Source organism: Engystomops pustulosus, chromosome 4, assembly GCF_040894005.1.
Source record: "Engystomops pustulosus chromosome 4, aEngPut4.maternal, whole genome shotgun sequence".
In the NCBI taxonomy this organism is placed as follows: Eukaryota; Metazoa; Chordata; class Amphibia; order Anura; family Leptodactylidae; genus Engystomops; species Engystomops pustulosus.
Genome location: NC_092414.1, coordinates 240,109 through 311,698, shown reverse-complemented (window position 1 = coordinate 311,698; position 71,590 = coordinate 240,109). Strand labels below are relative to the sequence as shown.

Below are 71,590 nucleotides of genomic sequence, written 5' to 3'. Positions count from 1 at the left end.
CATTACCTGTAGTAATGGCTCCTGTGTCCTCCTCTCATTACCTGTAGTAATGGCTCCTGTGTCCTCCTCTCATTACCTGTAGTAATGGCTCCTGTGTCCTCTCATTACCTGTAGTAATGGCTCCTGTGTCCTCCCCTCATTACCTGTAGTAATGGCTCCTGTGTCCTCCTCTCATTACCTGTAGTAATGACTCATGTGTCCTCCCCTCATTACCTGTAGTAATGGCTCCTGTGTCCTCCTCTCATTACCTGTAGTAATGACTCCTGTGTCCTCCCCTCATTACCTGTAGTAATAGCTCCTGTGTCCTCCTCTCATTACCTGTAGTAATAACTCCTGTGTCCTCCTCTCATTACCTGTAGTAATGGCTCCTGTGTCCTCCTCTCATTACCTGTAGTAATGGCTCCTGTGTCCTCCCCTCATTACCTGTAGTAATGGCTCCTGTGTCCTCCTCTCATTACCTGTAGTAATGGCTCCTGTGTCCTCCTCTCATTACCTGTAGTAATGGCTCCTGTGTCCTCCTCTCATTACCTGTAGTAATGGCTCCTCTGTCCTCCTCTCATTACCTGTAGTAATGGCTCCTCTGTCCTCCTCTCATTACCTGTAGTAATGGCTCCTCTGTCCTCCTCTCGTTACCTGTAGTAATGGCTCCTGTGTCCTCCCCTCATTACCTGTAGTAATGGCTCCTGTGTCCTCCCCTCATTACCTGTAGTAATGGCTCCTCTGTCCTCCTCTCGTTACCTGTAGTAATGGCTCCTGTGTCCTCCCCTCATTACCTGTAGTAATGGCTCCTGTGTCCTCCTCTCATTACCTGTAGTAATGGCTCCTGTGTCCTCCCCTCATTTACCTGTAGTAATGGCTCCTGTGTCCTCCCCTCATTACCTGTAGTAATGGCTCCTGTGTCCTCCCCTCATTACCTGTAGTAATGGCTCCTGTGTACTCCCCTCATTACCTGTAGTAATGGCTCCTCTGTCCTCCTCTCATTACCTGTAGTAATGGCTCCTGTGTCCTCCTCTCATTACCTGTAGTAATGGCTCCTGTGTCCTCCTCTCATTACCTGTAGTAATGGCTCCTGTGTCCTCCTCTCATTACCTGTAGTAATGGCTCCTCTGTCCTCCTCTCATTACCTGTAGTAATGGCTCCTGTGTCCTCCTCTCATTACCTGTAGTAATGGCTCCTGTGTCCTCCCCTCATTACCTGTAGTAATGGCTCCTGTGTCCTCCCCTCATTACCTGTAGTAATGGCTCCTGTGTCCTCCTCTCATTACCTGTTGTAATGGCTCCTGTGTCCTCCCCTCATTACCTGTAGTAATGGCTCCTGTGTCCTCCCCTCATTACCTGTAGTAATTGCTCCTGTGTCCTCCTCTCATTACCTGTAGTAATGGCTCCTCTGTCCTCCCCTCATTACCTGTAGTAATGGCTCCTGTGTCCTCTCCTCATTACCTGTAGTAATGGCTCCTGTGTCCTCCCCTCATTACCTGTAGTAATGGCTCCTGTGTCCTCCCCTCATTACCTGTAGTAATGGCTCCTCTGTCCTCCACTCACTACCTGTAGTAAGGGCTCCTCTGTCCTCCTCTCATCACCTGTAGTAATGGCTCCTCTGTCCTCCTCTCACTATCTGTAGTAATGGCGCCTCTGTCCTCCCCTCATTACCAGTAGTAATGGCTCCTGTGTCCTCCCCTCATTACCTGTAGTAATGGCTCCTGTGTCCTCTTCTCATTACCTGTAGTAATGGCTCCTGTGTCCTCCTCTCATTACCTGTAGTAATGGCTCCTGTGTCCTCCCCTCATTACCTGTAGTAATGGCTCCTGTGTCCTCCCCTCATTACCTGTAGTAATGGCTCCTCTGTCCTCCTCTCATTACCTGTAGTAATGACTCCTGTGTCCTCCTCTCATTACCTGTAGTAATGGCTCCTGTGTCCTCCCCTCATTACCTGTAGTAATGGCTCCTCTGTCCTCCCCTCATTACCTGTAGTAATGGCTCCTGTGTCCCCTCATTACCTGTAGTAATGGCTCCTGTGTCCTCCCCTCATTACCTGTAGTAATGGCTCCTGTGTCCTCCCCTCATTACCTGTAGTAATGGCTCCTGTGTCCTCCCCTCATTACCTGTAGTAATGGCTCCTGTGTCCTCCTCTCATTACCTGTAGTAATAACTCCTGTGTCCTCCCCTCATCACCTGTAGTAATGGCTCCTGTGTCCTCTCATTACCTGTAGTAATGGCTCCTGTGTCCTCCCCTCATTACCTGTAGTAATGGCTCCTCTGTCCTCCTCTCATTACCTGTAGTAATGGCTCCTGTGTCCTCCCCTCATTACCTGTAGTAATGGCTCCTGTGTCCTCCTCTCATTACCTGTAATAATGGCTCCTGTGTCCTCCTATTATTACCTGTAGTAATGGCTCCTGTGTCCTCCCCTCATTACCTGTAGTAATGGCTCCTGTGTACTCCCCTCATTACCTGCAGTGATGGCTCCTCTGTCCTCCCCTCATTACCTGTAGTAATGGCTCCTGTGTCCTCCTCTCATTACCTGTAGTAATGGCTCCTGTGTCCTCCTCTCATTACCTGTAGTAATGGCTCCTGTGTCCTCCTCTCATTACCTGTAGTAATGGCTCCTGTGTCCTCCCCTCATTACCTGTAGTAATGGCTCCTGTGTCCTCCCCTCATTACCTGTAGTAATGGCTCCTGTGTCCTCCTCTCATTACCTGTAGTAATGGCTCCTGTGTACTCCCCTCATTACCTGTAGTAATGGCTCCTGTGTCCTCCCCTCATTACCTGTAGTAATGGCTCCTGTGTCCTCCTCTCATTACCTGTAGTAATGGCTCCTCTGTCCTCCCCTCATTACCTGTAGTAATGGCTCCTGTGTCCTCCTCTCATTACCTGTAGTAATGGCTCCTGTGTCCTCCCCTCATTACCTGTAGTAATGGCTCCTGTGCCCTCCCCTCATTACCTGTAGTAATGGCTCCTGTGTCCTCCTCTCATTACCTGTAGTAATGGCTCCTGTGTCCTCCTCTCATTACCTGTAGTAATAACTCCTGTGTCCTCCTCTCATTACCTGTAGTAATGGCTCCTGTGTCCTCCTCTCATTACCTGTAGTAATGGCTCCTGTGTCCTCCCCTCATTACCTGTAGTAATGGCTCCTGTGTCCTCCTCTCATTACCTGTAGTAATGGCTCCTGTGTCCTCCTCTCATTACCTGTAGTAATGGCTCCTGTGTCCTCCTCTCATTACCTGTAGTAATGGCTCCTCTGTCCTCCTCTCATTACCTGTAGTAATGGCTCCTCTGTCCTCCTCTCATTACCTGTAGTAATGGCTCCTCTGTCCTCCTCTCGTTACCTGTAGTAATGGCTCCTGTGTCCTCCCCTCATTACCTGTAGTAATGGCTCCTGTGTCCTCCCCTCATTACCTGTAGTAATGGCTCCTCTGTCCTCCTCTCGTTACCTGTAGTAATGGCTCCTGTGTCCTCCCCTCATTACCTGTAGTAATGGCTCCTGTGTCCTCCTCTCATTACCTGTAGTAATGGCTCCTGTGTCCTCCCCTCATTTACCTGTAGTAATGGCTCCTGTGTCCTCCCCTCATTACCTGTAGTAATGGCTCCTGTGTCCTCCCCTCATTACCTGTAGTAATGGCTCCTGTGTACTCCCCTCATTACCTGTAGTAATGGCTCCTCTGTCCTCCTCTCATTACCTGTAGTAATGGCTCCTGTGTCCTCCTCTCATTACCTGTAGTAATGGCTCCTGTGTCCTCCTCTCATTACCTGTAGTAATGGCTCCTGTGTCCTCCTCTCATTACCTGTAGTAATGGCTCCTCTGTCCTCCTCTCATTACCTGTAGTAATGGCTCCTGTGTCCTCCTCTCATTACCTGTAGTAATGGCTCCTGTGTCCTCCCCTCATTACCTGTAGTAATGGCTCCTGTGTCCTCCCCTCATTACCTGTAGTAATGGCTCCTGTGTCCTCCTCTCATTACCTGTTGTAATGGCTCCTGTGTCCTCCCCTCATTACCTGTAGTAATGGCTCCTGTGTCCTCCCCTCATTACCTGTAGTAATTGCTCCTGTGTCCTCCTCTCATTACCTGTAGTAATGGCTCCTCTGTCCTCCCCTCATTACCTGTAGTAATGGCTCCTGTGTCCTCTCCTCATTACCTGTAGTAATGGCTCCTGTGTCCTCCCCTCATTACCTGTAGTAATGGCTCCTGTGTCCTCCCCTCATTACCTGTAGTAATGGCTCCTCTGTCCTCCACTCATTACCTGTAGTAATGGCTCCTGTGTCCTCCCCTCATTACCTGTAGTAATGGCTCCTGTGTCCTCCCCTCATTACCTGTAGTAATGGCTCCTCTGTCCTCCCCTCATTACCTGTAGTAATGGCTCCTGTGTCCTCCCCTCATTACCTGTAGTAATGGCTCCTGTGTCCTCCCCTCACTACCTGTAGTAATGGCTCCTGTGTCCTCCTCTCATTACCTGTAGTAATGGCTCCTGTGTCCTCCTCTCATTACCTGTAATAATGGCTCCTGTGTCCTCCTATTATTACCTGTAGTAATGGCTCCTCTGTCCTCCTCTCATTACCTGTAGTAATGACTCCTGTGTCCTCCTCTCATTACCTGTAGTAATGGCTCCTGTGTCCTCCCCTCATTACCTGTAGTAATGGCTCCTCTGTCCTCCCCTCATTACCTGTAGTAATGGCTCCTGTGTCCCCTCATTACCTGTAGTAATGGCTCCTGTGTCCTCCCCTCATTACCTGTAGTAATGGCTCCTGTGTCCTCCCCTCATTACCTGTAGTAATGGCTCCTGTGTCCTCTTCTCATTACCTGTAGTAATGGCTCCTGTGTCCTCCTCTCATTACCTGTAGTAATGGCTCCTGTGTCCTCCCCTCATTACCTGTAGTAATAGCTCCTGTGTCCTCCCCTCATTACCTGTAGTAATGGCTCCTCTGTCCTCCTCTCATTACCTGTAGTAATGACTCCTGTGTCCTCCTCTCATTACCTGTAGTAATGGCTCCTGTGTCCTCCCCTCATTACCTGTAGTAATGGCTCCTCTGTCCTCCCCTCATTACCTGTAGTAATGGCTCCTGTGTCCCCTCATTACCTGTAGTAATGGCTCCTGTGTCCTCCCCTCATTACCTGTAGTAATGGCTCCTGTGTCCTCCCCTCATTACCTGTAGTAATGGCTCCTGTGTCCTCCCCTCATTACCTGTAGTAATGGCTCCTGTGTCCTCCTCTCATTACCTGTAGTAATAACTCCTGTGTCCTCCCCTCATCACCTGTAGTAATGGCTCCTGTGTCCTCTCATTACCTGTAGTAATGGCTCCTGTGTCCTCCCCTCATTACCTGTAGTAATGGCTCCTCTGTCCTCCTCTCATTACCTGTAGTAATGGCTCCTGTGTCCTCCCCTCATTACCTGTAGTAATGGCTCCTGTGTCCTCCTCTCATTACCTGTAATAATGGCTCCTGTGTCCTCCTATTATTACCTGTAGTAATGGCTCCTGTGTCCTCCCCTCATTACCTGTAGTAATGGCTCCTGTGTACTCCCCTCATTACCTGCAGTGATGGCTCCTCTGTCCTCCCCTCATTACCTGTAGTAATGGCTCCTGTGTCCTCCTCTCATTACCTGTAGTAATGGCTCCTGTGTCCTCCTCTCATTACCTGTAGTAATGGCTCCTGTGTCCTCATCTCATTACCTGTAGTAATAACTCCTGTGTCCTCCTCTCATTACCTGTAGTAATGGCTCCTGTGTCCTCCCCTCATTACCTGTAGTAATGGCTCCTGTGTCCTCCCCTCACTACCTGTAGTAATGGCTCCTGTGTCCTCCCCTCATTACCTGTAGTAATGGCTCCTGTGTCCTCCCCTCATTACCTGTAGTAATGGCTCCTGTGTCCTCCTCTCATTACCTGTAGTAATGGCTCCTGTGTACTCCCCTCATTACCTGTAGTAATGGCTCCTGTGTCCTCCCCTCATTACCTGTAGTAATGGCTCCTGTGTCCTCCTCTCATTACCTGTAGTAATGGCTCCTCTGTCCTCCCCTCATTACCTGTAGTAATGGCTCCTGTGTCCTCCTCTCATTACCTGTAGTAATGGCTCCTGTGTCCTCCCCTCATTACCTGTAGTAATGGCTCCTGTGCCCTCCCCTCATTACCTGTAGTAATGGCTCCTGTGTCCTCCTCTCATTACCTGTAGTAATGGCTCCTGTGTCCTCCTCTCATTACCTGTAGTAATAACTCCTGTGTCCTCCTCTCATTACCTGTAGTAATGGCTCCTGTGTCCTCCTCTCATTACCTGTAGTAATGGCTCCTGTGTCCTCCCCTCATTACCTGTAGTAATGGCTCCTGTGTCCTCCTCTCATTACCTGTAGTAATGGCTCCTGTGTCCTCCTCTCATTACCTGTAGTAATGGCTCCTGTGTCCTCCTCTCATTACCTGTAGTAATGGCTCCTCTGTCCTCCTCTCATTACCTGTAGTAATGGCTCCTCTGTCCTCCTCTCATTACCTGTAGTAATGGCTCCTCTGTCCTCCTCTCGTTACCTGTAGTAATGGCTCCTGTGTCCTCCCCTCATTACCTGTAGTAATGGCTCCTGTGTCCTCCCCTCATTACCTGTAGTAATGGCTCCTCTGTCCTCCTCTCGTTACCTGTAGTAATGGCTCCTGTGTCCTCCCCTCATTACCTGTAGTAATGGCTCCTGTGTCCTCCTCTCATTACCTGTAGTAATGGCTCCTGTGTCCTCCCCTCATTTACCTGTAGTAATGGCTCCTGTGTCCTCCCCTCATTACCTGTAGTAATGGCTCCTGTGTCCTCCCCTCATTACCTGTAGTAATGGCTCCTGTGTACTCCCCTCATTACCTGTAGTAATGGCTCCTCTGTCCTCCTCTCATTACCTGTAGTAATGGCTCCTGTGTCCTCCTCTCATTACCTGTAGTAATGGCTCCTGTGTCCTCCTCTCATTACCTGTAGTAATGGCTCCTGTGTCCTCCTCTCATTACCTGTAGTAATGGCTCCTCTGTCCTCCTCTCATTACCTGTAGTAATGGCTCCTGTGTCCTCCTCTCATTACCTGTAGTAATGGCTCCTGTGTCCTCCCCTCATTACCTGTAGTAATGGCTCCTGTGTCCTCCCCTCATTACCTGTAGTAATGGCTCCTGTGTCCTCCTCTCATTACCTGTTGTAATGGCTCCTGTGTCCTCCCCTCATTACCTGTAGTAATGGCTCCTGTGTCCTCCCCTCATTACCTGTAGTAATTGCTCCTGTGTCCTCCTCTCATTACCTGTAGTAATGGCTCCTCTGTCCTCCCCTCATTACCTGTAGTAATGGCTCCTGTGTCCTCTCCTCATTACCTGTAGTAATGGCTCCTGTGTCCTCCCCTCATTACCTGTAGTAATGGCTCCTGTGTCCTCCCCTCATTACCTGTAGTAATGGCTCCTCTGTCCTCCACTCATTACCTGTAGTAATGGCTCCTGTGTCCTCCCCTCATTACCTGTAGTAATGGCTCCTGTGTCCTCCCCTCATTACCTGTAGTAATGGCTCCTGTGTCCTCCTCTCATTACCTGTAGTAATGGCTCCTGTGTCCTCCTCTCATTACCTGTAGTAATGGCTCCTCTGTCCTCCCCTCATTACCTGTAGTAATGGCTCCTGTGTCCTCCCCTCATTACCTGTAGTAATGGCTCCTCTGTCCTCCCCTCATTACCTGTAGTAATGGCTCCTGTGTCCTCCCCTCATTACCTGTAGTAATGGCTCCTGTGTCCTCCCCTCACTACCTGTAGTAATGGCTCCTGTGTCCTCCTCTCATTACCTGTAGTAATGGCTCCTGTGTCCTCCTCTCATTACCTGTAGTAATGGCTCCTGTGTCCTCCCCTCATTACCTGTAGTAATGGCTCCTGTGTCCTCCCCTCATTACCTGTAGTAATGGCTCCTGTGTCCTCCCCTCATTACCTGTAGTAATGGCTCCTGTGTCCTCCTCTCATTACCTGTAGTAATGGCTCCTCTGTCCTCCACTCACTACCTGTAGTAAGGGCTCCTCTGTCCTCCTCTCATCACCTGTAGTAATGGCTCCTCTGTCCTCCTCTCACTATCTGTAGTAATGGCGCCTCTGTCCTCCCCTCATTACCAGTAGTAATGGCTCCTGTGTCCTCCCCTCATTACCTGTAGTAATGGCTCCTGTGTCCTCTTCTCATTACCTGTAGTAATGGCTCCTGTGTCCTCCTCTCATTACCTGTAGTAATGGCTCCTGTGTCCTCCCCTCATTACCTGTAGTAATGGCTCCTGTGTCCTCCCCTCATTACCTGTAGTAATGGCTCCTCTGTCCTCCTCTCATTACCTGTAGTAATGACTCCTGTGTCCTCCTCTCATTACCTGTAGTAATGGCTCCTGTGTCCTCCCCTCATTACCTGTAGTAATGGCTCCTCTGTCCTCCCCTCATTACCTGTAGTAATGGCTCCTGTGTCCCCTCATTACCTGTAGTAATGGCTCCTGTGTCCTCCCCTCATTACCTGTAGTAATGGCTCCTGTGTCCTCCCCTCATTACCTGTAGTAATGGCTCCTGTGTCCTCCCCTCATTACCTGTAGTAATGGCTCCTGTGTCCTCCTCTCATTACCTGTAGTAATAACTCCTGTGTCCTCCCCTCATCACCTGTAGTAATGGCTCCTGTGTCCTCTCATTACCTGTAGTAATGGCTCCTGTGTCCTCCCCTCATTACCTGTAGTAATGGCTCCTCTGTCCTCCTCTCATTACCTGTAGTAATGGCTCCTGTGTCCTCCCCTCATTACCTGTAGTAATGGCTCCTGTGTCCTCCTCTCATTACCTGTAATAATGGCTCCTGTGTCCTCCTATTATTACCTGTAGTAATGGCTCCTGTGTCCTCCCCTCATTACCTGTAGTAATGGCTCCTGTGTACTCCCCTCATTACCTGCAGTGATGGCTCCTCTGTCCTCCCCTCATTACCTGTAGTAATGGCTCCTGTGTCCTCCTCTCATTACCTGTAGTAATGGCTCCTGTGTCCTCCTCTCATTACCTGTAGTAATGGCTCCTGTGTCCTCCTCTCATTACCTGTAGTAATGGCTCCTGTGTCCTCCCCTCATTACCTGTAGTAATGGCTCCTGTGTCCTCCCCTCATTACCTGTAGTAATGGCTCCTGTGTCCTCCTCTCATTACCTGTAGTAATGGCTCCTGTGTACTCCCCTCATTACCTGTAGTAATGGCTCCTGTGTCCTCCCCTCATTACCTGTAGTAATGGCTCCTGTGTCCTCCTCTCATTACCTGTAGTAATGGCTCCTCTGTCCTCCCCTCATTACCTGTAGTAATGGCTCCTGTGTCCTCCTCTCATTACCTGTAGTAATGGCTCCTGTGTCCTCCCCTCATTACCTGTAGTAATGGCTCCTGTGCCCTCCCCTCATTACCTGTAGTAATGGCTCCTGTGTCCTCCTCTCATTACCTGTAGTAATGGCTCCTCTGTCCTCCTCTCATTACCTGTAGTAATGGCTCCTGTGTCCTCCTCTCATTACCTGTAGTAATGGCTCCTGTGTCCTCCTCTCATTACCTGTAATAATGGCTCCTGTGTCCTCCTCTCATTACCTGTAGTAATTGCTCCTGTGTCCTCCCCTCATTACCTGTAGTAATGGCTCCTGTGTCCTCCCCTCATTACCTGTAGTAATGGCTCCTGTGTCCTCCTCTCATTACCTGTAGTAATGGCTCCTCTGTCCTCCTCTCATTACCTGTAGTAATGGCTCCTGTGTCCTCCCCTCATTACCTGTAGTAATGGCTCCTGTGTCCTCCCCTCATTACCTGTAGTAATGGCTCCTGTGTCCTCCCCTCATTACCTGTAGTAATGGCTCCTCTGTTCTCCTCTCATTACCTGTAGTAATGGCTCCTGTGTCCTCCTCTCATTACCTGTAGTAATGGCTCCTCTGTTCTCCTCTCATTACCTGTAGTAATGGCTCCTGTGTCCTCCTCTCATTACCTGTAGTAATGGCTCCTCTGTCCTCCTCTCATTACCTGTAGTAATGGCTCCTGTGTCCTCCCCTCATTACCTGTAGTAATGGCTCCTGTGTCCTCCCCTCATTACCTGTAGTAATGGCTCCTGTGTCCTCCCCTCATTACCTGTAGTAATGGCTCCTGTGTCCTCCCCTCATTACCTGTAGTAATGGCTCCTGTGTCCTCCTCTCATTACCTGTAGTAATGGCTCCTGTGTCCTCCCCTCATTACCTGTAGTAATGGCTCCTGTGTCCTCCTATCATTACCTGTAGTAATGGCTCCTGTGTCCTCCCCTCATTACCTGTAGTAATGGCTCCTCTGTCCTCCTCTCATTACCTGTAGTAATGGCTCCTGTGTCCTCCTCTCATTACCTGTAGTAATGGCTCCTGTGTCCTCCCCTCATTACCTGTAGTAATGACTCCTGTGTCCTCCTCTCATTACCTGTAGTAATGGCTCCTCTGTCCTCCTCTCATTACCTGTAGTAATGGCTCCTGTGTCCTCCTCTCATTACCTGTAGTAATGGCTCCTGTGTCCTCCTCTCATTACCTGTAGTAATGGCTCCTGTGTCCTCCCCTCATTACCTGTAGTAATGGCTCCTGTGTCCTCCCCTCATTACCTGTAGTAATGGCTCCTGTGTCCTCCTCTCATTACCTGTAGTAATGGCTCCTGTGTCCTCCTCTTATTACCTGTAGTAATTGCTCCTGTGTCCTCCCCTCATTACCTGTAGTAATTGCTCCTGTGTCCTCCCCTCATTACCTGTAGTAATGGCTCCTGTGTCCTCCCCTCATTACCTGTAGTAATGGCTCCTGTGTCCTCCTTTTATTACCTGTAGTAATTGCTCCTGTGTCCTCCCCTCATTACCTGTAGTAATTGCTCCTGTGTCCTCCCCTCATTACCTGTAGTAATGGCTCCTGTGTCCTCCCCTCATTACCTGTAGTAATGGCTCCTGTGTCCTCCCCTCATTACCTGTAGTAATGGTTCCTCTGTCCTCCTCTCATTACCTGTAGTAATGGCTCATGTGTCCTCCCCTCATTACCTGTAGTAATGGCTCCTGTGTCCTCCCCTCATTACCTGTAGTAATGGCTCCTGTGTCCTCCCCTCATTACCTGTAGTAATGGCTCCTGTGTCCTCCTCTCATTACCTGTAGTAATGGCTCCTGTGTCCTCCTCTCATTACCTGTAGTAATGGCTCCTGTGTCCTCCTCTCATTACCTGTAGTAATGGCTCCTCTGTCCTCCTCTCATTACCTGTAGTAATGGCTCCTCTGTCCTCCTCTCATTACCTGTAGTAATGGCTCCTGTGTCCTCCTCTCATTACCTGTAGTAATGGCTCCTGTGTCCTCCCCTCATTACGTGTAGTAATGGCTCCTGTGTCCTCCCCTCATTACCTGTAGTAATGGCTCCTGTGTCCTCCCCTCATTACCTGTAGCAATGGCTCCTGTGTCCTCCCCTCATTACCTGTAGCAATGGCTCCTGTGTCCTCCCCTCATTACCTGTAGCAATGGCTCCTGTGTCCTCCCCTCATTACCTGTAGTAATGGCTCCTGTGTCCTCCCCTCATTACCTGTAGTAATGGTTCCTGTGTCCTCCTCTCATTACCTGTAGTAATGGCTCCTGTGTCCTCCCCTCATTACCTGTAGTAATGGTTCCTGTGTCCTCCTCTCATTACCTGTAGTAATGGCTCCTGTGTCCTCCCCTCATTACCTGTAGTAATGGCTCCTGTGTCCTTCCCCTCATTACCTGTAGTAATGGCTCCTCTGTCCTCCCCTCATTACCTGTAGTAATGGCTCCTGTGTCCTCCTCTCATTACCTGTAGTAATGGCTCCTGTGTCCTCCCCTCATTACCTGTAGTAATGGCTCCTGTGTCCTCCTCTCATTACCTGTAGTAATGGCTCCTGTGTCCTCCCCTCATTACCTGTAGTAATGGCTCCTGTGCCCTCCCCTCATTACCTGTAGTAATGGCTCCTCCGCCCTCCCCTCATTACCTGTAGTAATGGCTCCTGTGTCCTCCTCTCATTACCTGTAGTAATGGCTCCTCTGTCCTCCTCTCATTACCTGTAGTAATGGCTCCTGTGTCCTCCCCTCATTACCTGTAGTAATGGCTCCTGTGTCCTCCTCTCATTACCTGTAGTAATGGATCCTGTGTCCTCCCCTCATTACCTGTAGTAATGGCTCCTGTGTCCTCCTCTCATTACCTGTAGTAATGGCTCCTGTGTCCTCCTCTCATTACCTGTAGTAATGGCTCCTCTGTCCTCCTCTCATTACCTGTAGTAATGGCTCCTGTGTCCTCCTCTCATTACCTGTAGTAATGGCTCCTGTGTCCTCCCCTCATTACCTGTAGTAATGGCTCCTGTGTCCTCCTCTCATTACCTGTAGTAATGGTTCCTGCGTCCTCCTCTCATTACCTGTAGTAATGGCTCCTGTGTCCTCCCCTCATTACCTGTAGTAATGGCTCCTGTGCCCTCCCCTCATTACCTGTAGTAATGGCTCCTCCGCCCTCCCCTCATTACCTGTAGTAATGGCTCCTGCGTCCTCCTCTCATTACCTGTAGTAATGGCTCCTGTGTCCTCCCCTCATTACCTGTAGTAATGGCTCCAGTGTCCTCCTCTCATTACCTGTAGTAATGGCTCCAGTGTCCTCCTCTCATTACCTGTAGTAATGGCTCCAGTGTCCTCCTCTCATTACCTGTAGTAATGGCTCCTCTGTCCTCCTCTCATTACCTGTAGTAATGGCTCCTGTGTCCTCCCCTCATTACCTGTAGTAATGGCTCCTGTGTCCTCCTCTTATTACCCGTAGTAATGGCTCCTGTGTCCTCCTATCATTACCTGTAGTAATGGCTCCTGTGTCCTCCTCTCATTACCTGTAGTAATGGCTCCTGTGTCCTCCTCTTATTACCCGTAGTAATGGCTCCTGTGTCCTCCTATCATTACCTGTAGTAATGGCTCCTGTGTCCTCCTCTCATTACCTGTAGTAATGGCTCCTGTGTCCTCCCCTCATTACCTGTAGTAATGGCTCCTGTGTCCTCCTCTCATTACCTGTAGTAATGGCTCCTGTGTCCTCCCCTCATTGCCTGTAGTAATGGCTCCTGTATCCTCCCCTCATTACCTGTAGTAATGGCTCCTCTGTCCTCCCCTCATTACCTGTAGTAATGGCTCCTGTGTCCCCCTCTCATTACCTGTAGTAATGGCTCATGTGTCCTCCCCTCGTTACCTGTAGTAATGGCTCCTCTGTCCTCCTCTCATTACCTGTAGTAATGGCTCCTGTGTCCCCCTCTCATTACCTGTAGTAATGGCTCATGTGTCCTCCCCTCGTTACCTGTAGTAATGGCTCCTGTGTCCTCCCCTCATTACCTGTAGTAATGGCTCCTGTGTCCTCCCCTCATTACCTGTAGTAATGGCTCCTGTGTCCTCCCCTCATTACCTGTAGTAATGGCTCCTGTGTCCTCCCCTCATTACCTGTAGTAATGGCTCCTGTGTCCTCCTCTCATTACCTGTAGTAATGGCTCCTGTGTCCTCCTCTCATTACCTGTAGTAATGTCTCCTCTGTCCTCCCCTCATTACCTGTAGTAATGGCTCCTGTGTCCTCCCCTCATTACCTGTAGTAATGGCTCCTGTGTCCTCCTCTCATTACCTGTAGTAATGGCTCCTGTGTCCTCCCCTCATTATCTGTAGTAATGGCTCCTGTGTCCTCCCCTCATTACCTGTAGTAATGGCTCCTGTGTCCTCCCCTCATTACCTGTAGTAATGGCTCCTGTGTCCTCCCCTCATTACCTGTAGTAATGGCTCCTGTGTCCTCCCCTCATTACCTGTAGTAATGGCTCCTGTGTCCTCCTCTCATTACCTGTAGTAACTCTCAGAACCACCCGGGGACCTAGTGACCTGCAGCACTCCCAGAACCTCCCGGGGACCTAGTGACCTGCAGAACTCCCAGAACCACACGGAGACCTAGTGACCCACAGAAATCCGAGAACCACCCGGGGACCTAGTGACCTGCAGAACTCCCAGAACCACTCGGGGACCTAGTGACCTGCAGAACTCCCAGAACCACTCGGGGACCTAGTGACCTGCAGAACTCCCAGAACCACCCGGGGACCTAGTGACCTGCAGAACTCCCAGGACCACCCGGGGCCCTAGTGACCTGCAGAAACCCCAGAACCACACGGGGACCTAGTGACCCGCATAAATCCCAGAACCACACGGGGACCTAGTGACCTGCAGAAATCCCAGAACCACACGGGGACCTAGTGACCTGCAGAAATCCCAGAACCACACGGGGACCTAGTGACCTGCAGAACTCCCAGAACCTAGTGACCTGCAGAACTCCCAGGACCACACGGGGACCTAGTGACCTGCAGAAATCCCAGGACCACACAGGGACCTAGTGACCTGCAGAAACCCCAGAACCACATGGGGACCTAGTGACCTGCAGAACTCCCAGGACCACACGGGGACCTAGTGACCTTCCAGAACTCCCAGAACCACACGGGGACCTAGTGACCTGCAGAACTCCCAGGACCACACGGGGACCTAGTGACCTGCAGAAATCCCAGGACCACACAGGGACCTAGTGACCTGCAGAAACCCCAGAACCACACGGGGACTTAGTGACCTGCAGAAATCCCAGAACCACCCAAGGACCTAGTGACCTACAGAACTCCCAGAACCACTCGGGGACCTAGTGACCTACAGAACTCACAGGACCACACGGAGACCAAATGACTTGCAGAATTCCAAGGACCACACGGGGACATAATGACCTGCAGGACTCCAAGGACCACACGGGGACCTAGTGACTTGCAGAAGTCCCAAAACCACACGGGGACCTAGTGACCTACATGACTCCAAGAACCACATGGAGACCGAGTGACTTGCATAATTCAGAGGACCACACAGGGACCTAATGAACTGCAGAAATCTCAGAACCACGCGGGGACCTAGTGACCTGCAGAACTCCCAGAACCACACGGGGACCTAGTGACCTGCAGAACTCCCAGGACCACCCGGGGACCTAGTGACCTACATGACTCCCAGAACCACACGGAGACCGAGTGACTTGCATAATTCAGAGGACCACACAGGGACATAATGACCTGCAGAAGTCCCAAAACCACACGGGGACCTAGTGACCTGCATTACTCCCAGAACCACACAGGGACCTAGTGACCTGCAGAACTCCCAGGACCACACGGGGACCTAGTGACTTGCATAAATCCCAGCACCACCCGGGGACCTAGTGACCTACATGACTCCCAGACCCACCCGGGGACCTAGTGACTTGCAGAAGTCCCAAAACCCCATGGGGACCCAGTGACCTACATGACTCCCAGAACCACATGGGGACCTAATGACCTGCAGAAATCCCAGAACCACACAGGGACCTAGTGACCTGCAGAACTCCCAGGACCACATAGGGACCTAGTGACCTGCAGAACTCCCAGGACCACACAGGGACCTAGTGTCCTACAGAAACCTCAGAAACACACGGGGACCACGTGACCTGTAGAAATCCCAGACCAACTCGGGGACCCAGTAACCTACAGAACTCCCAGATCCACACGGGGACCTAGTTACCTGCAGAAACCCCAGAACCACTCGGGGACCTAGTGACCTGCAGAACTCCCAGGACCACCCGGGGACCTAATGGCCTGCAAAACTTCCAGAACCACTCGGGGACCTAGTGACTTGCAGAACTCCCAGGACCACCCGGGGACCTAGTGACCCGCAGAAACCCCAGAACCACACAGAGACCTAGTGACCTGCAGAAATCCCAGAACCTAGTGACCTGCAGAACTCCCAGGACCACACGGGGACCTAGTGACCTGCAGAACTCCCAGAACCTAGTGACCTGCAGAACTCCCAGAACCACACGGGGACCTAGTGACCTGCAGAAATCCCAGGACCACACAGGGACTTAGTGACCTGCAGAGACCCCAGAACCACACGGGGACCTAGTGACCTGCAGAACTCCCAGGACCACCCGGGGACCTAGTGACCTGCAGAACTCCCAGAACCACTCGGGGACCTAGTGACCTGCAGAACTCCCAGGACCACCCGGGGACCTAGTGACCTACATGACTCCCAGAACCACACGGAGACCGAGTGACTTGCAGAAATCCAAGGACCACACGGGGACATAATGACCTGCAGAACTCCCATGACCACCCGGGGACCTAGTGACCTGCAAAACTCCCAGAACCACTCGGGGACCTAGTGACCTGCAGAACTCCCAGAACCTAGTGACCTGCAGAACTCCCAGAACCACACGGGGACCTAGTGACCTGCAGAAATCCCAGGACCACACAGGGACTTAGTGACCTGCAGAGACCCCAGAACCACACGGGGACCTAGTGACCTGCAGAACTCCCAGGACCACCCGGGGACCTAGTGACCTGCAGAACTCCCAGAACCACTCGGGGACCTAGTGACCTGCAGAACTCCCAGGACCACCCGGGGACCTAGTGACCTACATGACTCCCAGAACCACACGGAGACCGAGTGACTTGCAGAAATCCAAGGACCACACGGGGACATAATGACCTGCAGAACTCCCAGGACCACCCGGGGACCTAGTGACCTGCAAAACTCCCAAAACCACTCGGGGACCTAGTGACCTGCAGAACTCCCAGGACCACCCGGGGCCCTAGTGACCTGCAGTAACCCCAGAACCACACAGGGACCTAGTGACCCGCAGAAATCCCAGAACCACACGGGGACCTAGTGACCTGCAGAACTCCCAGAACCACCCAGGGACCTAGTGACCTGCAGAAATCCCAGAACCACACGGGGACCTAGTGACCTGCAGAAATCCCAGAACCACACGGGGACCTAGTGACCTGCAGAACTCCCAGAACCTAGTGACCTACAGAACTCCCAGAACCTAGTGACCTGCAGAACTCCCAGGACCACACGGGGACCTAGTGACCTGCAGAAATCCCAGAACCTAGTGACCTGCAGAACTCCCAGGACCACCCGGGGACCTAGTGACCTGCAGAACTCCCAGAACCACACGGGGACCTAGTGACCTGCAGAACTCCCAGGATCACACAGGGACCTAGTGACCTGCAGAAATCCCAGGACCACACAGGGACCTAGTGACCTGCAGAAATCCCAGAACCACCCAGGGACCTAGTGACCTACAGAAATCCCAGAACCACACAGGGACCTAGTGACCTGCAGAACTCCCAGGACCACCCGGGCCCCTAGTGACCTGCAGTAACCCCAGAACCACACAGGGACCTAGTGACCCGCAGAAATCCCAGAACCACACAGGGACCTAGTGACCTGCAGAAATCCCAGAACCACCCGGGGACCTAGTGACCTGCAGAAATCCCAGAACCACACGGGGACCTAGTGACCTGCAGAACTCCCAGGACCACCCGGGGCCCTAGTGACCTGCAGTAACCCCAGAACCACACAGGGACCTAGTGACCCGCAGAAATCCCAGAACCACACGGGAACCTAGTGACCTGCAGAAATCCCAGAACCACCCGGGGACCTAGTGACCTGCAGAAATCCCAGAACCACACGGGGACCTAGTGACCTGCAGAAATCCCAGAACCACACGGGGACCTAGTGACCTGCAGAACTCCCAGAACCTAGTGACCTGCAGAAATCCCAGGACCACACAGGGACCTAGTGACCTGCAGAACTCCAAGGACCACCCGGGGACCTAGTGACCCGCAGAACTCTCAGAACCACATGGGGACCTAGTGACCTGCAGAACTCCCAGGATCACACGAGGACCTAGTGACCTGCAGAAATCCCAGGACCACCCAGGGACCTAGTGACCTACAGAAATCCCAGAACCACACAGGGACCTAGTGACCTGCAGAACTCCCAGGACCACCTGGGGACCTAGTGACCTACATGACTCTCAGAACCACACGGAGACCAAATGACTTGCAGAACTCCAAGGACCACACGGGGACCTAGTGACTTGCAGAAGTCCCAAAACCACATGGGGACCTAGTGACCTACATGACTCCCAGAACCACACAGGGACCTAATGACCTGCAGAAATCCGAGAACCACGCGGGGACCTAGTGACCTGCAGAACTCCCAGAACCACACGCGGACCTAGTGACCTGCAGAACTCCCAGCACCACCCGGGACCAAGTGACCTGCAGAACTGCCAGGACCACCCAGGGACCTAGTGACCTACAGAACTCCCAGAACCACTTGGGGACCTAGTGACCTGCAGAACTCCCAGGACCACCCAGGGACCTAGTGACCTACATGACTCCGAGAACCACACGGAGACCGAGTGACTTGCAGAATTCCAAGGACCACACGGGGACATAATGACTTGCAGAAGTCCCAAAACCACACGGGGACCTAGTGACCTACATGACTCCCCGAACCACACAGGGACCTAATGACCTGCAGAAATCCGAGAACCACGCGGGGACCTAGTGACCTGCAGAACTCCCAGAACCACACGCGGACCTAGTGACCTGCAGAACTCCCAGCACCACCCGGGACCAAGTGACCTGCAGAACTGCCAGGACCACCCAGGGACCTAGTGACCTACAGAACTCCCAGAACCACTTGGGGACCTAGTGACCTGCAGAACTCCCAGGACCACCCAGGGACCTAGTGACCTACATGACTCCGAGAACCACACGGAGACCGAGTGACTTGCAGAATTCCAAGGACCACACGGGGACATAATGACTTGCAGAAGTCCCAAAACCACACGGGGACCTAGTGACCTACATGACTCCCCGAACCACACAGGGACCTAATGACCTGCAGAAATCCCAGAACTACCCGGGGACCTAGTGACCTGCAGAACTCCCAGAACCACACGGGGACCTAGTGACCTGCAGAACTCCCAGGACCACCCGGGGACCTAGTGACCTGTAAAACTCCCAGGACCACCCGGGGACCTAGTGACCTGCAGAAATCCCAGGACCACACAGGGTCCTAGTGACCTGCAGAATCACCAGAACCACACGGGGACTTAGCGACCTGCAGAAATCCCAGAACCACCCGGGGACCTAGTGACCTACAGAACTCCCAGAACCACTTGAGGACCTAGTGACCTGCAGAACTCCCAGGACCACACGGGGACCTAGTGACCTACATGACTCCCAGAACCACACAGGGACCTAATGACCTGCAGAAATCCCAGAACCACGCGGGGACCTAGTGACCTGCAGAACTCCCAGGACCACATGGGGACCTAGTGACTTGCATAAATCCCAGCACCACCCGGGGACCTAGTTACCTACATGACTCCCAGACCCACCCGGGGACCTAGTGACTTGCAGAAGTCCCAAAACCCCATGGGGACCTAGTGACCTACATGACTCCCAGGACCACACGGGGACCTAGCGACCTGCAGAACTCCCAGGACCACACGGGGACCTAGTGACCTGCAGAAATCCCAGAACCACACGGGGACCTAGTGACCTGCAGAAATCCCAGAAACACACAGGGACCTAGTGACCTGCAGAAATCCCAGAACCACACGGGGACCTAGTGACCTGCAGAAATCCCAGAACCACACAGGGACCTAGTGACCTGCAGAACTCCCAGGACCACACGGGGACCTAGTGACCTGCAGAACTCCCAGAACCACACGGGGACCTAGTGACCTGCAGAAATCCCAGAACCACACAGGGACCTAGTGACCTGCAGAACTCCCAGAACCACACGGGGAACTAGTGATCTGCAGAAATCCCAGAACCACACAGGGACCTAGTGACCTGCAGGAACCCCAGAACCACACGGGGACCTAGTGACCTGCAGAACTCCCAGAACCACACGGGGACCTAGTGACCTGCAGAAATCCCAGGACCACACAGGGACCTAGTGACCTGCAGAAATCCCAGAACCACACGGGGACCTAGTGACCTGCAGAAATCCCTGGACCACACAGGGACCTAGTGACCTGCAGAAATCCCAGAACCACACGGGGACCTAGTGACCTGCAGAAATCCCAGAACCACACGGGGACCTAGTGACCTGCAGAAATCCCAGAACCACACAGGGACCTAGTGACCTGCAGAAATCCCAGAACCACACGGGGACCTAATGACCTGCAGAACTCCCAGAACTATACGGGGACCTAGTGACCTGCAGAAATCCCAGGACCACACAGGGACCTAGTGACCTGCAGAAATCCCAGAACCACACGGGGACCTAATGACCTGCAGAACTCCCAGAACTATACGGGGACCTAGTGACCTGCAGAAATCCCAGAACCACACGGGGACCTAGTGACCTGCAGAACTCCCAGGACCACCCGGGGACCTAGTGACCTGCAGAACTCCCAGGACCACATGGGGACCTAGTGACTTGCATAAATCCCAGCACCACCCGGGGACCTAGTTACCTACATGACTCCCAGACCCACCCGGGGACCTAGTGACTTGCAGAAGTCCCAAAACCCCATGGGGACCTAGTGACCTACATGACTCCCAGGACCACACGGGGACCTAGCGACCTGCAGAACTCCCAGGACCACACGGGGACCTAGTGACCTGCAGAAATCCCAGAACCACACGGGGACCTAGTGACCTGCAGAAATCCCAGAAACACACAGGGACCTAGTGACCTGCAGAAATCCCAGAACCACACGGGGACCTAGTGACCTGCAGAAATCCCAGAACCACACAGGGACCTAGTGACCTGCAGAACTCCCAGGACCACACGGGGACCTAGTGACCTGCAGAACTCCCAGAACCACACGGGGACCTAGTGACCTGCAGAAATCCCAGAACCACACAGGGACCTAGTGACCTGCAGAACTCCCAGAACCACACGGGGAACTAGTGATCTGCAGAAATCCCAGAACCACACAGGGACCTAGTGACCTGCAGGAACCCCAGAACCACACGGGGACCTAGTGACCTGCAGAACTCCCAGAACCACACGGGGACCTAGTGACCTGCAGAAATCCCAGGACCACACAGGGACCTAGTGACCTGCAGAAATCCCAGAACCACACGGGGACCTAGTGACCTGCAGAAATCCCTGGACCACACAGGGACCTAGTGACCTGCAGAAATCCCAGAACCACACGGGGACCTAGTGACCTGCAGAAATCCCAGAACCACACGGGGACCTAGTGACCTGCAGAAATCCCAGAACCACACAGGGACCTAGTGACCTGCAGAAATCCCAGAACCACACGGGGACCTAATGACCTGCAGAACTCCCAGAACTATACGGGGACCTAGTGACCTGCAGAAATCCCAGGACCACACAGGGACCTAGTGACCTGCAGAACTCCCAGAACTATACGGGGACCTAGTGACCTGCAGAAATCCCAGAACTATACGGGGACCTAGTGACCTACAGAAATCCCAGAACCACACGGAGACCTAGTGACCTGCAGAACTCCCAGAACCACAAGGGGACCTAGTGACCTGCAGAAGTCCCAGGACCACACGGGGACCTAGTGACCTGCAGAACTCCCAGGACCACACGGGGACCTAGTAACCTGCAGAACTCCCAGGACCACACGGGGACCTAGTGACCTGCAGAACTCCCAGGACCACACAGGGACCTAGTGACCTGCAGAACTCCCAGGACCACCCAGGGACCTAGTAACCTGCAGAACTCCCAGGACAACACGGGGACCTAGTGACCTGCAGAAATCCCAGAACATGGGAACCTAGTGACCTACAGAAATCCCAGAACCACATGGGAACCTAGTGACCTACAGAAATCCCAGAACTACATGGGGACCTAGTGACTTGAAGACAGCTGGGACCAACGCAACTCATCGTGTTTGGAGTAGAGTGAACGCTGAATTACATCCAGAGATCACCTACCTACTGTGCAGCCTGGGATTGGGGGGGGGCATCATGATGAGGGGGACCAGGACGACTGATCCGTGTACATGAGGGAATGAATGGGGCCATGTGTATCGTGTATCATGAGCATTGATGATGATGAGGCCGGAGCAGGGGAAACGCAGGAGCGGCTTCATAAGAAGCTTTTCAAGGCCCTGCGAGGCTTCGCCACTCTCCAGCTCTCACCCTATAGAAAACCTTTGGAGGGAGGTGAAAGTCCTAGAACATCACAAGCTCTAGAGGAGACCTGCATGGGCCAACATACCTGCAGCAGTGTGTACCTACCTAGTGAGGACAGGAAACGTCTGACCTCTGTCATGGCCAACAAAGGAAATAACAAAGTAACAAGATGAACTCTTGTTATTGACCAATTACTTAGTTTCCACCGTAATTTGCAGTTTTTTGGACAATGGGATTTGCTGGATTTGTGATACATTTCGTCTCATGGTTGAGGTTCTACCTGTGATGTAATAACCAGCCTCTCATCTATGGGGGAGAACCTGTATGATTGGGGGGTAAATACTTTTTATTTATTAAGGTTTTGTGGGGTCTAAGGTTATACTAAGATTGTTATACCCCGTGGATAGGGATAACAACCAGTCTGATCAGGGGGGTCCGACTGCTGGGACCCCCTAGTGCTCTGTTGCCCCATTCAATGCTATGGGAGTGGCAGGAGTACAGCGCTTGGGTATCTCCATCACTCTCAAAGACGATGTATAGGAGTTCTGGAGATATCGGAGCTCTGTCCTCACCGATGATGACCTGCCGACCCATGACCTCTACTGACCTGATTGCTAAAAACATTCAGGGTCTGGAAACTGTATTTATTGAGGGGTTTTCTCTGTGTATAGTTGAGGGGTCTGGTTTATATCTACATTTCTCTGTCCTTATGTGATGTGTATGTCACACACTGTACACATAGGGATGCACCAGCTGTGAGGCGAGTTGAGCCTCCTGCCTCAGACAGCACCACGTGCAGCAAGATGGGGGGCCACCTGCTACAATGCGGGACCTGACAATTATTATAGTGTCTCTACACATCAGCTCCGGTGAACGGAGAACGCATTTACTAAACTATGACCTGTTACTACTGGATGGGCAGAGGCGGCCGCCGTTCTGTAGCTCGCCTCAGGCGGCAGAGAGCGCATGTAACCTTCTACCATACAGGATGTATTGCACTGCTAGACATATGGTCTCTGCCCTCCCTCTATATGTTACAGATATCCACAGCTTGTGCTGCGCCGCTGCCGCTGTCAGGACGCCGAGGCTGCGTCACAGATAAATAACAGCTGCGGCGGCTGGGAGGTGTTGGTCGTGAGATGTATCATATGTGCTAAAGGCCGCGGTCACCTCCCGAGCCCACGGCTTATTAATACACAATCCTATGGGGGGAGGCGCAGACCCCCCTCTGCACTCACATAAATCAGGCACTTTGATGGTCACAGCCCATTAGAGGAGATGAGGAGCTGCAAAGATCCCTGAGAGCTTTTACACGTTCTCCGCTAACTCCGAGGAGAACAAAGTTCTCACACAAGAAACTTTGTGTTTCCCGTTAAGTGAAGGCAGAAAGATGCTCAGGGCAATGCAGAGGGGCAGAACAGCACTGAACGAGCCCTTTAAGCTATTCCTTCTTTTAGGGAATTGCTAGTCTGACAATCTTCCTTAGAAAGCGATTCCTCACAAACTGCAGAAAACTATCAGCACCGAGCGGAGTGGAGATAATTGGGTTTGAACTATTGTCACCACTCGTCACTCAGTCTCCATCTGTGACCCCACCGCTTGTCCCTCCATCCAGTAATAGTGGCGTCCACTGTGTAATACTCAGTGATGAAGCCGTCATATAGTATAATGCCCCCAAAACGCAGGATTATTATTACCCTGTGGAGAGGGAAGAACCATGAATTACTAGAGAGGCTCCGGACTTACCCCTCTAACCTACAAAAACCGCTGCCAACAACAATGAAAGAGTGAAGCAAAAACAAAGAGAAGTTTAACCAGCAGCAGTGTGATGGATACTGACAGACATTACTGATAAGTGAAAGAGTTAAAATAGATGCATGAAAGGGTACGAGAAAAATATTATTATAGACAAAGTCCTAAAAGCCCGTAGTGCACTCATACAACCCTCATTGACCATTTTATTAAAAGGATAATCAGCCAGTCATCAATTTAGTCCAAAAAAGCCAACGCAGTCCACCGAATCCGACACAGTCCACCAAATCCGACACAGTCCACCAAATCCGACACAGTCCACCAAATCCGACACAGTCCACCAAATCCGACACAGTCCACCAAATCCAACACAGTCCAGAAACTTGTAAATCTGTAATTTATCTGTAAAGTCCTGCAGGATATGATGGTGCTATAGAAATAATTATTTATTATTTATCAATTTTGTGAAATCTCTGGTACTCAGAAACCAGAAGACAGTGACTAATGTTACCAGAGGAATTCCTGCACCATGAGGGGGACACACAAGAGCTTACAGTCTATGAGAATGAGGGGGTGACACAAGAGCTTACAGTCTATGAGGATGAGGGGGTGACACAAGAGCTTACAGTCTATGAGGATGAGGGGTGACACAAGAGCCTACAGTCTATGAGGATGAGGGGGGACACAAGAGCCTACAGTCTATGAGGATGAGGGGGGACACAAGAGCCTACAGTCTATGAGGAGGAGGGTCTACAGTCTTATATACAAAGTCGGGGGTGAGGGTACTGCAGAGAAGCCTGGAGCTTGGCATATATCTGGTGGTTGCTGAATAACAGACGGGAGGAGGACACAGGGAAGAGATGGGTTTTAAAAGCACACTTGAAGTTTTGGAGGGTGGGTATTAGTCGGATAGTCCAGGGAAGTCCATTCCAGAGAATTGGTGCAGCTCAGGAGAGGTCCTGGAGACGAGCATGAGAGGTTCAAATTAAGGAAGATGTCTAATATAACTGGCAGATCGAAAAGCACAGGTCAGACTGAGATGACAGAGGAGAGGTAGTGAGCTGCAGCATTGTGCAGAGCTTTGTGGATGAGGGTTATTATTTTAAACTGTATTTGGGAGGAGACGGAATGACTGTGTTCCTAGGGCTCAGTTTACACTAGATTTGTCTGACACCTTGAGAGACCTTCTCATTTCTTTCATATATAGTTATTAGGGATTTTGTTATCACATGGACTTTGTTGGGAAAGAAGGGGAATTGTCACTGTGGCATGAAAAGCTTTCTGGAATTGTATTCCGGTTCTTGTTGACTTGCTTGTCCAAGAGTTGACCTCAAGAGCAGCCAATATAGTAATATGTGCCCTCACACTGGTCCGTTCACTTGTTTCATCAACTCTTCACACAAATGTCTGGGGACTGCGGATCCTATAAAGCAACTCTGCTTGATTTTCACTGAACCATTTCTCCACTTATCACAACATATATTTCATTCTCCTGCTGGAGCACTACATATTCTACCCACGGTACTCGAGTCTAAGAAATAACCCATCTTGTAGGATACTCGCATATAGTTCAGCATTGAGACCATCAAACAACCTGGTCAAGTGTCCAACAACCCTATATCATCAGCTTCCTCCACCATACATGACAGTTCTTTCAACTTCTCCCTCCGTCTGCCCCTTTCTCTTGATGCTTTTAGATCTACTTACACCCATGAGAGCACGGTCTACTGACTCTTGTCTTGTCAACACTAAAACACCCATTTCCAATCTTTTTCTGTCCATTTTTCTGCATAAGCAAGCCAAGGAGGTTATAGATCCAAAAACGTAACTTCCATCATGAGGAATATATTGGGGGAAAACTAAGAAACTACACACAAAAGTATGTGACACCACATAGTAGAAGTGACAGCCAGCTTAGGGTTACTAAGAGGTGTGTAAAGCTTCGAATATTGGGCCACACTTATCAAAAGTAGTGCAAATTGTAGTTATTAGATGATTGAAATGTGGTGCATGGTCTTCACGAATCTGGTGCCCTATGCACTGCTCTGGAAGGGTGCACCAAAGTCTTCTGGTACTGCTCTTATCTACAACAGCACAAGGGTCCGAACATGTCCTAACTGACTGAAGTAGATCCTGGAATATTACTGCACTGAGGACGCAACATGGATCTGTGTGTCCCGCAGTTTGGCTTGAGAACATTGGGGACATAACATGGAGGGAGGCCTCAGAAAAGAAGAGGAAAAGGAGGAAGAATAATAATAAGGAACTGGAAAGGGAGAGACATGATACAGACGACAAGGACACTGGGGAGCACAATAGAGGTGACGAGGACGCGTTGGGTTATGACGAGGGCGCGTTGGGTTATGACGAGGGCGCGTTGGGTTATGACGAGGGCGCGTTGGGTTATGAGGGAGGGCGCGTTGGGTTATGAGGGAGGGCGCGTTGGGTTATGAGGGAGGGCGCGTTGGGTTATGAGGGAGGGCGCGTTGGGTTATGAGGGAGGGCGCGTTGGGTTATGAGGGAGGGCGCGTTGGGTTATGAGGGAGGGCGCGTTGGGTTATGAGGGAGGGCGCGTTGGGTTATGAGGGAGGGCGCGTTGGGTTATGACGAGGAACCGCTGGGTTATGACGAGGAACCGCTGGGTTATGACGAGGACGCGTTGGGTTATGACGAGGGCGCGTTGGGTTATGACGAGGAACCGCTGGGTTATGACGAGGACGCGTTGGGTTATGACGAGGGCGCGTTGGGTTATGACGAGGGCGCGTTGGGGTATGACGAGGGCGCGTTGGGTTATGACGAGGGCGCGTTGGGTTATGACGAGGGCGCGTTGGGTTATGACGAGGGCGCGTTGGGGTATGACGAGGGCGCGTTGGGTTATGACGAGGGCGCGTTGGGTTATGACGAGGGCGCGTTGGGTTATGACGAGGGCGCGTTGGGTTATGACGAGGGCGCGTTGGGGTATGACGAGGGCGCGTTGGGGTATGACGAGGACGCGTTGGGGTATGACGAGGGCGCGTTGGGTTATGACGAGGGCGCGTTGGGTTATGACGAGGAACCGCTGGGTTATGACGAGGACGTGCTAGACTTACTTTAATCACAGATATTATGTGGTATGAAGAAAAGATGTACAAATTAATATATTTCTGGATATAAACAAGGTTGGAAATAATCTCCTTATATCAGATGACCTGGAAGCTGCAACCTGGACAGAAATAGACCAAAAAATCCAGAAATAAAGAAGAGGGTTTCCAGAATGATTCACGGATGATGGGCAGCAGTAATATTATATCATGGCGACATTACGGGGATATGGAGGTGGAGCTCAGGGGGCAATGGGGGGATGTGTTACCCCAGTATAGACAGAAGGGGAGAGCAGTTACACTTCGGAGTAAATAACAAGTCCTTGGGTTTATATGGAGGAGGCCAGTATACTAACCTGCCCTTCATGAGACATGGTAGTCAGGTGATCTGGATTCCTCTCCAGCGATGAGGATCTATATGGAATATGATGTTGGGGAGTTGTCCTTGTATGAGCTGAGTTTGACCCCATCAGACACTTACACACCTTCACCACCACCTTCACCGAGCCGCTACATCCTCTGCTCGATGTCTGGAACAGTTCTGTACAGAGATCAGTGGGAGGATCCATCTTCATATAGGAATCCCGGTGGGTCTACACCGCCTATCCTCCGACCCCTACTGGCTGTGGCTGAGTTGTGTACACGTCGGGGACACATAGTTACGTCTCTCTCTACTTTTCTTTTGTTTGTTCATAGACATTAAAGATTGTAAAACGCGATTTCTTGTTTGGACATGGATTCTGAAAGAACACTTTGTTCACAGAAGCTGCAGCGACAAACCGCTCCGTCTATGATGTCCATAATAAGGTTTGTATCTTACAGGTCTACTCACAGTTTTTACTACAATTTTCACCTCATTTCATCTTTTGCTTAAGATTTAGCGGAAACTTGATGTGTGAAGCAGCCCAATAGGAAAACACCTTTTTGTATTTTCATATATACACTAAATCGATATCACAGAGGTCCATGGGACTGGGACCGGGTGGTTTCCAGTCTCTGAAGGTACATAGGAACATCTCATTCAATGGAAGGGAGAAGAGATCTTGTAATGGGCGCCTTAGACAACATCTAGCAGGAACAGGGCTCCATAGCCTCAGGTATACTTGGTGTTTCTAAGGCACATCTGCCACCACATTGCCCCCTGGAGTCAGAATCGCTCAGTCGTGAAACATCTTCTATTCATATGTATAATGTCCAGTAACATGGATACTTCTGGTAGTTTTCCAGGTGAATCTTTTCATCATTAAAGCCTCATGCGTCTGCTGTACACACTGACCGGTCTTTTCCTTTGTTTCGGACTCTTTCAGACCATTTCATGGAGAGGCTCCATTTACAAAACATGGTAAATATGGGCAACAAAGGGGTTTAGTATGCCCCCTGACCCATGTCGATGGCCTCTCACCTAACCCAACCAGTTCCCAAAACTGTACTGATGAGATGTAATAACTTGGCAGCAGAGCAGTCTACACATGGGGGCTCATTAAACAAAAGATTTTCTTGTCCTTTTTTGCATTATAAAAAGAGGCAAAAAATCTCAATTGGGGGGGGGGGGGTTGTGATTTTTTGCAAGGGTTTGCTCCTGCCCCTCAGAAATGCTGGCTTACACCTAGAAACCCTGCACGTGCAACGCCATGTAAAGACAGATTTATGGCTTATGGTAGTCCCCGGGTTACATACAAGGTAGGTTCTTTAGGTTTGTTCTTAAGTTGAATTTGTATGTTAAGTATAACTCCAGATTATGAGGGGGTGATAATAGTGATAATAGTTTTTTTCAAAATTTTGGGTTGTCAAGTGAAAAAGGATTTACAATAAATCTTCATTGCCGACACCTTTCAGAACTCTTACAGGGCTAAAGTTCAGTAAATTACCAGCATCCCGAGCCCTGTGGGTAGGGAGGTCCGTCTGTAACATGGAGTCGTCTGTGAGTCAGAGTTCCCATGAAAACTTGTTACTCGGTGGGCACTTGGCAATCAGCTCCATAGAGATGAACGGGACAGTCCGATCATGTGCTAGTGTCTGCTCCAGTCATCTTGGGGAGCGTCGAGGAGTCCGACTGGAGCACATCAGACACATCATTGCTGAGACCCCCACCTATCAGCGAGTTAGGCCCTATCCAGTGGAGCCCATCTTGTTTTGTGGGAAAACCCCTTTAAGTCGGGGGATTGTCTGTCTTTTTAAAAAAAAATCCAGACACTGCTAAGGGCTACCACCTCTTTAATAAATGTGATGGGCATCAGAGCTCCACAGGCAGTGATATAGCTAAGGCACCTTGTGATAGAGCTAAGGCACCTTGTGATAGAGCTAAGGCACCCCCGCGGAGTCTATTCAGTCTGGTAAAGACTTGGTGGTCTGGCTATTATCCTACATTACGTCACTAGCCTTCTTGAAAGTCAGACATAGATGTAGTGGTAGCTACTTTTGGTAGCACTTAGACATAGGGGGGATTTATGAGGACAATTTAAACACCAGCCCTAAATTCCAGCTCAAAATCACTCCAAATGTTAAACGAGTCACGCATAGGGCATCCATTATGTCATTGGGGAATGTTGATCATGTTGATGTCCGATGCTGAGTGAGTGATTTCCACCCCACATGAGTTTCCTAGTATTTATCATCTTGTATCTGGCTCAGGTGTCGGAGGTTCTATGTTTGGTCAGGTCTGGTGAACATAATAAGAACATATGGCAACAGCCAAACCAAGCAACGTGGACATCTCGGATCTCCTGCTCTCCAATATAAAGTCCATCCATCAGCCTGCGATAAGCCGTGACCATCTGCCTGCAGAGTGATATCTATGGAGACTCCTCTCTCCGGCACCAGGTCATCGCTCTGTACCAGCCACATTCTGGTACCAGCCTCTCCACCTGATGTTTGCATCTCTCTCCACGCGAAAGCCGTCTCTCAAGATAACTTTCCTCTTCATGTACGTGGTCGGTCCTCTACCACATGAAACCACGGGATCCAGTCTTGTGTTAGGATTTTGTGATGCCCCTTATGTGCAGAGTTGCAAGTTATCACCCCTCCGGGGCAGAATCCTTGACCCCAGAGACCTTGGTTCATCTCTGGTCATGTCATAAAGAGGGTGTTCTCGTCTTCGGGAGAACAACGATGAACGGATGAGGGCAAAAAGCAAACAAAAGAAATTCTCTTAATATGTAACTAAATAGCTAAGAAATATTTAAGCCCTGAGGGCTTTCCGCTTCTCCCCGAGTCTTAGATACGCTGATACGTTTGTTGTACTTAGAGACTCCGATTGCCCGCCTCACCTTGTGCGCAGCCCATTGTTCTGGAGACTACGTTGGCTTAGTGTTGCCTAGAATTAATGATAAATCTGGTCCATCGTTAAGTCTGTTTCCACCTCCCCATAAAGTGCAATAAATATAGAGGGGGTTATTAATCATTAGGCTCCTTGGGGCAGTTTGTCTATTTTTGGAGCTCCGCTGCCCATCAGATGAGGTTTTGGCACATTAATAAATAATCTTATGGTCTATTTTCTGAGATTTTATTTTTCAAAAAGTCCCAAAATGCATAAAAATTCCCAACACATCCACCAGTATGAACTAGAGTAACTGTGAGACTTTTCATGTGACTTTTTCAAAAAGTCTCAAGGCATGAATCTGGCTTTGCAGTAGTTCTATGTTTACGCCACAACGCCGGGTCTCCCGGTACAGGACGCTACAGCGCCGGGTCTCCCGGTACAGGACGCTACAGCGCCGGGTCTCCCGGTACAGGACGCTACAGCGCCGGGTCTCCCGGTACAGGACGCTACAGCGCCGGGTCTCCCGGTACAGGACGCTACAGCGCCGGGTCTCCCGGTACAGGACGCTACAGCGCCGGGTCTCCCGGTACAGGACGCTACAGCGCCGGGTCTCCCGGTACAGGACGCTACAGCGCCGGGTCTCCCGGTACAGGACGCTACAGCGCCGGGTCTCCCGGTACAGGACGCTACAGCGCCGGGTCTCCCGGTACAGGACGCTACAGCGCCGGGTCTCCCGGTACAGGACGCTACAGCGCCGGGACTCCCGGTACAGGACGCTACAGCGCCGGGACTCCCGGTACAGGACGCTACAGCGTTGGGACTCCCGGTACAGGACGCTACAGCGTTGGGACTCCCGGTACAGGACGCTACAGCGTTGGGACTCCCGGTACAGGACGCTACAGCTCCAGGTCTCTAGGTAAAGGACGCTACAGATCCGGATCTCCGGTTGCAGGATGCTACAGCTCCGGATCACCAGGTACAGGACACTACAGCTCCGGATCACCAGGTACAGGGCACTACAGCTCTGGATCACCAGGTACAGGGCACTACAGCTCTGGATCACCAGGTACAGGGCACTACAGCTCTGGATCACCAGGTACAGGGCACTACAGCTCTGGATCACCAGGTACAGGGCACTACAGCTCTGGATCACCAGGTACAGGGCACTACAGCTCTGGATCACCAGGTACAGGGCACTACAGCTCTGGATCACCAGGTACAGGGCACTACAGCTCTGGATCACCAGGTACAGGGCACTACAGCTCTGGATCACCAGGTACAGGGCACTACAGCTCTGGATCACCAGGTACAGGGCACTACAGCTCCGGATCACCAGGTACAGGGCACTACAGCTCCGGATCACCAGGTACAGGGCACTACAGCTCCGGATCACCAGGTACAGGGCACTACAGCTCAGGGTCATTAGGTACAGGACGCTACAGCTCGGGGTCATTAGGTACAGGACACTACAGCTCGGGGTCATTAGGTACAGGACACTACAGCTCAGGGTCATTAGGTACAGGACACTACAGCTCGGGGTCATTAGGTACAGGACACTACAGCTCGGGGTCATTAGGTACAGGACACTACAGCTCGGGGTCATTAGGTACAGGACACTACAGCTCTGGATCATTAGGTACAGGACACTACAGCTCGGGGTCATTAGGTACAGGACACTACAGCTCAGGGTCATTAGGTACAGGACACTACAGCTCGGGGTCATTAGGTACAGGACACTACAGCTCGGGATCATTAGGTACAGGACGCTACAGCTCTGGATCATTAGGTACAGGACGCTACAGCTCGGGGTCATTAGGTACAGGACACTACAGCTCGGGGTCATTAGGTACAGGACACTACAGCTCGGGGTCATTAGGTACAGGACACTACAGCTCGGGGTCATTAGGTACAGGACGCTACAGCTCGGGGTCATTAGGTACAGGACGCTACAGCTCGGGGTCATTAGGTACAGGACGCTACAGCTCGGGGTCATTAGGTACAGGACGCTACAGCTCGGGGTCATTAGGTACAGGACACTACAGCTCAGGGTCATTAGGTACAGGACACTACAGCTCTGGATCATTAGGTACAGGACGCTACAGCTCGGGGTCATTAGGTACAGGACACTACAGCTCGGGGTCATTAGGTACAGGACACTACAGCTCGGGGTCATTAGGTACAGGACACTACAGCTCAGGGTCATTAGGTACAGGACACTACAGCTCTGGATCATTAGGTACAGGACAGTACAGCTCGGGGTCATTAGGTACAGGACACTACAGCTCAGGGTCATTAGGTACAGGACACTACAGCTCGGGGTCATTAGGTACAGGTAAATTTTTTACAGCCCCCAGAGCCTATGGGCTATACTGTGCTGCACATTATAGTGATATATGTAACCTAGGTCACTATATATAGTCTCTATATGGATATATCTGTAGATATCGGCTCAGACCCCCTCCCCCCGGCTCAGTGCTGGACTTCCAGGAACGTGCTATGATGGGGGTTTGATGCGAGGGGGCTCCTCGTTAACATCAATTAGAGCCGCTATGACATTTACCTGAGGCTCCGGGCGACAGTAATGAGGGTAAGTAATTCTGGTGTCTGAAGTTATTATCACATCTCATAAAGGAGCGGCGCCATCTGGGGCGTCGTAGGAGCGCAGGACGTGACCGAGAAGAAGCTCTCACCTCCTAATCACAGCCATTACACCCACATAGGAGCCCCCAATGTACCAGGCTTAGGGGGTATGCATCACACTGACTGGCACTAGGAGGACTGCCCTGTAGTGATGGATCATATGAAGTCGCACCCTGGATACAGGGAGTTGTTACAGACAAATACTTCAGCTATGAGAACATCGCTGCGGCTCAGGGAAGGAGCTGGGCACAGAACCGGCAGCCACCAGTCAAGACCCGAAATAATCCCTCTGGTATTAACAAGTCAAAGAATCTCAATATACCAGAAAAGTCAGAGAAATGATGATTACATGCTTTCTAAGAAGTCACCAGGGCAGCAGACGGGGGAGATGCTCTGCGGCTGCCTTCTCCCATGTCCCCTGCAGGACCGATAATGAGCCTGAAGAGAAGGACAGAAGCTAAAGGGGTCGTATCCATCATGTAGATACTCTCCATGTGCCACTGAATGATGCACAACACTACAGTCCCCGCTACACAGCTGCACTCACTATTCTGCTGGTGCACTCAGCTGCTGAGTCATGGCTGCACTAAAGTTCAGGTTAAGTAGTCCAGACCAGTTTCCAGGATCACAGTGTCCAAATCTTCTCCACCCTCCTCCAAAGCTAACACCTATACACCAAAACCAACCTATACACACATGAAGTATAACTACATATATAACTATACACTGTAACTAAATGCACTGAACATTGGATGGAAACATATTAAACACATTAAATCCCTAAATAAATACAAACATAAAGTCCAGGTTCGGTGCCTGCAAGTCCTACATCTTTAAATACTCACAAAACACAAAACTCCTACAGTGTCAGCATCAGCCCAACACCAGGAGAGGAGATGACAGACTAAGGGACACTAAAGGAGAACCCCCTCCAAAGGAGAGAGGCCCTCCCCGTGCCCAGCCTCTCATACTCCAGAGAGCGCACCTTCACCAGGGGGGGAGAGGACAGACTAAGGGGCACTAAGGAGAGAGGTCCTCCCCGTGCCCAGCCTCTCACACTCCAGAGAGTGCACCTTCACCAGGGGGGAGAGGACAGACTAAGGGGCACTAAGGAGAGAGGCCCTCCCCGTGCCCAGCCTCTCATACTCCAGAGAGCGCACCTTCACCAGGGGGGAGAGGACAGACTAAGGGACACTAAGGAGAGGGACCCTCCCCGTGCCCAGCCTCTCATACTCCAGAGAGCGCACCTTCACCAGGAGGGGAGAGGACAGTCTAAGGGATACTAAGGAGAGAGGCCCTCCCCGTGCCCAGCCTCTCATACTCCAGAGAGGGCACCTTCACCAGGAGGAGAGAGGACAGACTAAGGGACACTAAGGAGAGAGGCCCTCCCCGTGCCCAGCCCCTCATACTCCAAAGAGCGCACCTTCACCAGGAGGGAGAGGACAGACTAAGGGGCACTAAGGAGAGAGGTCCTCCCCGTGCCCAGCCCCTCATACTCCAGAGAGCGCACCTTCACCAGGAGGGAGAGGACAGACTAAGGGACACTATAGAGAGAGGCCCTCCCCGTGCCCAGCCTCTCATACTCCAGAGAGCACACCTTCACCAGGAGGGAGAGGACAGACTAAGGGACACTAAGGAGAGAGGTCCTCCCCGTGCCCAGCCCCTCATACTCCAAAGAGCGCACCTTCACCAGGAGGGAGAGAACAGACTAAGGGGCACTAAGGAGAGAGGCCCTCCCCGTGCCCAGCCTCTCATACTCCAGAGAGCGCAGCTACACTAGGAGGGAGAGGACAGACTAAGGGGCACTAAGGAGAGAGGCCCTCCCCGTGCCCAGCCTCTCATACTCCAGAGAGCGCACCTTCACCAGGTGGGAGAGGACAGACTAAGGGACACCAAGGAGAGAGGTCCTCCCCGTGCCCAGCCCCTCATACTCCAGAGAGCGCACCTTCACCAGGGGGGAGAGCACAGACTAAGGGACACTATAGAGAGAGGCCCTCCCCGTGCCCAGCCTCTCATACTCCAGAGAGCACACCTTCACCAGGAGGGAGAGGACAGACTAAGGGACACTAAGGAGAGAAGCCCTTCCCGTGCCCAGCGTCTCATACTCCAGAGAGCGCACCTTCACCAGGTCACCCACAATGTTCCTTACGCTGCGTCGATACTAAGCACCGTGCGTTCCACGTGTGGTACCTGACCACTAGACTAACTAGAAATAAAGTGCAGCGGTCCCGGCCACCCAAGCCTCTGAATGCTCCAGAGGCCCAATCCGCATAGGAGAGACCGGCCAAGCTGGGCCAATGGTTTGAAGCGCCCATCCGGTTGTACACCTCTGTGTTATAGGGGCACTGAGGTGTGAGTAGAAGGATCTGACGACCTCCAGAATCCCTGATCTGGACCTTTTCAGGGATTCCGTACTGTCACTGACAAGGGTCGGGCGAGCGGTATTTCTCGTAGATGCGTCTATCGTACTGACACCTCTTCAGCTTCACTCTGGAGATGCCCTCACGACTACCTCCAGTCGAGACGAGATGCTGGAGTTTCCTCCTCAGGCCCTGATACAGGTGGTACCTGTCCAGGCTCCTGAGGCTCGAGAGCTGGCGGAAGAATCTCGCCACCCTTTTCTTGAGCATCTCCCACCACTCTGACTTACTGCTACAAAGGCCCAGCAAAGGTACCTGGCTCTGAAGAAAGTCCTCAAAGGATTGTCTGATCTCCGCTTCTTCCATAAGGGACGAATTGAGCTTCCAGTAGCCTCTTCCCATCCGGGGGGTCTCTGTAACATTCAGAGAAAACAAAATTAGACAGTGGTCGGAGAACTCCACCTCAACAACAGACACTGCTGAAGAAATGGCTTCCTCCTTTACAGAAAACCCGTCTATTCTAGACCTGCAGCTACCCCTATAATAGGTGAACCCCGCGTGGCCTGGGGTGTGCCGGATGTGGACATCCACCAGGCGAGCTTCACTCGCTATGCTATTAAGAGCAATGCTATCATAAGTCAGCTTGTACTCCCAGTACCTCTCCATAACGATTCATCCAGGTCATGATGCCATAGTAAATAGCAATTCATTACGGGTAAGAACGGTCACTTTCTTGAGTTCGTTCTGGCGGGACACTGCTTGCACAGCAAAGTCCCGCCAATTGGGCTCGTTGTATCTCAGCTCATAGTTGGACCAGAAGTGCTCAAGCCCCTCCGGCCGAACAAAGCTGATATCAAACTCAGATGTACCATAGGGATGGATCAAGGCAAAGATGTCAGCCGCCTTGAAGTCCATCTTCAGCAGCAGCTCAACTACCCGTGCCCGAGGGGGACACACATCACTGCCACGCCACCGAAGACGGACCACATTCCCAGAGTCCCCCAGCAGCGCAGCAGCACCACTGGGAGAGCAACCGGACCAACCCCTGCACCCACATTAACATTACCCACCTCCGGGTTACACTCAGCCGCGCCAACCACTCCACCAGTCACTCCATCACTCACCCCCATAACTGGTAACGGTTCTGCACCACTCACTCCACTTGCATTATCCACCACATTACTGACATCCCCTTACACTGGCTGGACCAGCACCAACATTAGCAGACATGACCACCTCCACATCTTCAGGCACAAGGGACGGGGGTCCCCCCCGCAGAGCATCGCCCAGAGGGGACCCCAACTTATGTCACACATGAGTTCTCCAAATCATCAGTAGATGTTATTTAAGTTTTTTTGGGATCGGGTAACAGTCTCCTCTGATCTTTCGCAGGTATTAGGCGTCGCTGATCTTTACTCTCCATAGAACACAGAGTGGCTTATTTACTAAGGGCCCCGCGGCCGCATTTCCGCTGGGTTTGCCAACGTTTTCGGGGATCGCACCGCTGGGACAGGGTTTAGAAGAGGATTGTGTCACATGCGATCGGATTTTGGCGCATGCGACAGGAATGGGGGGGGGCGGGCCACCGGATAATACGACGGATTCGGACAAAGTGCGGGATTTAACTTAAAAATTGTGTCGCAAGCCATGCACTTACATACACCGGGAAGAAGAAGGTGAACTCTGGGGACCTGAGCGGGGAAGCAACACATGCAGGATATTCTTCAATCGCGGCACAGTGCATTGTCGTATTAGGCTCGGCTTATCTTCACTTGCATCCGAACTTGGATCATCACCAACACCATAAAATTTTACTGTCCTGTTTAGGAGGTCCGGAGCCCTCAGCCTCAGCGACCCCTCCACACTGCCGCCGCCCCCCACCTAAGTGATCAGCGACAACAGCATGAAGAGGCACCGAGGCACCGGAAGCTGCCACCAGTGCTGGGCTATCCCCCCCTCCCAATGGGGGACGCACCTCAGCACTGGATTTTGGTGGAATGCCCTCCGCAGGGCCGCTCTAAGGCTGATTCATTTGAACGTATTGCTCCCGGATATATGTCCCACATAGTCTATGGCACCTGGGCTTGGTACAGTGAGTACAACAAGTGCTCATCATACCGCGCATGGCCGCATGTTCTATCTCTGTCCGTAAGAATGACCGTACAGCATTATTTTCTATGAAGAGGCAAGGGGTAAGCAGGACTGACTGGTGCGTACACATTCATGTTTATGCAGCCTGTCTGGCCTTTTGGCCGATGCCTCCCCTGCTCCCCCACAGCAGGACCTGGTGCTGGGTAACAAGGACTGCACAGTGAGCTAATCCTGTGGCTGGGCGTCACAGCGAGGGGGCTGTAGATAAGACTCACTATTTCCACCAATAAAAGTCCTGTAAGTACCCAGGGGATTAATTCTGTCTGATCTCTGCCATTACCGTTCCACTATGGTAGCCGTCATTGCCTCAGCCGGGCCGGCAGAACCAAAGTTAAATGACATAGATGCTTGTCTTGCAGGGGGCCCACTGTACGGTACCGGGCTTTCCTCCTTCTCCTTTCCCATTGCTCCGAAACCTTGATAATTTAGCATTTTTTCTTTGAATGGTCCATTCCTCTCCAAAAGAAATGCTTTTCTATCCTCCAAGGCCTGCATGTAAGTCTTTAGGAATTATTTGCCCCTTCCGCTTCTTCTTGGCAGAGCTTGCCCTGGCATGGGCGCACCTCAGCTCCTCCCGCAGCCTCCTCACTGTCTTGCTGGCTTCTTCGTACTCAGAGAGTCGGCCCAGAGCCCGGGAGGCATAGGTGGAAATAGACTCCCGGGTCCTCAGCCTTCCCCAGCCCTCTTCACTGAGGTCAGCCTCACCTCTCTGAGCACTCAGCTTTCCTTTTCTTCTGCAATGTTTGTAGACCGACTGAGCATTGTGGTCAATGTTTCCTCTTTCAATACGAGGAGAGACATAGGTACAGAGTGGTTGTAGGTGGTGATCTTATAAAACTTGGTATTGAAGGAATGAAAACATTTTGAGAAGGGGGGGGGGGGGGGGTCCCAGGAAGGGGGTTAAAGAGCACCAATCCAGGTAATGATCAGCCGCTGTCTATGCCCGCTCCCACCAGAGGTCTCCCGCCTTAACACTTGGAGGATTTAGACAATCAGGGAGATGCAACAACATTATGGAACAGGGTACAAGAGCAATCCTCCTCCTGCTCGCCACCACTGTGGTGTCCTGTACAGCAGAAGTACCGGAGCCCATGCTCAAGGCGATCCTCTCGAGATAGGTCCACCTGAAAGACTTGCCGATACTGTTATACATCTTTTGTAATGAGAAGCCCTGACATGCATGGTGTTTCTTTTGAAATGTCCCCTTTGGCACCAGGGGTCCGGACAACTTCTGTAGTTTGATACATTTGGTTTCTTCTACCATAGGGGCCGCAGTTGGTGGTGGTGGTGGTGGTGGTGGGTGGGGGGGGGTGCTTAAACCTCTTCTAGCAGCAAAACACCTGCCAAGAGCTAATTAGAGTAAATGTGAGAATTTGCCTATTGTGGCTTAGTGCAGAGACAGGCAAAAGTTTGTATTTTTGTACTTTGATGCTCGATTACCTTTTACCTTTCTCTTGAAGTTTCCCTCGTTAACCTACGTGACCGACCCCAGGACCTTATGGACAGTTTTGTTATGGTGACCCGGTTCTGTGATATATTTTCCCCTTGTTTGTATTTTGTTGAAAATACTTTGAAAAATAAGTTGAATAAAAATAATAATGATAAATAATAAAATGTTGTAAAAGTTTTCCCACGACTCGTGGACCGCGCCGACCCTTTACTTGACCTTGTGGATGATAACGTGTGAGCCCAGGAAGCCCCGTGGCTGCGTGATCCCCCATCTTGGCCGCCACGCCATCGCCCTGTGTGCCGGATATTACACAAATGGATCCTGACAAGGCGAGAGAAATTAAGTTTTGCTGGTGTCTAATTAACAAGCTGATAATCGCACTTCAGATCCGGAGTGTCACTAACGATTACCGGGCACCAGGAGAGCCCAATGACACCCCGAGAAACCGCCAGGACGTATCACCCCTCCCCCAACCTGCAGCTACACATAGTACAGAGAGGAAATAATGTACAAGGGGTTCATAAGCTTACTCATATTCATCTATTACTGCTTACACCCAGCCTGTATATCCTGTGTGAGAGGTAGTCACAGCCCCGCCCCCTGCCCGTATATCCTGTGTGAGAGGTAGTCACAGCCCCGCCCCCTGCCTGTATATCCTGTGTGAGAGGTAGTCACAGCCCCGCCCCCTGCCTGTATATCCTGTGTGAGAGGTAGTCACAGCCGCGCCCCCTGCCTATATATCCTGTGTGAGAGGTAGTCACACCCCGCCCCCTGCCTGTATATCCTGTGTGAGAGGTAGTCACAGCCCCTCCCCCTGCCTGTATATCCCGTGTGAGAAGTAGCCACAGCCCCGCCCCCTGCCTGTATATCCTGTGTGAGAGGTAGTCACAGCCCCGCCCCCTGCCTGTATATCCTGTGTGAGAGGTAGTCACAGCCCCGCCCCCTGCCTGCATATCCTGTGTGAGAGGTAGTCACAGCCCCGCCCCCTGCCTGCATATCCTGTGTGAGAGGTAGTCACAGCCCCGCCCCCTGCCTGTATATCCTGTGTGAGAGGTAGTCACAGCCCCGCCCCCTGCCTGCATATCCTGTGTGAGAGGTAGTCACAGCCCCGCCCCCTGCCTGTATATCCTGTGTGAGGGGTAGTCATAGCCCCGCCCCCTGCCGGTATATCCTGTGTGAGGGGTAGTCACGGCCCCGCCCCCTGCCTGTATATCCTGTGTGAGGGGTAGTCACAGCCCCCTGCCTGTATATCCCGTGTGAGAGGTAGCCACAGCCCCGCCCCCTGCCTGTATATCCTGTGTGAGAGGTAGTCACAGCCCCGCCCCCTGCCTGTATATCCTGTGTGAGAGGTAGTCACAGCCCCGCCCCCTGCCTGTATATCCTGTGTGAGAGGTAGTCACAGCCCCGCCCCCTGCCTGTGTATCCTGTGTGATGGTGGTATAATGACATGTGAATTGCTGGGCTGCTGGGGTTGTGTCGGTGATATACTTCCCCCTATGCAGTAGCGCAGTACATGGCCTTCCTCCTCTGTCAGGGACTATTATTAGAGACGTGTGAGATGAATTGTGCTGTCACCTCCTGACGGGCGCAGCGGCCGCACATTGAATCTCTCCGTGTGACGCAAACTCAGGAACAATTCATTACGGGAGCAGCGATGTCCGTGTGAAGAGTAATCACCAGCGAGCGGCCGCCTCTGCTGCGGTGACAAATGCCATTTACTGCTGCGGGCCACACGACCATTAAGAGCTGCCAGGCGGCACCGGTCACAGGCGAAATTACTCCGCTCCAGGGATCGGGAGATGTGATAGTCACTGGTAGACGCAGCACGGATACAGGGCAGAGGAGGGACCGAGCGCCAAGTATAAGAGCGAGATAATGAGGGCGAGCGCCAACATGCAGGAAGGGACCGGGCACCAAGTATAAGAGCGAGATAATGAGGGCGAGCACCAACACGGATACAGGGCAGAGGAGGTACCGGGCGCCAAGTATAAGAGCGAGATAATGAGGGCGAGCGCCAACATGCAGGAAGCGACCGGGCACCAAGTATAAGAGCGAGATAATGAGGGCGAGCGCCAACACGGATACAGGGCAAGAAGGGACCAGGCGCCAATTGTAAGAGCGATATAATGAGGGCGAGCACCAACACGGATACAGGGCAGAGGAGGTACCGGGCGCCAAGTATAAGAGCGAGATAATGAGGGCGAGCGCCAACATGGAGGAGGGACCGGGCGCAAAGTATAAGAGCGAGATAATGAGGGCGAGCGCCAACATGGATACAGGGCAGAGAAGGGACTGGGGGCCAAGTATAAAAGCGAGATAATGAGAGCAAGCGCCAACACGGAGGAAGGAAAACTCCAACGTGGAGGAGGGACCGGGGGCAAAGTATAAGAGCGAGATAATGAGGGCGAGCGCCAACATGGAGGAGGGACCGGGCGCAAAGTATAAGAGCGAGATAATGAGGGCGAGCGCCAACATGGATACAGGGCAGAGAAGGGACTGGGGGCCAAGTATAAAAGCGAGATAATGAGAGCAAGCGCCAACACGGAGGAAGGAAAACTCCAACGTGGAGGAGGGACCGGGCGCCAAGTATAAGAGCGAGATAATGAGAGCGAGCGCCAACACGGAGAAAGGAAAACTCCAACGTGGAGGAGGGACCGGGCGCCAAGTATAAGAGCGAGATAATGAGAGCGAGCGCCAACACGGAGAAAGGAAAACTCCAACGTGGAGGAGGGACCGGGCGCCAAGTATGAAAGCGAGATAATGAGAGCGAGCGCCAACACGGAGGAGGGAGCGGGCGCAAAGTATAAGAGCGAGCGCCAACGTGAAGGAGGGACCAGGCGCCAAGTATAAGAGCGAGATAATGAGGGCGAGCTCCAACATGGAGGAGGGACCGGGCGCCAAGTATAAGAGCAAGATAATGAGGGCGAGCGCCAACATGGAGGAGGGACCGGGCGCCAAGTATAAGAGCGAGATAATGAGGGCGAGCTCCAACATGGAGGAGGGACCGGGCGCCAAGTATAAGAGCAAGATAATGAGGGCGAGCGCCAACACTGAGGAAGGACCGGGCGCCAAATATAAGAGCGAGATAATGAGGGCGAGCTCCAACACGGAGGAAGGAAAACACCAACGTGGAGGAGGGACCGGGCGCCAAGTATGAAAGCGAGATAATGAGAATGAGCGCCAACACGGAGGAGGGAGCGGGCGCAAAGTATAAGAGCGAGCGCCAACGTGAAGGAGGGACCAGGCGCCAAGTATAAGAGCGAGATAATGAGGGCGAGCGCCAACGTGAAGGAGGGACCAGGCGCCAAGTATAAGAGCGAGATAATGAGGGCGAGCGCCAACATGGAGGAGGGACCGGGCGCCAAGTATAAGAGCGAGATAATGAGGGCGAGCGCCAACATGGAGGAGGGACCGGGCGCCAAGTATAAGAGCGAGATAATGAGGGCGAGCTCCAACATGGAGGAGGGACCGGGCGCCAAGTATAAGAGCGAGATAATGAGGGCGAGCGCCAACACTGAGGAAGGACCGGGCGCCAAGTATAAGAGCGAGATAATGAGGGCGAGCTCCAACATGGAGGAGGGACCGGGTGCCAAATATAAGAGCAAGATAATGAGGGCGAGCGCCAACATGGAGGAGGGACCGGGCGTAAAGTATAAGAGCGGGATAATGAGGGCGAGCGCCAACACTGAGGAAGGACCGGGCGCCAAGTATAAGAGCGAGATAATGAAGGCGAGCGCCAACACTGAGGAAGGACCGGGCGCCAAGTATAAGAGCGAGATAATGAGGGCGAGCGCCAACACTGAGGAAGGACCGGGCGCCAAGTATAAGAGCGAGATAATGAGGGCGAGCGCCAACATGGAGGAGGGACCGGGCGCCAAGTATAAGAGCGAGTGCCAACATGGAAGAGGACGACAGAGGGAGTCCGGAGGAGGAGGAGGACAGAAAAGTCTCTGAGGGTTTGGGGTCTCCGGGTGATGGGGAGGTCACAGTCTCCTCCTATACATAGTCCTGTATCCTCCTGTCCCCAGGTCCCTCCTGTATGACCTATAACCTATACACTATAGGTCCTGTATCCTCCGGGTCCCTCCTGTATGACCTATAACCTATACACTATAGGTCCTGTATCCTCCGGGTCCCTCCTGTATGGCCTATACACTATAGGTCCTGTATCCTCCGGGTCCCTCCTGTATGACCTATAACCTATACACTATAGGTCCTGTATCCTCCGGGTCCCTCCTGTATGGCCTATACACTATAGGTCCTGTATCCTCCGGGTCCCTCCTGTATGACCTATAACCTATACACTATAGGTCCTGTATCCTCCGGGTCCCTCCTGTATGACCTATACACTATAGGTCCTGTATCCTCCGGGTCCCTCCTGTATGACCTATAACCTATACACTATAGGTCCTGTATCCTCCGGGTCCCTCCTGTATGACCTATAACCTATACACTATAGGTCCTGTATCCTCCGGGTCCCTCCTGTATGACCTATAACCTATACACTATAGGTCCTGTATCCTCCGGGTCCCTCCTGTATGACCTATACACTATAGGTCCTGTATCTTCCGGGTCCCTCCTGTATGACCTATACACTATAGGTCCTGTATCCTCCGGGTCCCTCCTGTATGACCTATAACCTATACACTATAGGTCCTGTATCCTCCGGGTCCCTCCTGTATGACCTATAACCTATACACTATAGGTCCTGTATCCTCCGGGTCCCTCCTGTATGACCTATAACCTATACACTATAGGTCCTGTATCCTCCGGGTCCCTCCTGTATGACCTATACACTATAGGTCCTGTATCCTCCGGGTCCCTCCTGTATGACCTATAACCTATACACTATAGGTCCTGTATCCTCCGGGTCCCTCCTGTATGACCTATAACCTATACACTATAGGTCCTGTATCCTCCGGGTCCCTCCTGTATGGCCTATACACTATAGGTCCTGTATCCTCCGGGTCCCTCCTGTATGACCTATAACCTATACACTATAGGTCCTGTATCCTCCGGGTCCCTCCTGTATGGCCTATACACTATAGGTCCTGTATCCTCCGGGTCCCTCCTGTATGACCTATACACTATAGGTCCTGTATCCTCCGGGTCCCTCCTGTATGACCTATAACCTATACACTATAGGTCCTGTATCCTCCGGGTCCCTCCTGTATGACCTATAACCTATACACTATAGGTCCTGTATCCTCCGGGTCCCTCCTGTATAACCTATACACTATAGGTCCTGTATCCTCCGGGTCCCTCCTGTATGGCCTATACACTATAGGTCCTGTATCCTCCGGGTCCCTCCTGTATGACCTATACACTATACACTATAGGTCCTGTATCCTCCGGGTCCCTCCTGTATGACCTATACACTATAGGTCCTGTATCCTCCGGGTCCCTCCTGTATGACCTATACACTATAGGTCCTGTATCCTCCGGGTCCCTCCTGTATGTGCGCTGTGGGCGCCATCTCTCCCGTATTGCCGCCCTGGGGCGCTGTGCACGTGACACGTACAGGGGATCACGCGGGTAATGAGGGGACGGCCGCCATCTTTCCGGAGACCACAGGCGGCGCGCGCTCCCGTCACGTCAGACAGAATAACTTCATTCCCTTGGAGTTCACTCACAAATAAGAGGCTGGAGCCAATGGGAGCGCCGTGACGTCACTGGGCCACGCCCACCCGCAGAGACCGGAAGCGATGGCGGCGGCGGCCGGGACTGTGGAGGCCAAGACGGTGGTGATTGGCGGCGGCATCGCCGGAGTCACGTGCGCGGAGCAAGTGAGAGGCGGGGCATAGACTATGAGCTCATACACAGACACTTATGACGTCACTCTCACCAAGTGACAAGATGTTTGTCTAGTTGGTGACGCTTCAGCATGACCCTAGATTGCCCTCTGACCTTTACTGTGACCTCACTGTGACCTTCTGTCCTCTCTTTCTGCCTTTTACCTTCCTGAGCTTCTCCTTTTCTATTTTTAGTGACTTTTTAAGCTCAGATTTATAAAAACAAAGTAAATAAATAATACTCGTGTAGCTCCTCCCATCACCTGCAGGGCGCAGGGTCACGACCCGAGGGTTTAGGTGCAAATTATCTGCTTCTTTTTAGGCCCAAATATATATAAGAAATGCAAAAGAGGCGCAAAACAGGGAAAGTGACAGTCCTCCTCATCATGCTGCTCTCATTGTGTCATCATGTGACTAGGACGACCCCTTACCATGTATCAGGGGCTTCAGCAGAGATGACCTCTGACCTTACAGAGTCCCTGAGTGTCTCCATCAGTGGGGTCTATGTGCTGGATGACCCCACCACCAGGCACAGGGGTCACTGTCTTGTATGGGCCCGGGGCCTCAGTGCTGAGCAGTAATGGTGGAGACATCCAGGAGAGCGCTGTACCCAGCCACCGGTGTCACCTCACAAGCCGATGGTGGGGGGGTACAGTGTGGACCTTACATGGAGGACACGGCTCCAGATCAGAGGATGGCTGCAGGAGACCGGGGACTCACATGGAGGACTATGCTCCAGCTACAGCTCAGAGGAGAGAATAATACTGGAGACCCCAGAGCAGATGATAATAGTGGAGACCCCAGAGCAGAGAATAATAATAGTGGAGACCCCCGAGCAGAGAATAATAATAGTGGAGACCCCAGAGCAGATGATAATAATACTGGAGACCCCAGAGCAGATAATAATACTGGAGACCCCAGAGCAGATGATAATAGTGGAGACCCCAGAGCAGAGAATAATAGTGGAGACCCCAGAGCAGAGAATAATAGTGGAGACCCCAGAGCAGAGAATAATAGTGGTGACCCCAGAGCAGATGATAATAATAGTGGAGACCCCAGAGCAGATGATAATAATAGTGGAGACCCCAGAGCAGATGATAATAATAGTGGAGACCCCAGAGCAGATGATAATAATAGTGGAGACCCCAGAGCAGACGATAATAGTGGAGACCCCAGAGCAGACGATAATAGTGGAGACCCCAGAGCAGACGATAATAGTGGAGACCCCAGAGCAGACGATAATAGTGGAGACCCCAGAGCAGATGATAATAGTGGGGACCCCAGAGGAGATGATAATAGTGGGGACCCCAGAGGAGATGATAATAGTGGGGACCCCAGAGGAGATGATAATAGTGGGGACCCCAGAGGAGATGATAATAGTGGGGACCCCAGAGCAGATGATAATAGTGGAGACCCCAGAGCAGATGATAATAGTGGAGACCCCAGAGCAGACGATAATAGTGGAGACCCCAGAGCAGACGATAATAGTGGGGACCCCAGAGCACATGATAATAGTGGAGACCCCAGAGCAGACGATAATAGTGGAGACCCCAGAGCAGACGATAATAGTGGAGACCCCAGAGGAGACGATAATAGTGGTGACCCCAGAGCAGATGATAATACTGGAGACCCCAGAGCAGATGATAATAGTGGTGACCCCAGAGCAGACGATAATAGTGGAGACCCCAGAGGAGACGATAATAGTGGTGACCCCAGAGCAGATGATAATAGTGGTGACCCCAGAGCAGACGATAATAGTGGAGACCCCAGAGCAGATAATAATAGTGGAGACCCCAGAGCAGATAATAATAGTGGAGACCCCAGAGCGGACGATAATAGTGGAGACCCCAGAGCGGACGATAATAGTGGAGACCCCAGAGCGGACGATAATAGTGGAGACCCCAGAGCGGACGATAATAGTGGAGACCCCAGAGCGGACGATAATAGTGGAGACCCCAGAGCGGACGATAATAGTGGAGACCCCAGAGCGGACGATAATAGTGGAGACCCCAGTGCACATGATAATAGTGGAGACCCCAGAGCAGACGATAATAGTGGAGACCCCAGAGCACATGATAATAGTGGAGACCCCAGAGCAGACATAAGAATAAATCCTCTCCTGGCTCCTTCTCTGTTCCATGCGCCACTTCTGCAGCTTCTTCTCACCTACATGCGCCACTCTGCTCATTGTCCTGCGCTGAGCTGCACCACGGGCAGGAGAGAACCCAGGAGCAGTACAATATAGTTGACAAGTTCTTTACCTCTCCCGGGTCTTCTGCTCTGGGTCCTAATTCCACCGCATACAACCAGAACGTAGCTGCAGAAGAGGACCCGGCAGCAGTGAGGACACAGAGCGGAGCTGCAGGAGAGGAGCCGGCAGCAGTGAGGACACAGAGCGGAGCTGCAGGAGAGGACCCGGCAGCAGTGAGGACACAAAGCGGAGCAGCAGGAGAGGAGTCGGCAGCAGTGAGGACACAGAGCGGAGCTGCAGGAGAGGACCCGGCAGCAGTGAGGACACAGAGCGGAGCTGCAGGAGAGGACCCGGCAGCAGTGAGCACACAGAGCGGAGCTGCAGGAGAGGACCCGGCAGCAGTGAGGACACAGAGCGGAGCTGCAGGAGAGGACCCGGCATCAGTGAGGACACAGAGCGGAGCAGCAGGAGAGGACCCGGCAGCAGTGAGGACACAGAGCGGAGCTGCAGGAGAGGACCCGGCAGCAGTGAGGACACAGAGCGGAACTGCAGGAGAGGACCCGGCAGCAGTGAGGACACAGAGCGGAGCAGCAGGAGAGGAGTCGGCAGCAGTGAGGACACAGAGCGGAGCAGTGAGGACACAGAGCGGAGCTGCAGGAGAGGACCCGGCAGCAGTGAGGACGCAGAGCGGAGCTGCAGGAGAGGACCCGGCATCAGTGAGGACACAGAGCGGAGCAGCAGGAGAGGACCCGGCATCAGTGAGGACACAGAGCGGAGCAGCAGGAGAGGACCCGGCAGCAGTGAGGACACAGAGCGGAGCTGCAGGAGAGGACCCGGCAGCAGTGAGGACACAGAGCGGGGCTGCAGGAGAGGACCCGGCAGCAGTGAGGACACAGAGCGGAACTGCAGGAGAGGACCCGGCAGCAGTGAGGACACAGAGCGGAGCTGCAGGAGAGGACCCGGCAGCAGTGAGGACACAGAGCGGAGCAGCAGGAGAGGACCCGGCAGCAGTGAGGACACAGAGCGGAGCAGCAGGAGAGGACCCGGCAGCAGTGAGGACACAGAGCGGAGCAGCAGGAGAGGACCCGGCAGCAGTGAGGACACAGAGCGGAGCTGCAGGAGAGGAGCCGGCAGCAGTGAGGACACAGAGCGGAGCTGCAGGAGAGGAGCCGGCAGCAGTGAGGACACAGAGCGGAGCTGCAGGAGAGGAGCCGGCAGCAGTGAGGACACAGAGCGGAGCAGCAGGAGAGGACCCGGCAGCAGTGAGGACACAGAGCGGAACTGCAGGAGAGGAGCCGGCAGCAGTGAGGACACAGAGCGGAACTGCAGGAGAGGAGTCGGGAGCAGTGAGGACACAGAGCGGAACTGCAGGAGAGGAGTCGGGAGCAGTGAGGACACAGAGCGGAACTGCAGGAGAGGAGTCGGGAGCAGTGAGGACACAGAGCGGAGCTGCAGGAGAGGAGCCGGGAGCAGTGAGGACACAGAGCGGAGCTGCAGGAGAGGACCCGGCAGCAGTGAGGACACAGAGCGGAGCAGCAGGAGAGGAGTCGGGAGCAGTGAGGACACAGAGCGGAGCTGCAGGAGAGGAGCCGGGAGCAGTGAGGACACAGAGCGGAGCTGCAGGAGAGGAGCCGGCAGCAGTGAGGACACAGAGCGGAGCTGCAGGAGAGGACCCGGCAGCAGTGAGGACACAGAGCGGAGCAGCAGGAGAGGAGTCGGCAGCAGTGAGGACACAGAGCGGAGCTGCAGGAGAGGACCCGGCAGCAGTGAGGACACAGAGCGGAGCTGCAGGAGAGGACCCGGCAGCAGTGAGGACACAGAGCGGAGCTGCAGGAGAGGACCCGGCAGCAGTGAGCACACAGAGCGGAGCTGCAGGAGAGGACCCGGCAGCAGTGAGGACACAGAGCGGAACTGCAGGAGAGGACCCGGCAGCAGTGAGGACACAGAGCGGAGCTGCAGGAGAGGACCCGGCATCAGTGAGGACACAGAGCGGAGCAGCAGGAGAGGACCCGGCAGCAGTGAGGACACAGAGCGGAGCTGCAGGAGAGGACCTGGCAGCAGTGAGGACACAGAGCGGAACTGCAGGAGAGGACCCGGCAGCAGTGAGGACACAGAGCGGAGCTGCAGGAGAGGACCCGGCATCAGTGAGGACACAGAGCGGAGCAGCAGGAGAGGACCCGGCAGCAGTGAGGACACAGAGCGGAGCTGCAGGAGAGGAGCCGGCAGCAGTGAGGACACAGAGCGGAGCAGCAGGAGAGGAGCCGGCAGCAGTGAGGACACAGAGCGGAGCAGCAGGAGAGGAGTCGGGGGCAGTGAGGACACAGAGCGGAGCCGCAGGAGAGGACCTGGCAGCAGTGAGGACACAGAGCGGAGCAGCAGGAGAGGACCCGGCAGCAGTGAGGACACAGAGCGGAGCAGCAGGAGAGGAGTCGGGAGCAGTGAGGACACAGAGCGGAGCAGCAGGAGAGGACCCGGCAGCAGTGAGGACACAGAGCGGAGCTGCAGGAGATACCCGGGAGCAGTGAGGACACAGAGCGGAGCAGCAGGAGAGGACCCGGCAGCAGTGAGGACACAGAGCGGGGCTGCAGGAGAGGACCCGGCAGCAGTGAGGACACAGAGCGGAACTGCAGGAGATACCCGGGAGCAGTGAGGACACAGAGCGGAGCGGCAGGAGAGGACCCGGCAGCAGTGAGGACACAGCGGAGCTGCAGGAGAGGAGCCGGCAGCAGTGAGGACACAGAGCGGAGCTGCAGGAGAGGACCTGGCAGCAGTGAGGACACAGAGCGGAGCTGCAGGAGAGGACCTGGCAGCAGTGAGGACACAGAGCGGAGCTGCAGGAGAGGACCCGGCAGCAGTGAGGACACAGCGGAGCTGCAGGAGAGGACCCGGCAGCAGTGAGGACACAGAGCGGAGCTGCAGGAGAGGAGCCGGCAGCAGTGAGGACACAGAGCGGAGCTGCAGGAGAGGACCCGGCAGCAGTGAGGACACAGAGCGGAGCAGCAGGAGAGGACCCGGCAGCAGTGAGGACACAGAGCGGAGCACCAGGAGAGGACCCGGCAGCAGTGAGGACACAGAGCGGAGCGGCAGGAGAGGACCCGGCAGCAGTGAGGACACAGAGCGGAGCGGCAGGAGAGGAGCCGGCAGCAGTGAGGACACAGAGCGGAGCGGCAGGAGAGGACCCGGCAGCAGTGAGGACACAGAGCGGAGCAGCAGGAGAGGAGCCGGCAGCAGTGAGGACACAGAGCGGAGCAGCAGGAGAGGACCCGGCAGCAGTGAGGACACAGAGCGGAGCAGCAGGAGAGGACCCGGCAGCAGTGAGGACACAGAGCGGAGCTGCAGGAGAGGACCCGGCAGCAGTGAGGACACAGAGCGGAGCTGCAGGAGAGGACCTGGCAGCAGTGAGGACACAGAGCGGAGCTGCAGGAGAGGACCTGGCAGCAGTGAGGACACAGAGCGGAGCAGCAGGAGAGGACCCGGCAGCAGTGAGGACACAGAGCGGAGCTGCAGGAGAGGACCTGGCAGCAGTGAGGACACAGAGCGGAGCTGCAGGAGAGGACCCGGCAGCAGTGAGGACACAGAGCGGAGCTGCAGGAGAGGACCCGGCAGCAGTGAGCACACAGAGCGGAGCTGCAGGAGAGGACCCGGCAGCAGTGAGCACACAGAGCGGAGCTGCAGGAGAGGACCTGGCAGCAGTGAGGACACAGAGCGGAGCAGCAGGAGAGGACCCGGCAGCAGTGAGGACACAGAGCGGAGCTGCAGGAGAGGACCTGGCAGCAGTGAGGACACAGAGCGGAGCTGCAGGAGAGGACCTGGCAGCAGTGAGGACTCTCCCCTGCACTCACCACTACCCGGCCTCCTGCACCAATGATCTGTCATCAGTTACCACCTTTTAGTTGAGATGAATGTGGCTGCACTTTATGTACATGCTCAGTGGTGGAGCTCTTCCACTATAGATCAGAGGAATAAGGAGAAGGAAATCCTGCCCTCATGTCATCACTGCTGGAGGGACCAGGACTTTCTCACTGACTCCAGACCTGCTGTTATGTCTCCTCCTGATATCATCTGATCGTGATTTCCTCCTGATATCATCTGATTGTCATCTCCTCATGATATCGTCTGATTGTGAGCTTCTCATATCATCTGATTGTCATCCCCTCCTGATATCTGATCTCCTCCTGATGTCTGATCTCCTCCTGATGTCTGACTGTAATCTCCTGATGTCTGATTGTCGGCTCCTCCTGATATCATCTGATTGTTATTTCCTCCTGATATCATCTGATTGTGATTTCCTCCTGATATCATCTGATTGTGATTTCCTCCTGATATCATCTGATTGTAATCTCCTGATGTTGATGTTTCAGCTCTCGCTGCAGTTTCCCGCTGATCCCGTGTATCTCCTGACGGCGGCGCCGCTCATTAAGGCAGTGACAAACCTCAGGCAGGTAATGGCCCCCTGTGTGTATGTGGTGTTACAGCGCCCCCCGGTGTCCATGTTATGACCCTGCAGCTGTGCTCCTCAGGTCTCCCGCACGCTGGAGGAGTTTGATGTGGAGGAGCAGACGAGCGGCGCCCTGCAGTCTCACTATCCCAATATTAAGGTGGTGCATTCAGCAGTGAAGGAGTTAAAGGCGGCAGAGCAGGTGAGTGCAGGTAGGTAGCGCTGGCACTCGGGGTGCGGTCACACCTTCAGTTCTTCAGATGCAGTTTTCAAAGCCAAAAGCAGCTGTGGGTGACACTGGGTGAGCACCTACCTCCCACTTATCCACTCCTGGTCTGGAAAACTGCATCTGATAACTGAGTGTGTGAACGCGCCCTGAGTTACCCCTCACTATGTCTGGTGCGATGTTCTGCAGACGCTGGTCACTGAGGACGGGACGTGCTACCACTATGAGCAGCTGTGTGTGTGCACCGGGGCCCGGCCACGCCTCATCCTGGAGGGGAGCCGCTACGTGCTGGGGATCCGAGATACAGACAGCGCCCAGGTAAGTGCCCCTCCCCCAGTCCTGGCACCCCTGACCATAATACAGACAGCGCCCAGGTAAGTGCCCCTCCCCCAGTCCTGGCACCCCTGACCGTAATACAGACAGCGCCCAGGTAAGTGTCCCTCCCCCAGCCCTGGCACCTCTGACCCTAATACAGACAGCACCCAGGTAAGTGCCCCTCCCCCAGCCCTGGCACCCCTGACCGTAATACAGACAGCGCCCAGGTAAGTGCCCCTCCCCCAGTCCTGGCACCCCTGACCGTAATACAGACAGCGCCCAGGTAAGTGCCCCTCCCCCAGTCCTGGCACCCCTGACCGTAATACAGACAGCGCCCAGGTAAGTGTCCCTCCCCCAGCCCTGGCACCTCTGACCCTAATACAGACAGCACCCAGGTAAGTGCCCCTCCCCCAGCCCTGGCACCCCTGACCGTAATACAGACAGCGCCCAGGTAAGTGCCCCTCCCCCAGCCCTGGCACCCCTGACCGTAATACAGACAGCGCCCAGGTAAGTGCCCCTCCCCCAGTCCTGGCACCCCTGACCGTAATACAGACAGCGCCCAGGTAAGTGCCCCTCCCCCAGTCCTGGCACCCCTGACCGTAATACAGACAGCGCCCAGGTAAGTGCCCCTCCCCCAGCCCTGACACCCCTGACCGTAATACAGACAGCGCCCAGGTAAGTGCCCCTCCCCCAGCCCTGACACCCCTGACCGTAATACAGACAGCGCCCAGGTAAGTGCCCCTCCCCCAGCCCTGGCACCCCTGACTGTAATACAGACAGCGCCCAGGTAAGTGCCCCTCCCCCAGCCCTGGCACCCCTAACCGTAATACAGACAGCGCCCAGGTAAGTGCCCCTCCCCCAGCCCTGACACCCCTGACCGTAATACAGACAGCGCCAAGGTAAGTGCCCCTCCCCCAGCCCTGGCACCCCTGACTGTAATACAGACAGCGCCCAGGTAAGTGCCCCTCCCCCAGCCCTGGCACCCCTGACCGTAATACAGACAGCGCCCAGGTAAGTGCCCCTCCCCCAGCCCTGGCACCCCTGACCGCTATACAGACAGCGCCCAGGTAAGTGCCCCTCCCCCAGCCCTGGCACCCCTGACCGTAATACAGACAGCGCCCAGGTAAGTGCCCCTCCCCCAGCCCTGGCACCTCTGACCGTAATACAGACAGCACCCAGGTAAGTGCCCCTCCCCCAGCCCTGGCACCCCTGACCGTAATACAGACAGCGCCCAGGTAAGTGCCCCTCCCCCAGCCCTGGCACCCCTGACTGTAATACAGACAGCGCCCAGGTAAGTGCCCCTCCCCCAGTCCTGGCACCCCTGACCGTAATACAGACAGCGCCCAGGTAAGTGCCCCTCCCCCAGTCCTGACACCCCTGACCGTAATACAGACAGCGCCCAGGTAAGTGCCCCTCCCCCAGCCCTGGCACCCCTGACCGCTATACAGACAGCACCCAGGTAAGTGCCCCTCCCCCAGCCCTGACACCCCTGACTGTAATACAGACAGCGCCCAGGTAAGTGCCCCTCCCCCAGCCCTGGCACCCCTGACCGTAATACAGACAGCGCCCAGGTAAGTGCCCCTCCCCCAGCCCTGACACCCCTGACCGTAATACAGACAGCGCCCAGGTAAGTGCCCCTCCCCCAGCCCTGGCACCCCTGACCGTAATACAGACAGCGCCCAGGTAAGTGCCCCTCCCCCAGCCCTGACACCCCTGACCGTAATACAGACAGCGCCCAGGTAAGTGCCCCTCCCCCAGCCCTGGCACCCCTGACCGTAATACAGACAGCGCCCAGGTAAGTGCCCCTCCCCCAGCCCTGACACCCCTGACCGTAATACAGACAGCGCCCAGGTAAGTGCCCCTCCCCCAGCCCTGGCACCCCTGACCGCTATACAGACAGCGCCCAGGTAAGTGCCCCTCCCCCAGCCCTGGCACCCCTGACCGTAATACAGACAGCGCCCAGGTAAGTGCCCCTCCCCCAGCCCTGGCACCCCTGACCGTAATACAGACAGCGCCCAGGTAAGTGCCCCTCCCCCAGCCCTGGCACCCCTGACCCTAATACAGACAGCACCCAGGTAAGTGCCCCTCCCCCAGCCCTGGCACCTCTGACCGTAATACAGACAGCGCCCAGGTAAGTGCCCCTCCCCCAGTCCTGGCACCCCTGACCGTAATACAGACAGCGCCCAGGTAAGTGCCCCTCCCCCAGCCCTGGCACCCCTGACCGTAATACAGACAGCGCCCAGGTAAGTGCCCCTCCCCCAGTCCTGGCACCCCTGACCGTAATACAGACAGCGCCCAGGTAAGTGCCCCTCCCCCAGTCCTGGCACCCCTGACCGTAATACAGACAGCGCCCAGGTAAGTGCCCCTCCCCCAGCCCTGACACCCCTGACCGTAATACAGACAGCGCCCAGGTAAGTGCCCCTCCCCCAGCCCTGACACCCCTGACCGTAATACAGACAGCGCCCAGGTAAGTGCCCCTCCCCCAGCCCTGACACCCCTGACCGTAATACAGACAGCGCCCAGGTAAGTGCCCCTCCCCCAGCCCTGGCACCCCTGACTGTAATACAGACAGCGCCCAGGTAAGTGCCCCTCCCCCAGCCCTGGCACCCCTGACCCTAATACAGACAGCGCCCAGGTAAGTGCCCCTCCCCCAGCCCTGGCACCCCTGACCGTAATACAGACAGCGCCCAGGTAAGTGCCCCTCCCCCAGCCCTGGCACCCCTGACCCTAATACAGACAGCGCCCAGGTAAGTGCCCCTCCCCCAGCCCTGGCACCCCTGACCCTAATACAGACAGCGCCCAGGTAAGTGCCCCTCCCCCAGTCCTGGCACCCCTGACCGTAATACAGACAGCGCCCAGGTAAGTGCCCCTCCCCCAGCCCTGGCACCCCTGACCGTAATACAGACAGCGCCCAGGTAAGTGCCCCTCCCCCAGTCCTGGCACCCCTGACCGTAATACAGACAGCGCCCAGGTAAGTGCCCCTCCCCCAGCCCTGGCACCTCTGACCGTAATACAGACAGCGCCCAGGTAAGTGCCCCTCCCCCAGCCCTGGCACCCCTGACCGCTATACAGACAGCGCCCAGGTAAGTGCCCCTCCCCCAGCCCTGGCACCCCTGACTGTAATACAGACAGCGCCCAGGTAAGTGCCCCTCCCCCAGCCCTGGCACCCCTGACCGTAATACAGACAGCGCCCAGGTAAGTGCCCCTCCCCCAGCCCTGGCACCCCTGACCCTAATACAGACAGCGCCCAGGTAAGTGCCCCTCCCCCAGCCCTGGCACCCCTGACCGTAATACAGACAGCGCCCAGGTAAGTGCCCCTCCCCCAGCCCTGGCACCCCTGACCGTAATACAGACAGCGCCCAGGTAAGTGCCCCTCCCCCAGCCCTGGCACCCCTGACCGTAATACAGACAGCGCCCAGGTAAGTGCCCCTCCCCCAGCCCTGGCACCCCTGACCCTAATACAGACAGCGCCCAGGTAAGTGCCCCTCCCCCAGCCCTGGCACCCCTGACCGTAATACAGACAGCGCCCAGGTAAGTGCCCCTCCCCCAGCCCTGACACCCCTGACCGTAATACAGACAGCGCCCAGGTAACTGCCCCTCCCCCAGCCCTGACACCCCTGACCGTAATACAGACAGCGCCCAGGTAAGTGCCCCTCCCCCAGCCCTGGCACCTCTGACCGTAATACAGACAGCGCCCAGGTAAGTGCCCCTCCCCCAGTCCTGGCACCCCTGACCGTAATACAGACAGCGCCCAGGTAAGTGCCCCTCCCCCAGCCCTGGCACCTCTGACCGCTATACAGACAGCGCCCAGGTAAGTGCCCCTCCCCCAGCCCTGGCACCCCTGACCATAATACAGACAGCGCCCAGGTAAGTGCCCCTCCCCCAGCCCTGGCACCTCTGACCCTAATACAGACAGCGCCCAGGTAAGTGCCCCTCCCCCAGCCCTGGCACCTCTGACCGTAATACAGACAGCGCCCAGGTAACTGCCCCTCCCCCAGCCCTGACACCCCTGACCGTAATACAGACAGCGCCCAGGTAACTGCCCCTCCCACAGCCCTGGCACCCCTGACCGTAATACAGACAGCGCCCAGGTAACTGCCCCTCCCCCAGCCCTGACACCCCTGACCGTAATACAGACAGCGCCCAGGTAACTGCCCCTCCCCCAGCCCTGGCACCCCTGACCGTAATACAGACAGCGCCCAGGTAACTGCCCCTCCCACAGCCCTGGCACCCCTGACCGTAATACAGACAGCGCCCAGGTAACTGCCCCTCCCCCAGCCCTGGCACCCCTGACCGTAATACAGACAGCGCCCAGGTAAGTGCCCCTCCCCCAGCCCTGGCACCCCTGACTGTAATACAGACAGCGCCCAGGTAAGTGCCTCTCCCCCAGTCCTGGCACCTCTGACCCTAATACAGACAGCGCCCAGGTAAGTGCCCCTCCCCCAGCCCTGACACCCCTGACCGTAATACAGACAGCGCCCAGGTAAGTGCCCCTCCCCCAGCCCTGACACCCCTGACCGTAATACAGACAGCGCCCAGGTAAGTGCCCCTCCCCCAGCCCTGACACCCCTGACCGTAATACAGACAGCGCCCAGGTAAGTGCCCCTCCCCCAGTCCTGGCACCCCTGACCGCTATACAGACAGCGCCCAGGTAAGTGCCCCTCCCCCAGCCCTGGCACCCCTGACCGTAATACAGACAGCGCCCAGGTAAGTGCCCCTCCCCCAGCCCTGGCACCCCTGACCATAATACAGACAGCGCCCAGGTAAGTGCCCCTCCCCCAGCCCTGGCACCCCTGACCCTAATACAGACAGCGCCCAGGTAAGTGCCCCTCCCCCAGCCCTGGCACCTCTGACCGTAATACAGACAGCACCCAGGTAAGTGCCCCTCCCCCAGCCCTGGCACCCCTGACCGTAATACAGACAGCGCCCAGGTAAGTGCCCCTCCCCCAGCCCTGGCACCCCTGACCGTAATACAGACAGCGCCCAGGTAAGTGCCCCTCCCCCAGCCCTGGCACCCCTGACCGTAATACAGACAGCGCCCAGGTAAGTGCCCCTCCCCCAGCCCTGGCACCCCTGACCGCTATACAGACAGGGCCCAGGTAAGTGCCCCTCCCCCAGCCCTGGCACCCCTGACCGTAATACAGACAGCGCCCAGGTAAGTGCCCCTCCCCCAGCCCTGGCACCTCTGACCGTAATACAGACAGCGCCCAGGTAAGTGCCCCTCCCCCAGCCCTGGCACCCCTGACCGTAATACAGACAGCGCCCAGGTAAGTGCCCCTCCCCCAGCCCTGGCACCCCTGACCGTAATACAGACAGCGCCCAGGTAAGTGCCCCTCCCCCAGCCCTGGCACCCCTGACCGTAATACAGACAGCGCCCAGGTAAGTGCCCCTCCCCCAGCCCTGGCACCTCTGACCGTAATACAGACAGCGCCCAGGTAAGTGCCCCTCCCCCAGCCCTGGCACCCCTGACCGTAATACAGACAGCGCCCAGGTAAGTGCCCCTCCCCCAGCCCTGGCACCCCTGACCGTAATACAGACAGCGCCCAGGTAAGTGCCCCTCCCCCAGCCCTGGCACCTCTGACCCTAATACAGACAGCACCCAGGTAAGTGCCCCTCCCCCAGCCCTGGCACCCCTGACCGTAATACAGACAGCACCCAGGTAAGTGCCCCTCCCCCAGCCCTGGCACCCCTGACCGTAATACAGACAGCTCCCAGGTAAGTGCCCCTCCCCCAGCCCTGGCACCCCTGACCGTAATACAGACAGCGCCCAGGTAAGTGCCCCTCCCCCAGCCCTGGCACCCCTGACCGTAATACAGACAGCGCCCAGGTAAGTGCCCCTCCCCCAGCCCTGGCACCCCTGACCGTAATACAGACAGCGCCCAGGTAAGTGCCCCTCCCCCAGCCCTGGCACCCCTGACCCTAATACAGACAGCGCCCAGGTAAGTGCCCCTCCCCCAGCCCTGGCACCCCTAACCGTAATACAGACAGCGCCCAGGTAAGTGCCCCTCCCCCAGCCCTGGCACCTCTGACCCCCCCCCCCTCTCTCTATCCATGTTACAGGCCTTCCAGCAGCATCTGGCGCAGGCGCGGCGAGTGATGGTTGTGGGCAATGGCGGGATCGCCCTGGAGCTGGTGTAAGTGGAGATCATCCCTGCTGACACAAAGTAACGAAACCGCAGCTAGAGCCTCGCACAGGGACATTACAGCCAGATCTCTCCCCCGTCCGCCTCGTCCCTTTCCGGGGTCTCTCGTCAGTCTCTCTCTCCCCCCTCCCGGGTACGAGATGTCTCTCTCTCTCTCTCTCTCTCTCTCTCCCCCCTCCCGGGTACGCCATGTCTCTCTCTCTCCCCCCTCCCAGGTACGAGATGTCTCTCTCTCTCTCCCCCCTCCCAGGTACGAGATGTCTCTCTCTCTCTCTCCCCCCTCCCAGGTACGCCATGTCTCTCTCTCTCTCCCCCCTCCCAGGTACGAGATGTCTCTCTCTCTCTCCCCCCTCCCAGGTACGAGATGTCTCTCTCTCTCTCTCCCCCCTCCCGGGTACGCCATGTCTCTCTCTCTCTCTCCCCCCTCCCGGGTACGCCATGTCTCTCTCTCTCCCCCCTCCCAGGTACGAGATGTCTCTCTCTCTCTCCCCCCTCCCGGGTACGAGATGTCTCTCTCTCTCTCCCCCCTCCCGGGTACGAGATGTCTCTCTCTCTCTCCCCCCTCCCAGGTACGAGATGTCTCTCTCTCTCTCCCCCCTCCCGGGTACGAGATGTCTCTCTCTCTCCCCCCTCCCGGGTACGAGATGTCTCTCTCTCTCTCCCCCCTCCCGGGTACGCCATGTCTCTCTCTCTCCCCCCTCCCAGGTACGAGATGTCTCTCTCTCTCTCTCTCTCTCCCCCCTCCCAGGTACGAGATGTCTCTCTCTCTCTCTCCCCCCTCCCAGGTACGAGATGTCTCTCTCTCTCTCCCCCCTCCCGGGTACGCCATGTCTCTCTCTCTCTCCCCCCTCCCAGGTACGACATGTCTCTCTCTCCCCCCTCCCAGGTACGACATGTCTCTCTCTCTCTCCCCCCTCCCAGGTACGAGATGTCGGGCTGTCAGGTGGTTTGGGCCATCAGGGATCGATCCATTGGAAACACTTTCTTTGATGCCGGAGCCGCAGAATTCCTCATCCCACAACTAAAGTGCGAGAAGCTGCAGACCCCCCTGCCCTGCAAGAGGACCAAGTACACCACCCAGGGGGGCCCCGGTGAGTGCTGGGGGAGGGGCACAGGTCAGTAACCACCCAGGGGTGCCCCGGTGAGTGCTGGGGGAGGGGCACGGGTCAGTAACCACCCAGGGGGGCCCCGGTGAGTGCTGGGGGAGGGGCACAGGTCAGTAACCACCCAGGGGTGCCCCGGTGAGTGCTGGGGGAGGGGCACGGGTCAGTAACCACCCAGGGGGGCCCCGGTGAGTGCTGGGGGAGGGGCACGGGTCAGTAACCACCCAGGGGGGCCCCGGTGAGTGCTGGGGGAGGGGCACTGGTCAGTAACCACCCAGGGGGGCCCCGGTGAGTGCTGGGGGAGGGGCACAGGTCAGTAACCACCCAGGGGTGCCCCGGTGAGTGCTGGGGGAGGGGCACGGGTCAGTAACCACCCAGGGGGGCCCCGGTGAGTGCTGGGGGAGGGGCACGGGTCAGTAACCACCCAGGGGGGCCCCGGTGAGTGCTGGGGGAGGGGCACAGGTCAGTAACCACCCAGGGGTGCCCCGGTGAGTGCTGGGGGAGGGGCACAGGTCAGTAACCACCCAGGGGGGCCCCGGTGAGTGCTGGGGGAGGGGCACGGGTCAGTACACCACCCAGGGGGGCCCCGGTGAGTGCTGGGGGAGGGGCACTGGTCAGTAACCACCCAGGGGGGCCCCGGTGAGTGCTGGGGGAGGGGCACGGGTCAGTAACCACCCAGGGGGGCCCCGGTGAGTGCTGGGGGAGGGGCACTGGTCAGTAACCACCCAGGGGTGCCCCGGTGAGTGCTGGGGGAGGGGCACGGGTCAGTAACCACCCAGGGGTGCCCCGGTGAGTGCTGGGGGAGGGGCACGGGTCAGTAACCACCTAGGGGGGCCCCGGTGAGTGCTGGGGGAGGGGCACTGGTCAGTAACCACCCAGGGGGGCCCCGGTGAGTGCTGGGGGAGGTGCACGGGTCAGTAACCACCCAGGGGGGCCCCGGTGAGTGCTGGGGAAGGGCACTGGTCAGTACACCACCCATGGGGGCCCCGGTGAGTGCTGGGGGAGGGGCACGGGTCAGTAACCACCTAGGGGGGCCCCGGTGAGTGCTGGGGGAGGGGCACGGGTCAGTAACCACCTAGGGGGGCCCCGGTGAGTGCTGGGGGAGGGGCACGGGTCAGTAACCACCCAGGGGGCCCCCGGTGAGTGCTGGGGGAGGGGCACAGGTCAGTAACCACCCAGGGGTGCCCCGGTGAGTGCTGGGGGAGGGGCACAGGTCAGTAACCACCCAGGGGTGCCCCGGTGAGTGCTGGGGGAGGGGCACGGGTCAGTAACCACCCAGGGGGGCCCCGGTGAGTGCTGGGGGAGGGGCACGGGTCAGTAACCACCCAGGGGGGCCCCGGTGAGTGCTGGGGGAGGGGCACTGGTCAGTAACCACCCAGGGGGGCCCCGGTGAGTGCTGGGGGAGGGGCACAGGTCAGTAACCACCCAGGGGTGCCCCGGTGAGTGCTGGGGGAGGGGCACGGGTCAGTAACCACCCAGGGGGGCCCCGGTGAGTGCTGGGGGAGGGGCACGGGTCAGTAACCACCCAGGGGGGCCCCGGTGAGTGCTGGGGGAGGGGCACAGGTCAGTAACCACCCAGGGGTGCCCCGGTGAGTGCTGGGGGAGGGGCACAGGTCAGTAACCACCCAGGGGGGCCCCGGTGAGTGCTGGGGGAGGGGCACGGGTCAGTACACCACCCAGGGGGGCCCCGGTGAGTGCTGGGGGAGGGGCACTGGTCAGTAACCACCCAGGGGGGCCCCGGTGAGTGCTGGGGGAGGTGCACGGGTCAGTAACCACCCAGGGGGGCCCCGGTGAGTGCTGGGGAAGGGCACTGGTCAGTACACCACCCATGGGGGCCCCGGTGAGTGCTGGGGGAGGGGCACGGGTCAGTAACCACCTAGGGGGGCCCCGGTGAGTGCTGGGGGAGGGGCACGGGTCAGTAACCACCTAGGGGGGCCCCGGTGAGTGCTGGGGGAGGGGCACGGGTCAGTAACCACCCAGGGGGCCCCCGGTGAGTGCTGGGGGAGGGGCACAGGTCAGTAACCACCCAGGGGTGCCCCGGTGAGTGCTGGGGGAGGGGCACAGGTCAGTAACCACCCAGGGGTGCCCCGGTGAGTGCTGGGGGAGGGGCACGGGTCAGTAACCACCCAGGGGGGCCCCGGTGAGTGCTGGGGGAGGGGCACGGGTCAGTAACCACCCAGGGGGGCCCCGGTGAGTGCTGGGGGAGGGGCACTGGTCAGTAACCACCCAGGGGGGCCCCGGTGAGTGCTGGGGGAGGGGCACAGGTCAGTAACCACCCAGGGGTGCCCCGGTGAGTGCTGGGGGAGGGGCACGGGTCAGTAACCACCCAGGGGGGCCCCGGTGAGTGCTGGGGGAGGGGCACGGGTCAGTAACCACCCAGGGGGGCCCCGGTGAGTGCTGGGGGAGGGGCACAGGTCAGTAACCACCCAGGGGTGCCCCGGTGAGTGCTGGGGGAGGGGCACAGGTCAGTAACCACCCAGGGGGGCCCCGGTGAGTGCTGGGGGAGGGGCACGGGTCAGTACACCACCCAGGGGGGCCCCGGTGAGTGCTGGGGGAGGGGCACTGGTCAGTAACCACCCAGGGGGGCCCCGGTGAGTGCTGGGGGAGGGGCACGGGTCAGTAACCACCCAGGGGGGCCCCGGTGAGTGCTGGGGGAGGGGCACTGGTCAGTAACCACCCAGGGGTGCCCCGGTGAGTGCTGGGGGAGGGGCACGGGTCAGTAACCACCCAGGGGTGCCCCGGTGAGTGCTGGGGGAGGGGCACGGGTCAGTAACCACCTAGGGGGGCCCCGGTGAGTGCTGGGGGAGGGGCACTGGTCAGTAACCACCCAGGGGGGCCCCGGTGAGTGCTGGGGGAGGTGCACGGGTCAGTAACCACCCAGGGGGGCCCCGGTGAGTGCTGGGGAAGGGCACTGGTCAGTACACCACCCATGGGGGCCCCGGTGAGTGCTGGGGGAGGGGCACGGGTCAGTAACCACCTAGGGGGGCCCCGGTGAGTGCTGGGGGAGGGGCACGGGTCAGTAACCACCTAGGGGGGCCCCGGTGAGTGCTGGGGGAGGGGCACGGGTCAGTAACCACCCCGGGGGGCCCCGGTGAGTGCTGGGGAAGGGCACTGGTCAGTACACCACCCATGGGGGCCCCGGTGAGTGCTGGGGGAGGGGCACGGGTCAGTAACCACCTAGGGGGGCCCCGGTGAGTGCTGGGGGAGGGGCACGGGTCAGTAACCACCTAGGGGGGCCCCGGTGAGTGCTGGGGGAGGGGCACTGGTCAGTACACCACCCAGGGGGGCCCCGGTGAGTGCTGGGGGAGGGGCACTGGTCAGTACACCACCCAGGGGGGCCCCGGTGAGTGCTGGGGGAGGGGCACGGGTCAGTAACCACCCATGGGGGGCGCCTGACTGCACACAGAGGAGGGGGCGCAGTACTAGGAGAACACCTGCTCCTACCCCAAACACTAATGTTCTTTATTCCAGGGCGGGAGGACGGTCGGCTCGGCAGCGCTTTGGGCCCAGACTGGCATGAAGGGATGGATCTGCGAGCTGCTCAGGAGGTCTGTACCCCAACACTGGGGGGCGCTGTACCCTAATATGTATAATCCCATCACCATTAATGTCACCCACAGACCCCACGCTGCGTCCACATCGAGGTGGAATGTGAAGTGAAGAGGGTCCTCCTCCAGCACGAATTCATGGCACTACATACCCCCCCATCATGTGTGCCAGGAGGAGAGGCTGGGGGCGCCACTGCTGAGCCAGGTGAGAACTGCAAGGGCAAGTGGCTGATAACAGAGAGTAATGGCACTCCATACCCCCCCCATCATGTGTGCCAGGAGGAGAGGCTGGGGGCGCCACTGCTGAGCCAGGTGAGAACTGCAAGGGCAAGTGGCTGATAACAGAGAGTAATGGCACTACATACCCCCCCCATTATGTGTGCCAGGAGGAGAGGCTGAGGGCGCCACTGCTGAGCCAGGTGAGAACTGCAGGGGCAAGTGGCTGATAACAGAGAGTAATGGCACTACATACCCCCCCCATTATGTGTGCCAGGAGGAGAGGCTGAGGGCGCCACTGCTGAGCCAGGTGAGAACTGCAGGGGCAAGTGGCTGATAACAGAGAGTAATGGCACTACATACTCCCCATTATGTGTGCCAGGAGGAGAGGCTGGGGGCGCCACTGCTGAGCCAGGTGAGGACTGCAGGGGGAAGTGGCTGATAACAGAGAGTAATGGCACTACATACCCCCCCATCATGTGTGCCAGGAGGAGAGGCTGAGGGCGCCACTGCTGAGCCAGGTGAGAACTGCAGGGGCAAGTGGCTGATAACAGAGAGTAATGGCACTACATACTCCCCATTATGTGTGCCAGGAGGAGAGGCTGGGGGCGCCACTGCTGAGCCAGGTGAGAACTGCAGGGGCAAGTGGCTGATAACAGAGAGTAATGGCACTACATACCCCCCCATCATGTGTGCCAGGAGGAGAGGCTGGGGGCGCCACTGCTGAGCCAGGTGAGAACTGCAGGGGCAAGTGGCTGATAACAGAGAGTAATGGCACTCCATACCCCCCCCATCATGTGTGCCAGGAGGAGAGGCTGGGGGCGCCACTGCTGAGCCAGGTGAGAACTGCAGGGGCAAGTGGCTGATAACAGAGAGTAATGGCACTCCATACCCCCCCCATCATTTGTGCCAGGAGGAGAGGCTGGGGGCGCCACTGCTGAGCCAGGTGAGAAATGCAGGGGCAAGTGGCTGATAACAGAGAGTAATGGCACTCCATACCCCCCCCCCCCCATTATGTGTGCCAGGAGGAGAGGCTGGGGGCGCCACCGCTGAGCCAGGTGAGGACTGCAGGGGGAAGTGGCTGATAACAGAGAGTAATGGCACTACATACCCCCCCCCCCATCGTGTGTGCCAAGAGGAGAGGCTGGGGGCGCCACCGCTGAGCCAGGTGAGGACTGCAGGGGGAAGTGGCTGATAACAGAGAGTAATGGCACTACATACCCCCCCCCCCATCGTGTGTGCCAAGAGGAGAGGCTGGGGGCGCCACCGCTGAGCCAGGTGAGGACTGCAGGGGGAAGTGGCTGATAACAGAGAGTAATATTAGTAACGGCTCTGACAGGAGCGATTCCCGCCTAGGGACAGGAAACGAAATGGAATTATTTAAAAGTAGTGGAACTCTGCTCCGGCTGGTGCCGGGAACAACTTAAAGTGCACAACCCCCAATCGTGGGCACGTCTGGTCCGTGGGCCACCGATGAGCCCAGGTGTGCCCCCATGCTGGTAACGGGGTGGGACCTTTCTCTTCCTCACTCCCGGCTGATTCCGGCCTCCGGCCAGACTTGAGGGGCGCAGCGGACGACAGTGACGTCTACCAAGGAGTTCTGTTTAAAATCTTAGCTCCGGTGGATGGAGACGCTGAGGTGTGCGGGAGGCAGCTCCCTTGTATTGTGCCTCCTCCCTCTGAGGTCCCTGGATGAATGTGATATACGTCTACATCGGGTGCCCAGGAGTCCTGGAAGCTGCTGGAGCTCCAGTGTCCAGGTCGCTCCCTCATCTTGAGCCCCCTCCCCCAGCCCCCCCCCCCACGGTACGGTATTTGTGGAAAATAGTTATCCTCGTCTTATAGATAGGACAACACACATTCTGACTGGCGGATGAATCTCCATCTCTCATGACCAGTCTCAAATCTTATATTAAAGATGAAATGGGGAAAAAAGAAGAAGAAGATCTCTCCCCAACCCTGAGCATCTACTGCAGCTGCAAGCTACGTTATAGAAGGGCGATCTCTTAGTCTGGGCCAGCGCTCCGGCAGATGTGGATGAGGAGCCAAGAGCGGTCAGCACCACCATGGATATGGGAGATCCTGGGGGACACCATTCTGTGACGGATAAACTGTTTGAAGGTCTAGGAGAGAAGAGAGAGTTTCCGGTTCATAATAATATTACTAGTCTGACTAAAAGATTGGAAGGATCCTGAAAATCCTGAGGAAGACGCGACTTTGTGGAATCCAATACCTAAAGTAGACGCTCCAGTCGCAGGAACTTCTAGGCCTCTCCACCATTTGAGGATGTGGGTCTGCTAGAAGACACCATGGCTAAAACTTTTCTCAGAAGGTCATGGGAAACTAATCCGGCCAAGTCCTCTCCCCCTCCCCATGTGCTGAGGGCATCTGCGTCGGGCAGCCAGATCTACCAGGGCGTCTCCACCCCATGGGCTGAGAGGGCATCTGCGTCGTGCAGCCAGATCTACCAGGGCGTCTCCACCCCATGTGCTGAGAGGGGATCTGCGTCGTGCAGCCAGATCTACCAGGGCGTCTCCACCCCATGTGCTGAGAGGACATCTGCGTCGTGCAGCCAGATCTACCAGGGTATCTCCACCCCATGGGCTAAGAGGGCATCTGCGTCGTACAGCCATATCTACCAGAGCGTCTCCACCCCATGGGCTGAAAGGGCATCTGCATCCTGCAGCCAGATCTACCAGAGTGTCTCCACCCCATGGGCTGAGAGGGCATCTGCGTTAGGCAGCCAGATCTACCAGAGTGTCTCCACCCCATGTGCTGAGAGGGCATCTGCATCGTGCAGCCAGATCTACCAGAGCGTCTCCACCCCATGGGCTGAGAGGGCATCTGCGTCGTGCAGCCAGATCTACCAGAGCGTCTCCACCCCATGGGCTGAGAGGGCATCTGCATCGTGCAGCCAGATCTACCAGAGCGTCTCCACCCCATGGGCTGAGAGGACATCTGCGTCGTGCAGCCAGATCTACCAGAGCATCTCCACCCCATGGGCTGAGAGGACATCTGCGTCGTGCAGCCAGATCTACCAGGGCGTCTCCACCCCATGTGCTGAGAGGGGATCTGCGTCGTGCAGCCAGATCTACCAGGGCGTCTCCACCCCATGTGCTGAGAGGACATCTGCGTCGTGCAGCCAGATCTACCAGGGTATCTCCACCCCATGGGCTAAGAGGGCATCTGCGTCGTACAGCCATATCTACCAGAGCGTCTCCACCCCATGGGCTGAAAGGGCATATGCGCCGTGCAGCCAGATCTACCAGAGTGTCTCCACCCCATGGGCTGAGAGGGCATCTGCGTTAGGCAGCCAGATCTACCAGAGTGTCTCCACCCCATGTGCTGAGAGGGCATCTGCATCGTGCAGCCAGATCTACCAGAGCGTCTCCACCCCATGGGCTGAGAGGGCATCTGCGTCGTGCAGCCAGATCTACCAGAGCGTCTGCACCCCATGGGCTGAGAGGACATCTGCATCCTGCAGCCAGATCTACCAGAGCATCTCCACCCCATGGGCTGAGAGGACATCTGCGTCGTGCAGCCAGATCTACCAGGGTATCTCCACCCCATGGGCTGAGAGGGCATCTGCGTTGTGCAGTCAGATCTACCAGAGCGTCTGCACCCCATGAGCTGAGAGGGCATCTGCGTCGTGCAGCCAGATCTACCAGGGCGTCTCCACCCCATGTGCTGAGAGGGCATCTGCGTCGTGCAGCCAGATCTACCAGGGCGTCTCCACCCCATGTGCTGAGAGGGAATCTGCATCCTGCAGCCAGATCTACCAGAGCGTCTCCACCCCATGTGCTGAGAGGGCATCTGCATCCTGCAGCCAGATCTACCAGAGTGTCTCCACCCCATGGACTGAGAGGGCATCTGCATCGGGCAGCCAGATCTACCAGAGCGTCTCCACCCCATGGGCTGAGAGGGCATCTGCATCCTGCAGCTAGATTTACCAGGGCGTCTCCACCCCATGGGCTGAGAGGGCATCTGCATCGGGCAGCCAGATCTACCAGAGCGTCTCCACCCCATGGGCTGAGAGGGCATCTGCATCCTGCAGCTAGATCTACCAGGGCGTCTCCACCCCATGGGCTGAGAGGGCATCTGCGTCGTGCAGCCAGATCTACCAGAGCGTCTCCACCCCATGGGCTGAGAGGGCATCTGCGTCGGGCAGCCAGATCTACCAGAGCGTCTCCACCCCATGGGCTGAGAGGGCATCTGCATCCTGCAGCCAGATCTACCAGGGCGTCTCCACCCCATGTGCTGAGAGGGCATCTGCGTCGTGCAGCCAGATCTACCAGAGCGTCTCCACCCCATGGGCTGAGAGGGCATCTGCGTCGTGCAGCCAGATCTACCAGAGCGTCTCCACCCCATGTGCTGAGAGGGCATCTGCATCCTGCAGCCAGATCTACCAGAGCGCCTCCACCCCATGTGCTGAGAGGGCATCTGCATCCTGCAGCCAGATCTTCCAGAGCGTCTCCTCCCCATGGGCTGAGGGCATCTGCGTCGTGCAGCTAGATCTACCAGGGCGTCTCCACCCCATGTGCTGAGAGGGCATCTGCATCCTGCAGCCAGATCTACCAGAGTGTCTCCACCCCATGGACTGAGAGGGCATCTGCATCGGGCAGCCAGATCTACCAGAGCGTCTCCACCCCATGGGCTGAGAGGGCATCTGCATCCTGCAGCTAGATCTACCAGGGCGTCTCCACCCCATGGGCTGAGAGGGCATCTGCATCGGGCAGCCAGATCTACCAGAGCGTCTCCACCCCATGGGCTGAGAGGGCATCTGCGTCGTGCAGCCAGATCTACCAGAGCGTCTCCACCCCATGGGCTGAGAGGGCATCTGCGTCGGGCAGCCAGATCTACCAGAGCGTCTCCACCCCATGGGCTGAGAGGGCATCTGCATCCTGCAGCCAGATCTACCAGGGCGTCTCCACCCCATGTGCTGAGAGGGCATCTGCGTCGTGCAGCCAGATCTACCAGAGCGTCTCCACCCCATGGGCTGAGAGGGCATCTGCGTCGTGCAGCCAGATCTACCAGAGCGTCTCCACCCCATGTGCTGAGAGGGCATCTGCATCCTGCAGCCAGATCTACCAGAGTGTCTCCACCCCATGGGCTGAGGGCATCTGCGTCGTGCAGCTAGATCTACCAGGGCGTCTCCACCCCATGGGCTGAGAGGGCATCTGCGTCGGGCAGCCAGAGCTTCCAGGGCGTCTCCACCCCATGGGCTGAGAGGACATCTGCGTTAGGCAGCCAGATCTACCAAAGCGTCTGCACCCCATGGGCTGAGAGGACATCTGCGTTAGGCAGCCAGATCTACCAGAGTGTCTCCACCCCATGGGCTGAGCGGGCATCTGCGTCGTGCAGCCAGATCTACCAGGACGTCTCCACCCCATGGGCTGAGAGGGCATCTGCATCGGGCAGCCAGATCTACCAGAGAGTCTCCACCCCATGTGCTGAGAGGGCATCTGCATCGGGCAGCCAGATCTACCAGAGCGTCTCCACCCCATGTGCTGAGAGGGCATCTGCATCGGGCAGCCAGATCTACCAGAGCGTCTCCACCCCATGGGCTGAGAGGGCATCTGCGTCGTGCAGCCAGATCTACCAGGATGTCTCCACCCCATGGGCTGAGAGGGCATCTGCGTCGTGCAGCCAGATCTACCAGAGCGTCTCCACCCCATGGGCTGAGCGGGCATCTGCGTCGTGCAGCCAGATCTACCAGGATGTCTCCACCCCATGGGCTGAGAGGGCATCTGCGTCGTGCAGCCAGATCTACCAGAGCGTCTCCACCCCATGGGCTGAGAGGGCATCTGCGTCGTGCAGCCAGATCTACCAGAGTGTCTCCACCCCATGGGCTGAGAGGGCATCTGCATCGTGCAGCCAGATCTACCAGGGCGTCTCCACCCCATGGGCTGAGAGGGCATCTGCATCGGGCAGCCAGATCTACCAGAGCGTCTCCACCCCATGTGCTGAGAGGGCATCTGCATCGGGCAGCCATATCTACCAGGCGTCTCCACCCCATGGGCTGAGAGGGCATCTGCGTCCTGCAGCCAGATCTACCAGGGCGTCTCCACCCCATGGGCTGAGAGGGCATCTGCGTCGTGCAGCCAGATCTACCAGAGCGTCTCCACCCCATGGGCTGAGAGGGCATCTGCGTGAGGCGGCTCCATGGAAATATCCATCTATCTTCTTCAGGCTTTATAAGCTGAATGTTACCGCCCCGATCCCTCCTGAGATTTGGTTATTTTTCTCTTGTTCCTCCTGTCGGGGCCCTTGCATCTATGCCCCTGCCCTGTGCTGCCCTCCGCTGCTGTTTTCAGGGACTGCAGTTGTTGGTCCATATAGAGTGAAGTATTGGGATTATTCTAGGAATGTTCATTTTCCTGTCTTGCAGCTGATTGGCCGGTCTACGCTGAACTGACCAATGGGAAGATATTTGGTTGTGACTTCATCGTCAGCGCCACCGGATTCTCCCCCAACGTGGAACCGTTTGTCAGCGGGAATAATGTGAGATTTGGGATTATACTCTGGATTAATTTTGGGGAGGGGGCGGGGTCTGGTACTGGAGGAGGGGTCTGTGATTCATATTCTGCTTGTGCAGTTTGCTATCGGGGAGGACGGAGGCCTGAAGGTGGACGATCACATGAGGACATCGGTGCGGCATGTGTACGCGGCGGGGGATGTGTGCAGCACCGGATGGACCCCCAGCCCCCACTGGCATCAGGTACGGGTCATGTGACTGCCGCCCTCTTATGTGTGACCTTGTAATAACGGAGCCTGTGATTGGTCTGTGACAGATGCGGCTGTGGACTCAGGCGCGGCAGATGGGCTGCTACGCGGCAAAGTGCATGGCGGCCGAGCGGCGGGGGGAGAGCATCGACATGGACTTCTGCTTCGAGCTCTTCTCTCACGTCACAAAATTCTTCAACTATAAGGTGCGTGATGTGGCGTCTATGGTATAAATCACACCCCCTCCACGCACGACGCAGCGAGTACTGACACCCCGTGATCCCAATGGCGTCTTCTCTCCCGCACAGGTCATCCTCCTGGGCAAGTACAACGCACAGGGCCTGGGCCCTGACCACCACCTGCTGCTGCGCTGCACCCGGGGCCACGAGTACGTGAAGGTGGTGATGCAGGACGGACGCATGATGGGCGCCGTGCTGATCGGAGACACCGACCTGGAGGAGACCTTCGAGAACCTCATCCTGAACCAGATGGATCTGTCTGTGTACGGGGAGGATCTGCTGGACCCAAACATCGACATCGAAGATTACTTTGACTAGAAGAGATTAAGGCGCCGCTGCTCTCCTATGGATGGAACTGCTGCTTTGTACCGGGACCTGCAGACTGGGGTGACGGAGGCGCCGCTGCTCTGTACCGTGACCTGCAGACTGGGGTGACGGAGGCGCCGCTGCTCTGTACCGGGACCTGCAGACTGGGGTGACGGGAGGCGCCGCTGCTCTGTACCGGGACCTGCAGACTGGGGTGACGGGAGGCGCCGCTGCTCTGTACCGTGACCTGCAGACTAGTGATGGGGGGCGCCGCTGCTCTGTACCGGGACCTGCAGACTGGGGTCACGGGAGGCGCCGCTGCTCTGTACAGGGACCTGCAGACGAGTGATGGGGGGTGCCGCTGCTCTGTACCGGGACCTGCAGACGAGTGATGGGGGGTGCCGCTGCTCTGTACTGGGACCTGCAGACGAGTGATGGGGGGTGCCGCTGCTCTGTACCGGGACCTGCAGACGAGTGATGGGGGGTGCCGCTGCTCTGTACTGGGACCTGCAGACGAGTGAGGGGGGTGCCGCTGCTCTGTACCGGGACCTGCAGACGAGTGATGGGGGGTGCCGCTGCTCTGTACTGGGACCTGCAGACGAGTGATGGGGGGTGCCGCTGCTCTGTACCGGGACCTGCAGACGAGTGATGGGGGGTGCCGCTGCTCTGTACCGGGACCTGCAGACGAGTGATGGGGGGTGCCGCTGCTCTGTACCGGGACCTGCAGACTGGGGTGACGGGAGGCGCCGCTGCTCTGTACCGGGACCTGCAGACGAGTGAGGGGGGGTGCCGCTGCTCTGTACTGGGACCTGCAGACTAGTGATGGGGGGTGCCGCTGCTCTGTACCGGGACCTGCAGACGAGTGATGGGGGGTGCCGCTGCTCTGTACCGGGACCTGCAGACGAGTGATGGGGGGTGCCGCTGCTCTGTACCGGGACCTGCAGACTGGGGTGACGGGAGGCGCCGCTGCTCTGTACCGGGACCTGCAGACGAGTGAGGGGGGGTGCCGCTGCTCTGTACTGGGACCTGCAGACTAGTGATGGGGGGTGCCGCTGCTCTGTACCGGGACCTGCAGACGAGTGAGGGGAGGTGCCGCTGCTCTGTACCGGGACCTGCAGACGAGTGATGGGGGGTGCCGCTGCTCTGTACTGGGACCTGCAGACTGGGGTGACGGGAGGCGCCGCTGCTCTGTACCGTGACCTGCAGACTAGTGATGGGGGGCGCCGCTGCTCTGTACCGGGACCTGCAGACTGGGGTCACGGGAGGCGCCGCTGCTCTGTACCGGGACCTGCAGACGAGTGATGGGGGGTGCCGCTGCTCTGTACCGGGACCTGCAGACGAGTGATGGGGGGTGCCGCTGCTCTGTACTGGGACCTGCAGACGAGTGATGGGGGGTGCCGCTGCTCTGTACCGGGACCTGCAGACGAGTGATGGGGGGTGCCGCTGCTCTGTACCGGGACCTGCAGACGAGTGATGGGGGGCGCCGCTGCTCTGTACCGGGACCTGCAGATGAGTGATGGGGGGTGCCGCTGCTCTGTACTGGGACCTGCAGACAAGTGATGGGGGGTGCCGCTGCTCTGTACCGGGACCTGCAGATGAGTGAGGGGGGGTGCCGCTGCTCTGTACTGGGACCTGCAGACGAGTGAGGGGGGGTGCCGCTGCTCTGTACTGGGACCTGCAGACTGGGGTCACGGGAGGCGCCGCTGCTCTGTACCATGACCTGCAGATGAGTGATGGGG

At 56.0% G+C, this 71,590-nt stretch overlaps 1 protein-coding gene across 1 annotated transcript; it reads left to right on the top strand.

The window, feature by feature from the left end:
* The first annotated feature begins 44,219 nt into the window (after positions 1 to 44,219).
* On the top strand, positions 44,220 to 70,261 carry LOC140125877 (pyridine nucleotide-disulfide oxidoreductase domain-containing protein 1-like). The gene is made up of 12 exons (XM_072144757.1): positions 44,220 to 44,397; positions 50,956 to 51,036; positions 51,115 to 51,234; positions 51,448 to 51,576; positions 57,634 to 57,707; positions 58,638 to 58,807; positions 62,291 to 62,367; positions 62,440 to 62,572; positions 68,972 to 69,084; positions 69,179 to 69,301; positions 69,375 to 69,512; positions 69,615 to 70,261. Exons 1-12 carry the CDS (start codon positions 44,317 to 44,319, stop codon positions 69,861 to 69,863), a joined length of 1,488 nt encoding a protein of 495 aa, XP_072000858.1. The 5' UTR covers positions 44,220 to 44,316; the 3' UTR covers positions 69,864 to 70,261.
* The last annotated feature ends 1,329 nt before the right edge of the window (positions 70,262 to 71,590 follow it).

What these genes read in the sequence shown, in the direction of transcription:
- LOC140125877 (XM_072144757.1), top strand. Translation starts at nt 44,317, where the DNA reads ATGGCGGCGGCGGCCGGGACTGTGGAGGCCAAGACGGTGGTGATTGGC. An exon ending in CACCACCCAGGGGGGCCCCG is followed by an intron (nt 58,808 to 62,290) that starts GTGAGTGCTGGG and finishes TCTTTATTCCAG; the next exon opens with GGCGGGAGGACGGTCGGCTC. An exon ending in CGTTTGTCAGCGGGAATAAT is followed by an intron (nt 69,085 to 69,178) that starts GTGAGATTTGGG and finishes CTGCTTGTGCAG; the next exon opens with TTTGCTATCGGGGAGGACGG.